The 68464-nt window shown below is 39.7% G+C and overlaps 7 protein-coding genes and 1 long non-coding RNA gene across 17 annotated transcripts; 3 read left to right on the top strand and 5 right to left on the bottom strand.

The window, feature by feature from the left end:
• Positions 1 to 3936: 3936 nt before the first annotated feature.
• Positions 3937 to 9930, bottom strand: LOC143516972 (sialin). 4 transcript variants are annotated; one of them, XM_077008986.1, is made up of 12 exons: positions 9518 to 9930; positions 8961 to 9251; positions 8665 to 8748; positions 7558 to 7772; positions 7214 to 7447; positions 6862 to 7036; positions 6325 to 6443; positions 5692 to 5853; positions 5356 to 5488; positions 5121 to 5268; positions 4772 to 4862; positions 3937 to 4661 (listed from the first exon to the last, which is right to left on the bottom strand). In XM_077008986.1, the coding sequence occupies exons 3-12, from the start codon at positions 8735 to 8737 to the stop codon at positions 4515 to 4517; spliced, it is 1497 nt and encodes a 498-aa protein (XP_076865101.1). In that variant the 5' UTR covers positions 8738 to 8748; positions 8961 to 9251; positions 9518 to 9930; the 3' UTR covers positions 3937 to 4514. The 4 variants fall into 4 exon arrangements, with proteins under 4 accessions (XP_076865101.1, XP_076865102.1, XP_076865105.1 ...); XM_077008987.1 differs by having other exon boundaries at positions 8665 to 9251; XM_077008990.1 differs by lacking the exon at positions 8961 to 9251.
• Positions 9931 to 9974: 44 nt separating this feature from the next.
• On the top strand, positions 9975 to 12777 carry ppt1 (palmitoyl-protein thioesterase 1 (ceroid-lipofuscinosis, neuronal 1, infantile)). Its single transcript, XM_077008991.1, has 10 exons — positions 9975 to 10128; positions 10541 to 10656; positions 10834 to 10943; positions 11030 to 11157; positions 11249 to 11319; positions 11496 to 11598; positions 11719 to 11809; positions 11984 to 12082; positions 12186 to 12257; positions 12461 to 12777. Exons 2-10 carry the CDS (start codon positions 10560 to 10562, stop codon positions 12581 to 12583), a joined length of 894 nt encoding a protein of 297 aa, XP_076865106.1. The 5' UTR covers positions 9975 to 10128; positions 10541 to 10559; the 3' UTR covers positions 12584 to 12777.
• Positions 12778 to 14000: 1223 nt separating this feature from the next.
• Positions 14001 to 20589, bottom strand: cap1 (CAP, adenylate cyclase-associated protein 1 (yeast)). The gene is made up of 13 exons (XM_077008985.1): positions 20437 to 20589; positions 18439 to 18546; positions 18176 to 18276; positions 17968 to 18045; positions 17663 to 17806; positions 17245 to 17330; positions 16990 to 17095; positions 16703 to 16883; positions 15996 to 16171; positions 15769 to 15892; positions 15605 to 15687; positions 15345 to 15488; positions 14001 to 15219 (listed from the first exon to the last, which is right to left on the bottom strand). The coding sequence occupies exons 2-13, from the start codon at positions 18542 to 18544 to the stop codon at positions 15136 to 15138; spliced, it is 1413 nt and encodes a 470-aa protein (XP_076865100.1). The 5' UTR covers positions 18545 to 18546; positions 20437 to 20589; the 3' UTR covers positions 14001 to 15135.
• A 33-nt stretch (positions 20590 to 20622) lies between these two features.
• Positions 20623 to 22101, top strand: LOC143516971 (uncharacterized). The gene is made up of 2 exons (XR_013131829.1): positions 20623 to 20690; positions 21102 to 22101. It is a non-coding gene; the product is annotated as an uncharacterized LOC143516971 (long non-coding RNA).
• kiaa0319l (KIAA0319-like ortholog) lies at positions 21445 to 35691 on the bottom strand. 4 transcript variants are annotated; one of them, XM_077008983.1, is made up of 23 exons: positions 35407 to 35691; positions 34524 to 34593; positions 33140 to 33283; positions 32834 to 32966; positions 31681 to 32036; positions 31242 to 31482; positions 30993 to 31091; positions 30769 to 30866; positions 30576 to 30663; positions 30250 to 30342; positions 29037 to 29169; positions 27766 to 27994; positions 25912 to 26035; positions 25684 to 25816; positions 25438 to 25586; positions 25119 to 25270; positions 24552 to 24690; positions 24210 to 24369; positions 23899 to 24041; positions 23675 to 23797; positions 23468 to 23558; positions 23233 to 23321; positions 21445 to 23159 (listed from the first exon to the last, which is right to left on the bottom strand). In XM_077008983.1, the coding sequence occupies exons 4-23, from the start codon at positions 32943 to 32945 to the stop codon at positions 22963 to 22965; spliced, it is 2949 nt and encodes a 982-aa protein (XP_076865098.1). In that variant the 5' UTR covers positions 32946 to 32966; positions 33140 to 33283; positions 34524 to 34593; positions 35407 to 35691; the 3' UTR covers positions 21445 to 22962. The 4 variants fall into 4 exon arrangements, with proteins under 4 accessions (XP_076865098.1, XP_076865099.1, XP_076865096.1 ...); XM_077008984.1 differs by having other exon boundaries at positions 33140 to 33280; XM_077008981.1 differs by lacking the exon at positions 34524 to 34593.
• A 5000-nt stretch (positions 35692 to 40691) lies between these two features.
• fam83hb (family with sequence similarity 83 member Hb) lies at positions 40692 to 52672 on the top strand. Its single transcript, XM_077008977.1, has 6 exons — positions 40692 to 41162; positions 44876 to 45345; positions 45574 to 45738; positions 45904 to 46028; positions 46175 to 49004; positions 51340 to 52672. Exons 2-6 carry the CDS (start codon positions 44896 to 44898, stop codon positions 51358 to 51360), a joined length of 3591 nt encoding a protein of 1196 aa, XP_076865092.1. The 5' UTR covers positions 40692 to 41162; positions 44876 to 44895; the 3' UTR covers positions 51361 to 52672.
• LOC143516968 (uncharacterized) lies at positions 51998 to 57102 on the bottom strand. Of its 2 annotated transcripts, none has more exons than XM_077008978.1 (10): positions 56725 to 57102; positions 55911 to 55958; positions 55544 to 55603; positions 55279 to 55353; positions 55105 to 55152; positions 54823 to 54877; positions 53550 to 53639; positions 53264 to 53327; positions 53094 to 53160; positions 51998 to 52999 (listed from the first exon to the last, which is right to left on the bottom strand). In XM_077008978.1, the coding sequence occupies exons 1-10, from the start codon at positions 56741 to 56743 to the stop codon at positions 52920 to 52922; spliced, it is 606 nt and encodes a 201-aa protein (XP_076865093.1). In that variant the 5' UTR covers positions 56744 to 57102; the 3' UTR covers positions 51998 to 52919. The 2 variants fall into 2 exon arrangements, with proteins under 2 accessions (XP_076865093.1, XP_076865094.1); XM_077008979.1 differs by lacking the exon at positions 56725 to 57102 and adding an exon at positions 56170 to 56310.
• Positions 57103 to 58898: 1796 nt separating this feature from the next.
• Positions 58899 to 67847, bottom strand: LOC143516966 (uncharacterized). 3 transcript variants are annotated; one of them, XM_077008976.1, is made up of 15 exons: positions 67547 to 67847; positions 66848 to 66878; positions 66630 to 66701; positions 66245 to 66378; positions 65109 to 65222; positions 64912 to 64969; positions 63564 to 63644; positions 62760 to 63467; positions 62460 to 62636; positions 61777 to 61919; positions 61522 to 61638; positions 61294 to 61351; positions 61002 to 61085; positions 60804 to 60928; positions 58899 to 60608 (listed from the first exon to the last, which is right to left on the bottom strand). In XM_077008976.1, the coding sequence occupies exons 2-15, from the start codon at positions 66870 to 66872 to the stop codon at positions 59958 to 59960; spliced, it is 2547 nt and encodes an 848-aa protein (XP_076865091.1). In that variant the 5' UTR covers positions 66873 to 66878; positions 67547 to 67847; the 3' UTR covers positions 58899 to 59957. The 3 variants fall into 3 exon arrangements, with proteins under 3 accessions (XP_076865091.1, XP_076865090.1, XP_076865089.1); XM_077008975.1 differs by having other exon boundaries at positions 58899 to 60928; positions 67543 to 67847; XM_077008974.1 differs by having other exon boundaries at positions 58899 to 60928.
• Between the last annotated feature and the right edge of the window lie 617 nt (positions 67848 to 68464).

Genomic DNA, 68464 nt, shown 5'->3' with positions numbered 1-68464 from the left:
GCAGACAATATAGTCCCCAAATACTGTAGTCCCAACATACTGTAAAAAAACAGAAATTTATATCAGTGCTAGAAAACATATAACCTAGTAGTGGGGGGTCCAACATCATTGTCTCTTGCATACCCCCACCCAATGGCTTACCTATTCATATTCAGGCTTTATCTGCAGATAAAGTCACTGATAGTAGCTTCCAGGGTCATGTGACTTTATTCAATCAGTGCTTAAAAGCCAGTATTTAGCATTTCTGGTTCTGCATTTTTTGCGATCTGAGGTCAGGTCTATAGGGCCTTGTGCTCTCCATCACTGTTAGATGGGCCTATTTCAAGCAGCTGGTATCCCTCTGAGACTCCACTCAGCTCCCTTTCCTTCTCCCAGTTCAGGTAACAGATGCTTGGGCAGCACCTGCTGCTTTCAGTCAAGCGAATCAGCACGCTGCCCAAACTCTCCCTCACTCTGTGGGCCCTTGCAGTGACACAATGACAGCACTATATGTTTCACTGTGGGCCAATGGGATAGAAAGGAATTTGTGGTGGTAGGAAATATTTTATTGTTTATTAACAGTTTATTGATACGCACCTCATTGATATTTTAGCGAGACACAAACCTGATTGCTTTAGCGATTGTTTGCGCTGTCTCTGGACTTTGTCAACCTTAAACAGCACATGATACATCTACATGCATTAGATGGCTATGATGTAATTTAATATCTAAAAATCTATTGTGAAACAAGTATAACAGCATACAGAACCATGAATGTAGGTGTACCATAAAAATACATTTAAAATATGTGTTTCTGTACTGACACAATGGGAGTGCATTTCTTTTCTAAATGACTGCTTAGATGAGGTAAGGTTAAGAGTTTTAACTCGTTATTTTCCATAAATACAAGAAAAGGAGGGACCTGGTCGCCTAACCTGAATAACCAGACCTTCTTTTGTTGTTTTGTCTGTTGATCCAAAATGCAGCAAAACTTTATTTAACACAAACCTAAAGAGAAAATGAACACAAACAGCTACACAGAATTGTGTGGCCTAGTGGTTTGAAAATTTGTAAGGATTTGTGAGGAAAGGTTTACTGATTCACAGGCAGCTAATCTATATGCCATGAGGTCATTCTTAAAACGTATAATAACAAAAAATCACTTTAGGGCTGTAGCTAAAAACAGCCCCTTCATGAATAACATGGTAGAGCAAAATGCTAGGAACACTTGACTCATGGGATTGTTTCCCAGGTAACATATGTCATACTGACAAAAATGGTCCTGGATACTAGTGTCCGTCAAATGCTTCAAATGTCATTTTCCTGTTTATGTGTTCGGCACGTCACCCCGAGACGTGTAGCAGAGAGCCAAAGGCGCAGTCATATAACTGACGCTGATAAGAGATTTGTCTCAGTACAGGAGTGCCAAAGCTAGCTCCCACCGCGCTGCCTGCATTGAGATAGCAGGAACTCTCTCTTCTGTTCTCACACGCTCTCCGATGAGTGAGAGGGCGAGTCCACAGACGTCTCTGGAGTCTCTCGCCATCCACACACACCCGTGCGCGCACATTACTCAGCACGTCACACCTTCCCTGTCACCGCAAGACGTCACAGCTCAATGTAACCTTTGTACTCTATTAGCCTCGGTTTAGCCACACTGAAAATCAGACTTTTTTCGATACAACATTCCTTTCAGGGTAACGCTGAAGGTTTAATATACAAGAGCTAATACAAATTAGCATAGTTATGTTTCTGCAATCCTGTCAGGCTAGATTAGCTTTTTGAATTCAAATATTTGGAAGGGGTGGAGGTGGAGCCAAGCCGAACTGGATGTGTGTGAAAAGCTGGCAGGGCTTCAGTGTTGAGTCATGCAACTGTAGAGGAAAGACACCAGTCGTGCCTTTCCTTACAGATCTCAGACAGAAGCCAAGCATGTTTTTAAAAAGTCTTTATGTCTAATATTTTTATAGTACAACACAGTTTTAGTAATAATGGTAAACTTACTCATGTTGTCAGTCTGTGATATTAAAAAGAAAATAGAGTAAATGATAAATTCAATAATCTTCAGTCCAGGACTCCATATAATTTCAGGTCAATCTACCCCATCAAGGCAACCATGATATACGTTAAAATGATTGCTTACAGTGACCAAACAGCACTTTGAGAACATTTCCAGGTAAATTCCTCTCAATAGCTAGAAACCAGGCACTCACACTTGCTAATTCAATCTCATTATACTTTGTATTGAGGTGTGATTTTTAAAGGGAGTGTCACTCCTTTGCATGTATGAGCATGCTATAGGTCTTCCTGAAAATGCAACACAGCAAATAAATGCTTTGGTAATGCTTTTTAAATGCAAAATTTTACTATTCCATTTGTTTCACATCAGTTGTGAGAGACACTTGAAAGTTTGCATCCTCTGACAAACACAGATCTACATATATCAAAGACACGCTGGATAACTTCATAAAAACATATAAATAATGTCAATGTTACGAATGTTATAGGACTACTATAAAATAAACTAATTACCAGTCAGTTTCTACTTAATATGATCAATACATACTTATATAACATTAGAAAACTTTGACATGGACCAAAAGGTAAACACTAAAATAACAACTAAAGGACATATTTGTAGTCAACTAAAAATTAAATGATATAAATAGGGTAATCAGAGATCTGACATAAACAACATATTTAAAGCGGTGAGGAATTAAAAGAAAACACATCCAACGTGATAATGGCTTTTTAGAATCAAATAACAGGAAGCATTCATGTGATATCCTGGTTTTCTGAACATCAAAATAGGTGCAGCGGAAACATTCTAAGCTAGCCTATATAATTGAACACGGGATAAAAATATTAAAGACAAGAGTTTAGTAGTCACTTTTAAATGTTTGTATGCACCTTTAAAAAATCTAATCAAATTAGCACAGGCCGGAAACATTTTCAAGACAGCTTTTGAATCATTTGACACTGAAATAAAAAAAATGTATCATGGCTTAGGCAAACTTATTTAATGGATTTAGACGAGTCAAAATGGATGTGATGTTTAATTAACAAAAACAAAGAAAATAGCAGTTGTGAGGTAATGGTGAAGTCATTTGTTTACTGTAACAATTGTTATTTAACCGTAAATAAATGCATTTGTTGAAAACACTTAGTCTATTTGTAAACTATTGCGCCGTGGAAAATTTGGCTACTAGTAGCCTAACCTTAATGCACTTTTATAGTGTGATTAGTGTCTATGATGGTTAAAGCGCTGCAAAAAATTATATCCGGGTCAATTGCTAAACCGGTCTGAGCATGACGCAACCGTAATGTTTCTAGTATACTAGAATGACGATATAAACAGTAAAGTTGTAATTTAGTATTGTAATCTTGTATAACGTTTTATTACGTTATTTAAAACGTATGGCGTTATTACGAAATTACAAGAATTAGACAATGTCTGCATACGAATTCTTGAACCAGTTTCTGATTAACCTATAAACATTGACGGACATGACCGCCCTATTATTTATTTTTTATTTTTTTGTCAGGCGCCCTCTCCTGGTTGATTTTAGGCTACTTTAAAATTGTTTTAATAAGTTCAAAGGTTATTTACCTAAACCCTCCAGAGAGGAATCAGGATGTGTTAGGTGTGGGGGTGTGGAGTGGGAGGGTTTCCCATAATAATCACCACTGGATAACTGGATATTAAATGTTTTATGTAGTCAGCCATTGTGTGTGCCATTTGTTATTTTAAGAAAGCATTGATTTATCCTCAGACTGCCTGTTCATACGATCATATGAATCATTCTACATAACAATAGAACAACAATTTTTGTTGTTGCCTTTATTATTGCTTAATATTTATTTGTTACATTGAATCCAACATTTAGCAATGTCAAATTTTGAGGACAATGAACTAGTTTTTTGTTATATTGCACATTGCACAAAGTGGAAAACGAATGAAAATTGAATAATTTTTTAATGAGATATACACATTTCACCAAGTTTGCAATTACTTCAAACTAATTAGCATCTCAGGATTAATAATTAATACAGTACAGTAAATGGAATCTTAAAAATGATTTAACATAAATTTGACCAAAAGTAGTTATATCACTTTCTTTCAGTGAGAGGTAAAATAAAATTTTGCACAATACTATGATCCTACAAAGAGCTACTCAAACAATAGGCTATTCATATTTTTAAAAGTGCTTAGAAAAAGCGCAGGTGAAGCCATTTTTTTGCTTTGCAAAATATCCTCAAATTAAAATGTAAATAAAAAACTCTCTTTTTAAAAAAAAAAAAAGATATACCATACCATTATACAAATATTGTATATCAAAAACATCATACTTAATTACACATTATGTATTACATCAGAAATTGTATAACCCATTGACAATTATATGGTTATATTTATAAGTTACACATTTATTTATTCTATGTTGACTGGATCTAAAAGTGTGTCTATAAATTTTAATAATAATAATGATGATAATAATATCAACAGTAAGAAGAAATTATGTTTAACCACATGTCTAGTGTTCTCTGTCTGCTTCTGTTTCACACTCTCTCACTGCCCAGCTTTGGATCTTCCCACTGCCAAATAACATGAAGACAAGGGCTCCAAATGCACTCACCCCTGCTGACAAAAAGAACACATTCCTCCAGCCCACCAGAGAATGCTAGAGAGGAAAAAGGACGCTAATTGATTATTTTATCAAATATGCATACTCACTATTTTGTAACTGGGTTTGTGTGGTATCCCCAGGTTTGTTATGGATTAGCAGCTTACGTTTTTGGCAAGATGACCCACTGCAATTGGCGCAAGAACTCCTGGGATGGTGCCGAAAGTGTTGGTGATCCCCAGAAGCATGCCTGCATACCTGAGACAGTAAGGACGGACAGACAGATGGAGACAGTAAGAAAAGAAAGAAAAAAAAGAAAGATGCAACATTCTCTTGCATAGTAAATAAGAAATAACGTATCAAGAAATAACGTATCAAGAAATAACGTATCAAGAAATAACGTATAAAGGCAGATGGACAGCATCTGATTCTGGGGTAAGGGGTACAAATAGGCATTGAAGATGGATGACTGGGATAAGCAAAGAGAAGGTGCAGAGCAGATCATATGGTCAGTACCGAGGAGCAATATCAATCTGGTTCATGAAAACCCCAGCAGCACTGACACCTCCGACAGTCGTGGACGCAGTGAGAAACGTCACATCCAGAATGCTACTGCACCCTGTGAATCCCACAGCAAACAGGAACCCCGCAGGCAACAGCAGACCTATGGAAGCACAATTTTTCACACAGTTGAGAAACATATTCACCTTATGATGAAATGCACTGATCTCAAAATCAAGCAATTACTGACCTACAAGAGTGAAGATTTTGCGAACAGCTGTTATGCTCAGTAGCTCCCTCTCCAGGAGGCTGTCCGCTAGTACACCAGACAATACAGCAAACAACCAGGCACCAAGGTAGGGCAGAGCCGAAAGGAAGGAGTTCTACAGATCACACACACACACGTTTATTCTCAGCTCATGCACATTGATTATCTTATCTTTTTTTTGTTAATGCCTAATTTCCACTGAGCTGATATATAATACATGTCCAGTCTTACCGGGCTGTTTTGTCTAAGAAACTGACATTCAAACTGTGGTCTCTGGGTCAAAATTCACAACCGAGGTCTAACCAATTGAAGTCTAACCTGGCTCAGGTCAAAGTGCAGCACCGTGTCCATGTAGGTAGGCATGGAGGTAAGCAGAGTGTAGTATGACCAGTTAGAGCACATCTGTGAGATGATGATAGCCCACAGGGGGACTGAGAACAGCATGGGCAACAGAGGCACAGCCCAACCATGAGAGCCCCCCTGCACAGGAAGGAAGAGAAGATGCACTCACCATGTCATAGTAGTCATCACCACTTTCTAAAAATATGACATAGTAGTAGTAGTAGTAGTAATAATAATAAATAAATAAAATAGTAGTGTACAAGTAAATTGGATGCAAAACTACATTGTCATATTTAGACATAAGTGCAATGTACACTTAAACATAGGTTCTGAATGAAATATTAGTCTCACCACTATTGATGATATTTATAGAAAAAAAAACAAAAAAAAACATGCACCATACATGCATTTCAATGCCTTGCAACTCATGAATGATACATTTATATAATCTGAAATTTAATTTATTTATTTATAGTTATTTCAGTCATGCTTCATGAGCCAAACATTTAACTTAATTGAAAAAGCACTAAAAGCTGTTCTTTTTAATGCTCTTTTCGTCTTTTTCTTCTTTCTAACCCAAATTTTCCAATGAACATTAATGCTTAATACCTCTGAACCTATAGAGTTGATTATGTAATCTTTTTCTTGGTCACATATTCTTGGATGTTTGCTAGGTTCATCTGAGACCAGGAAGAACCACAGTACTGCCCAAAGACAACCTGCTCCCCCTGGTGGAGAAACGTGAAAATATAACTAAATTCCCATGTCAGTTATGTCCAAAATGTTTTCAGTGAACAACCTTACATTTAACTCCTAAACTGCAATAGAATATAGAATAAGTCTAATTTCTCCTTTATCCAACCAAGGTTTAGTTATTGCAGAGCTGCATGTCCTGGTTTACTGTGAGGTGTAAAATCATCATCTAAGACAGTGGTTCCCAAACGTTTTCTGCCGTGCCCCCCTTTAGTAGATGAGAATATTTTTGCCGCCCCCCCCCCCCCCCCCATATTGACACATGTGCACATGTTTTACTTCCAAGCTCCGCACCCCCCCTGCAATAGCACCCCCCACTTTGGGAACCACAGATCTAAGACCTTAGCTGGATTGGTTTGCAAAAATCTGCAGATACAACTGTTAACTCCTTACCAAAGCAATAAAATACAGCAGGCCAACCCAGAGTGTTGCAGATGAAGCCAGTGAGAGGGAGAGCAACAAAGGCACCGAAGTTGGATCCTGCTGCAGAGAAAGTGGCCAGTCTGGCTCTCTCTAATGGAGGAGCCCAGCAAGCCCACATGGCCATCTGAGCAGGAAAGGTCACACCCTAACATACACACACACACACACACACACACACACACACACACACACACACACACACACACACACACACACACATTAACATTTCTCTTGCTACATGAAACTGAACTGGGCATGAATATGAGGTATGTGAGGTCAAATTTGCTTCTAAAAATAATAATAAGCTTTGAGGTGTTCTCACCTCTCCAAATCCCTCCAAGGCTCGAAGAGCAAAGAGCCATTTGGCCCCAAGATGGGCTGCCAGTGGGGTGAGGAGGGTGAGCACTGCCGTGCCCAGGACTCCCACTCCCAAGAAGATGCTTCCTCCAAAGCGGCCTGATAGGTAGCCCCCAGGAATCTGGGTGAAAAGATAACCAAAGAAGAACGCACCGAGCAGCATTCCTTGGGTCTCAGGATCCCATGGGTATCGTGGGACCTGGAAGGGCATAGAGCATGTGCATGTGCATGTGCATGGTATTATTACATTATTACAGATTTGACTGAAACAACCCTGACAGGACTGGAATACCCCCTGGAAACACTCACCCCTGGCTGATCTGGATTTGGGTTGCTGGTGTTGGAGGGACCAGAGGGTGCTGGGCATTCCCCTTCACTGCCATTGGACGTTGACTGCCCATTAGTTGCATTGACCATGGCGACCATGGCAACACTGAGGTTGACGCGGAGACCATACACCACAGCAAAGCCGAGGAACATCATGAAGGCCAGATTGTATCGCACAGAGCAGCATTTAGGGGGCGCTGTTACACATACAACTTATGCGTGACATTTGCAATTTGCAATTAGTCAAGGAGGATGTCTACAGAAGTAGACTAAACTCTGTCCAGGCCGTTCAGGAATTTACTGACAGAGAAGATCAGGGTGGCTAGTAGAAACTGCTATGACAAACAAAGGCCTGGCTGATGACCTGAACACCTTTTTCTGCACGTTTGAGAGAGGCAAATCCACATTGTTCAACCACTCCAGTCAAACATCAACAACCCTCGCTACACCTCTGACAGGGTTGTCACACTCAGACTGACCCTCAGACTACACTCAAAATATGCGAGAAGGATTTGATTCAGATCTTTCATAGAGGGGCACACATGAAATGCATACTACTCATAAATGTTACACTTTAACACCAATGCGCAGGTTTATACAACACTATTGTAGCTCGGCTGCTCTGTACAACAGAACATTGACAGGATCAGGAAAATGACACAGACATAATCTGGCATGTGCCTACGGTGCAGGTGACACTAAAGTCCCTCCCTCTCTGCAGTTCATCATTCACAGTTTATTCATAAGAAAACACACACCTCTGCATATGAACAAAACATAGGCTTTCTTTGCTCAGCATGTTCTAAAGAACTTTTGTACAGTATTGCATAGCAAGTAGCAGATCATTACTTCCCCTTTGTGCTAGATCAAAAGGGCTTAAGATTAGGAAGTAGGATTGTGGCAAAAACTGAAAGTGGTTTGATTTGAACAAATCACAAAAGAAGAGCTTTGTCAAGATGAACACATTTAACCAAAAATAATACATTTATTCATTAGAATCAAGAATATGGTTTTCAGCTGTTCTCAGTAAACTTCCAAACATTTACAGGGATTCTCACACAATGTTAGCCAGAAAGATTAGAAACTAACCCGGGTGTTGGCCTGCTTGTTTTTGTAGCAGCGGAGTGTTCTCCTCATCCTGGTGGTCCACAGCAGAGTTCATGGAAGACCTATCTGTTAGGAGAGAAAGTCATGCGTAACAACAGCCATGATGGACTCACCAAAACCACAGTCCACAGCTGACTTCTGTAGTGAGACAGCTTAAACAAAATAATTCTCCAATTGATATGCAACTTCTTTGTACACACCCACATTTGAATAGTGCTGATGATAATGTTTTATTCAGCTGCAGAAAGGTTGCCTTGATATATTTATTAGTAACTTACTTCACAGAACAGATTCAGACTCCAGGATATGGCTAGGTTCCAATCGAAAAAATCACACCTATACTTCTGTTTTTTTTTTTAGTTTTGTCAGTGTCCACACTGCAAATCACACTTTCTCTTGTGTGTTGAAGGAGGACTTGTGACCGACATGCTGTATTTTTGCTTTCAGAGGCAGGTTTCAAGTTCTGAAGACATTTCCCTTTCCATACGACAAATGAAATCTTGACTGCCTGAACAGCCCCAATTGCTCCGTTTTGTACAGTACAGAGATAATGTTCAGGAATCTTCTGACTGCATAAGAAAACACATGTGACCAAGTCAATATAAACCTTTTATTAGGGGATGAGAGATATGTGAAAGATGTTCATAAAATTCAGCTGACCATCTAAATACATCGCTTCTTTTGTCACGTCCATTCAAGATTACATGCGTAATTTTACCATTTCGTGTAGTTCACTTTAGTTCCATTAAAGCAAAACCACAACAAATATTCACGAAAGGCTAAAAGAAACATCAATATTAGGAAGTTTAACATCTCAAAGAAAATAAATTCTTACCACAAAGCTGATGGCATAAAAATCGTTGATCTTAATTTAACAAAATTTTTCTTGGGTAAAAAAATTTGGAAATTTTAAAAATATGGTTGTTTTCTTACCAGGCAACGTAAAGGTACAGACAAAATACAAACAATGTAAATTTCGATATAATCGAATTTGCATGTCTCGTTTGCGTAAAACAACAAACAATTTGTTTTCGTACTGGAACTGCGTTTTACATTGTAAAACCTCCTAGTAGTGTGCTGTCGAGACTTGTATCCTTTCTAGAATTCAAGAATTTACAGGTTAGAAAATGTGTTAATTTTAAAATATGAAATGCTGGTAAACACTGAATATATTATTTGTAGATCTTAGAAAAACCGGCGAGACCTTCCAGTCTGAAACGCATTGCTTCCTTGTTTTGCTGCAAATGTCACATGAGCGTGGGGCGTTCAAGAGCGACATTTCCTGCGCAGCATTTAAAACAAACTGGATCGACTGCTTTACATTATTGTTGGTTCAAACGTTCATATCATGGTCTACAAATGTTTGCAGCTATCCGACCGTGTTTCTCGTTCGTTCCTATCACGTGATTCAGGCGCAGTCTGAGGAATATCTCGGGGTAAAATAAGGTAAGTTGGCTAGGTTACATTTTAGCAGCTGTTTGTTTTTTGCATTACTTTCAGCATTTGTTTTATATAATACATTTGTAAATCTAATTGTGCTTCTCGTTTAATGTAAATGCAGGAAGGAAGGACGCCAGGCCTTCAAGTTGTATACTTTTATAAACGTGAAAGGGCTAATCTAAGCCTAAGCTATGTATTTAGGAAACGGAAGAACGTACCCTGTTCTTGACAATAACGTGCGTCACTAATGATGCTGTTTATCTATTTGTAACTGGAAATCATTTTCACTGTTTCTCTTGTGACCAACATCATGTGTCTTGTTCCTTTTTCTGGCTGAGATTTCTTGTCACTTGCACTAGCATATTTGGTTTCGCCTTGTAAGCTCTAAAGAGCGTTCATACCCTGCCTTCACGTCTAGGGCAGCGGTGAAACTGAACATGGACTCGGGCTTGTTGGTGGGATTCCTGCTTCTGCTCTCGAACTCGGTTCGAGGATCAAACGACCACATCCCATTGGTCCTTTGGCATGGAATGGGTAACGTTTACTCTGTAACACACGTGTTCGTTCTCGCGTGTAACAAGGACATAGTGATTGTTATTGTTACTGCCATTCGAAGCTGCGCGCTACGTAAACGCATTAATAGGTAATTGTTAAAATGAGTTGGTCTAAAGATGACGGACCTTTCACTGACTGAACTGTTCTTCCGAGTAGGTGACAACTGCTGCAACCCTTTGAGCATGGGCTCAATAAAGAAGATGGTGGAGGAGGAAGTGCCAGGCATATATGTTCTGTCTCTTATGATTGGCAAGACTGTAGTTCAGGTACTTCATGTCAACATCATGGAATTTCTCTTTAAAATAAACAATACGGGACTGAAACACTGTCCCTTGTCTTAACTCTGTTTCAGGACACTGAAAATAGTTTCTTTATGGATGTTAATGAGCAAGTAGCCCTTGCTTGTGACAAACTAGCACAAGACCCCAAACTGAAGGCGGGTTACAATGCAATGGGCTTCTCCCAGGGAGCCCAGTTTCTGTGAGTGCTTGTCCCATGCAGTCACAGTGCCATACAACACGTGGCCGGTGAAGAAAACTCAGCTGGTTTTGTCCTCTTCTTTGCACTTTAGACGTGCTGTGGCACAGAGATGCCCAAATCCACCAATGAAAACCCTCATCTCTGTTGGTGGACAACATCAAGGTAAAACATCATGCAACTTCCTGTCCTGCTTAAAAACAAACAAAAAAACTAAACTAAAAGTACTTATTTTTTTGTTATCTTAATTGATTGGTTGTTCATGTTGATGTTTCCTAGCATGTTACATTAATTTACTGTTGCTCCCTTTTCTGGATTTGTCCTTATTGTTTACTTTTTAGGAGTGTATGGTTTACCTCGATGCCCGGGTGAGAGCTCTTATATTTGTGACTGGATCCGGAAAAAATTGAATTCAGGGGCATACACAGATGCTGTCCAAAAACAGTGAGACCCTGGCCCTTTCTTTGATATAATATTGTCATGATCATAGGCAATGATAATTTTTGGCCAAAGAAATGATTGTTTATTAATATAACACGTGTTTCTGTTTCACTTTGTATTTAGTTTGGTTCAGGCACAGTACTGGCACGATCCCCTCAATGATGACTTGTACAAACAGCACAGTCTCTTCCTAGCTGATATAAATCAGGAGCGGGTACGTGTGTTACACAAAAAGGTTTTATCAGAAACAATTTCAAAGGTGACCAAAGGAGTCTTTCCTGTCCCCTACATTCAATGTGGTTTGAGATTATATAGAAATTTCATATACAAATTTCAGTCATTTTTGGACAAAAACGTATGTCTTTTTTGTTATATATATAACTTTAAGGTAGTGAATGACACCTACAAGAAGAACCTCATGTCTCTGAAGAAGTTTGTCATGGTTAAGTTTTTACAAGACAGCATAGTGGACCCTGTGATCTCAGAGGTAATACAAAGTTACTTTAAAAATACATTATTAATCCATACTATTAATCCAAACATTCTTTAAGTGATGAGGTTATATACTTACTACACCTTCTCTTTCCCAGTGGTTTGGCTTCTTCAAAACCGGTCAAGCAGAGGAAACTGAGACTTTACAAGAAAGCACTCTGTATAAAGAGGTAAGCACTGTGTAAAAAATTATATTTGTATTTTCTATTGAAACTTTCTATATATTTACCCAGTTCATGATGAGAGGGTTCAAATTACAAGTGTGAACAGAAGAATGCAATTCAAGAAGCCTAAAAGCCTTGATTAACACCTGTTTGTGGCAGGGGAGAGTTAAGACTAGGAGCTATCATAGTCTTGATTTGTTGTTTTGTAGGATCGTCTTGGATTGGCAGAAATGGATAAAGCGGGAAAGCTGGCATTTCTTGCTAGTGACGGAGATCATTTACAGTTCAGTCGAGAGTGGTTTAATGCCACATTAGTCCCCTATCTACGCTAATCCCTCAGCAGATAAAGTGAACAGCCATGCTGCATTGTTGCACAATTTGGTTTTATGTCCATGAAGATAATGGTGTCTTATAGGCTATAAGTTTCTGTTCATTGCACTGATATTGTTTTATTAAGATCTGGATTTGGAGCTTAATTACTTAGCAAATTATAGAACTGGTCTATAATTAAATATATATATATATATATATATATATATATATATATATATATATATATATATATATATATATATATATATATATATATATATATATAAGCAAATAAAATTTAACATTTTAAGAACCTCATGCCTGAATGAGTCTTTATGTTTGTTTGTTTTGATGGGATGGAGAGTTTGAAATGTGGGCACACATGCGAGTAGAATGGTAAGCATCCAAAACATCTTTAATGCTGTCAGGCTTACAGAATGCAGACCTCTCCATGTAGATGAGAAATTATGAATGTAAGCACTGAGGAACAATTACTCTGTATTTCGAGTGTTTATGCTTACCAGTTTAATTAGAATCATTGTGATGCTTGTTCAATAATAACACTAAAAGGTAACAGTTTGGAGAAAGGTACTAAACAAAATGCAATAATATACTGCTCAAAAAAATAAAGGGAACACTAAAATAACACATCCTAGATCTCAGTTAATAAAAATCTTTGAAATCAGTTGAAAATCTCTCATTTCTACCTGTTGTCTGTTCCATTTGCACAAGAGCAGATGAAATTGATTCACAATCAGTGTTGCTTCCTATCTGAACACGAAGTGTGGATGACTTGAAGTTACATTGTGTTGTTTAAGTGTTCCCTTTATTTTTTTGAGCAGTGTATATTACAGTGGTTACCCATGCTGTTATTGGATCTTATTTCACTGTGCATCCAAACTGAATAACCAGTCTAGAAGGACTCAGTATACAGTACAGCTTTACACATGCTCTATAAATATGTGCAAGTGTAACAACACTGCAGTATATGTTCATGTCCTGAAGCTTTCTCAAAAAATGTGCATAACTATGATGACAGTACATTTCTAGGACCTGTATTTATATAATCTAGGAATATTCTATATTTAATAATAAAAGTTAATCTCTGAAATGCAAAATTCCCTCTTTGTAGTCACTCCTTTCAGGCAGATTTCTTAACCTTGTTTATACCTAAACCTACTTAGATTTCTTTGTTCATTCTAGGACATTAAGACATTTACAAATGAGTCCATGTGGTTGAGATTACAAGGAAGATCTCATTCTCCATAGACTCCATTAACAAATTCTTTCTAGCCCCTGCTGCAAAAAATAGAACACAACCACAATTTCAGCAATGATATTTCATAGAAAGTAAATTGGAGTATTTTAAAATAAGGGGCTTAAGGCTTGAGAAATTACTGCTACAAAGTTGTCAAATTACAAAGTAAAGACACAGAACAGAGTGACATTAAATTTATTGCGATAACTTCAATGAGGTTTTCCCTCCCATACGATGCAGAATATTGATTCTTCACCCAATATGGAAACAAAATCTCTAAAATGACAAATGATTAGAAACAATTGCACCTGGCCTGAGCACTATGAGAGTAAAGAACTTAAAAGGTTTGAGTTTAAATGATATAGATTGAAGCCTGTGCTGAATTAAGGGCTTATACAAGTCTACATGGGGAAATAAGATTCTACTGTACCAGTGAAGCAGCTCAGTGTGACGTGTTCACTCGGACATTAATAAACAATTCTTGTAGAACAAATAAAATACTAGTTGGACATTTCTAAGTAAATGGCCCCTGTTCTTAGTCACGCATTTTCAACAATCATGGAATGGTGCTTTGCAATGCTAAGGGAATACATTGTATATGCAGAGATGCAGTTTGAGGGGAAAAAAGGTTTTGTTTATACTCCAGCAATATTTAAAATCTTACAATTGCATTTTAGCCAAGATAGAAAAGATTAGTGATCCTGCACATCTAATTTTTTCTCCAATTAGTTTTATATTATGGATGACAATTTTGTTATAATTCTCCCCTAGAAACAATGATAGTCACCATCAATCTCCTAAATGGTGGCATTGTGGTTGGCTGAGAAAGGGATGTGCTTCAGGACTGAATTGCATATATGTATATAAACAAATAAACACTTGAACCTCCCCCTAACCCAATACGTGACCACATACATCTTTAATTTGCTGTATCTATGCATAATAAGAATTACAAAATTAAGACAGTATAACTAAAAGACTCTAAACAAATATTTGCATCATTTTGGCCATTCACATTTTATTTTCGGTGCACGGGAATGCTTAAGAAAACAGCAAAACAAAATGATTGTTGGCAATTAGTTTTGAAGTGCTATTTAACAATATCAAATGGAATGAAGATTTAATCTCTGCCCCTGGCTGAAGGATTGTGCCACATAAAGCAAGCAGTCATCTCATTGGCTGAAGGGAGGTACTGCTGCCGTGATTGGCTGATGGAGTGATGGTTGGCATTTCAGTCTCGTTTGTGGTTGGCTGGTTGGTCAGTCAGTCAAGTAGGCATTGGTTAAGGAGCGGTTTAACAAAAGGTGAAACTTTTTATCCTGCAATTTCAGTTGCTGTAGTCACCAGCTTGCTTCCATTCCAAACGGTTTTAAATTGTTCAGGAACTGGGATCTCAGTCTATGGAATAAATAAAACATAAAAAAATTACTTACACACACACACACACACACACACTCAAAAACTACCATATTTCAGTATGCATGCATTCCTCCAATTCACAGACAAGTCTCAGTATTACTTACAAATTCTCCATCTTTTCCAGGCACCAGTACATTCATCTCTGAGCTCTTGGCACTGATGATCTCGCATGAAAGAGAGGCCTCACTCAGGTACACATGGCAGCCATCGGTTTTATTGATGGAGATGGTCGGTATCTTGCCCATAACCTGCATGCACAGAACCCAGCAGCAAATAAAGACGGTTTGATATGCCATGAAGGAAAAGGAAACAGGAGACACACAGCCTGCTTGGGAATGAGCTGACCGCACAAGCATATACACACCTGGACCTTAACATCCTTGCAGTTGATCACCTCAACAATACCCACAACATCATCAAACACGAGGCCCATTTTCTTGCAGCTGTCTGCAGAGAAAAGGACAGGATTCATTATCTTTTTTTGGTGACACACTCAATCCAAACACATGAGAAGGTTGCGGCACATACCTATGGTAATAGAGTTGATCTTTCCCTTTATCTGCAGAGTGCTGTTGTTGCACTTGAAGGCATAGACCACCTGCTTTAGCTCAGTGTCACTGATCACAAGGCCCTGAGCACCCTCTTGGTTCTCCTGTTGATCAGAAGAGAAGGAAAAAAAGAGAAATGAGAAATGCGTAAAAAGAAATCAAACCACAAAAAATGGAAATATAAATTGCAGTGTCACCGGTACTCACCACTCTCCATTTTTTGCCGTCCAGCTCCAGGACGGGGGGCAGGGTGCGGGCAGGGGCACTGGTCGTGGTTGCCTTGGGAGATGAGAAAGGTTTGGGTCCTGCATGCACAGCGCTTACCTGACCCCTCAGCCCCGGGTTCTTATGGGTCTTCTGGTCATCAGATATATGTTTCAGCCCTTCATTCGACACAGCGAGGATTCAAGAACAAGAGGCACACTGTCAGGAGGGTGACCCATGACTTCCCCACACTACTTTGTGACTGTGGTGTCAAAAACCCACATACTCTGGGGAAAATGGTGTCTTGCAACTCCAGCACTATTGCAATGCCTTTTGTAACTTCTGGTTTTAACAATGTAATCAGCCGACTAGCTTAGCTGTGCGTGTAGTGCATTTTTACACAGCAAGACCCAAATACATAACATTTGGATTTGAGAACATCCAATATACCAAGATTCAAAAGCATGCAGTCTAAATATATATATTTTTTTTAATCAGATGTTAACAAATATAATAGAAAAAAAAAATAATGAAGCTCCTGCCAAAGCCACAGGGTTAGAACTAATGTACAACCTGATTAATCCAGCAAGAATCGCTTTTAAACACACAACACTAAATATGTTTCCTACCAAACCGTTTGAGAAACTGTTGAGGGCTTAGGAAACATTTTACAAACAGGAAATGCGAGTTGAGCGAGTGGACGGTCCTACCTTTAGTAATGTCGGCTCCCTTGTTGATTGAGGCAAAGAGAGCATTGCGGTTTGTTGCTCCCGAGTCGCCACCTGCAGACTGGTTGAGGTCTGCGGGTGGAGGCGGGGGGCCAGGGGGAGGGGGTGGAGCAGGGCCACTGCTTGGGGCACGCCCCCCTCCAGAGGCTGAGGCAACAGGACCCTGCCGTACATACACAGCAACAGTAAACCCTCCGATAAAGGCCTAGGGGGCAGAGACAGCTACAAAGCCTTTGGTAAAACTAGGATGAGCGGCAGGAGAGACTCACACTTTTGCTCCAGACCAGTCCAGTGGTGTGATGCTGTTTGATGTAGGCTTGCAGCTCAGTCCAGACAGACAAGTAGGCCCTGACCCAATCCACATGCGTTTTATCCCTGCATAAAAAAAGGTTGTTAATAAACAGGGGGGAGGGGGACACATGGACAAACTGGTCATACCCAAGTTGATCTGTAAATTCACAGTTGCTAGTCTTAAATTCATATACAGTCAGATCAAATATGAGAAGGTGCATTTTTGAACATACTTTTCCTTGTAATCCTTGAGCACCCGGTTTGTGTAGAACATCGCTGCATCCTGCATCTCCTTAACAAATGGGCCTGGTTTTGGGGCCTGACAGGGTGACGAGAGAAGAACAGAGCAAAGTCACCCAGCCTCTTGTGATGGGGAGACCATCACAAATCTTGTGCATGATTTTACAGAGACATACTGATTAATACAATAAAGCCAAAGTTTTTCACAGCCTCATCTCAACATACCCTCCCAGGCTGAAACACTGCCCTCATTGTACTATGACGGTTTTGCCCCTCCCTCCCCCCGGTCTCGTCACACTATGTCACTACACAACCGTTCCTGATTGAATGAATGGTCTTTTTATTTCACCCAATTACACAGTTGGCTTTAATGAAGGACATTAACGGCCCAACCAAGTATGGGAAGCTCACCATGGCGACCCAGCCGAGTGCAGGCACGCTCTCGCTGACGGCCGAGAGGTGGTTGAAGAAGGGAGAGGAACGGTTCTGCTCTCTAAACGACTGCACCTGCTGGATCACCTTCGACACTGGAGCCAGCAGAGAGGTCAGGACGTTCTACACATGCACAGACACGCACACACAACAGTGAAGACCACGCACACCAGCTGCTGCAGATCTAACGATTATCCTACACTTAACACAAAATCAAGTTGCTCAGAAGTTTTTGGAATTTTACTGTGGCAATCGTCTGCCTCGTATGGTGAGGGAACACCTACGTCAGAGGGCTTCTGGCTGCAGGAGGCCGTCACCAGGACCTGCCTCTGACAGGTGAAGGCTTGCTTCATCATCTCAGCCTGCAAAGGAAGCAAATCAGCAGGGCACCAGGTGCTGAGAAGGAAAGAACTAAGGGCCACGTTTCAGAAAGAGGGGCACAAGGCATGCAGCGATGATTAGGAGTTGGTTTGTTAACATGGCAGTACATACGTGCTTCTGGACGTCGCCCCCTATCTTCTGGCTCAGGGTGGCATATTCAGCCACAGGGCCAGAGATCAGGACATCAAAGGCCTCGACATATACAGACACAACTACAGCAAGAGAGAAACAAGAGCTTCAATGAACGCAAGGCTGTGAATGAAGTTCACATGAATAATATCGAGAGGCAACCTGGTTTGCCAGGAAGACATCCAATATGGGTTACTATTGTTCAGTGATGAGGAAAGAGTGTATTTTGGGGTGTTTTTGGGTACCTCCTGTAGCAGCAGGAGAGTCGCCTGCTCCTCCGCTACCAGACACAGCCTCCAGACGCCCTACGGCGATCTCCAACCGCTGCACCAGACTCTCCAGCCCTGCCATGCCTGACACAGAGACTTTGTAAGTGGTAGTAGCTTTACCTTCTGTGCAGGATATCAAAAAAAAAAATCCATTCATCCACTCATTATTTTTACCGCTTAATCCCACTAGTCGGGGTCACAGAGGGGCTGGAGCCAATCCCAGCATCATCAGGCAAAGGCAGGGTACACAACAGAATAAAATATTTATGCATTTTGACTTGGAGGTCTTCAACTCTTCTTAAATTAAGAATGTGTGTTTTAATTGAACACAAAGGATTTATGCACACAAGAATGTCAGTCCACTTTGCACATTACTGTAAACAATGGACTCCAGTGCTTGCCAGACTGGACCAGTCATAACCTGCCTGAAAAAGGTATGCAACCTCATACTCCCAGAGTTGGAACCTACATAATAAAGCACCACAAACACACACGTATCAAACAACTTTGAATGTTTGGACACAAGTCCTTGAATACTTTAGATAACGGATACAGAGGCAGCCCTTTTAAGGGTGTCTGGCTTGCAATGCTTACTTGGGTAAAATAACACACTTTGAGGAGAAATGACTTGCATCTACATGTACAGTTGTCTACAGATTCATATTATGCAACAGAAAACTGACCCAACAAACCACGTGACCGACTTATTGTTACATCATCCACCTGAATGACTTCACAGGCAAATACAGGTACTCAGCTGTGCCACTAATCACCTGCTTCTAATGAGAACTTTGGTCTATCCTATGGGGGAAAACTCACCCCAACATTAATGCAGCTCATGGCAGAGACTACATTAACCAGTTCCATTCAAAATGTGATTAAGCAGTTCTCTCTGGAGCTACATTACACAGTGTTGCCAGCAGAACAGAAAAAAACCAAAAACACTGTGGGCAAGTAGGAAATGAGGGATGGAAAGGGAGATAGAAAAGTTGAATGTCACAAACTAAGCCCTGTGCTATTACTCCCTGGCCACTCATGTATATATTCCTGCACACCTTGACGAATGACTTAACCAGTTGCCCACTTAGATAGTTGCAAAGTGTCTGTAAAACAGCATAAGAGAGCAGATGTCATTAGGGAAAGAAAACACCTGAGAAGCAGCCCAGTTTCAAATCAGCTATAGTAAAATCAGGTATACATCTTTAGCCAAACAAATTCAAGTGAAATGATGCAAATAAGCTAAGCACTAATGCAGTGGATAGTTAGCCAAAAGCTTTGGAGTAAAATAGCAAAATTTGCATCAGACACATTAATGTTCACAGCTTAGCTAATGTGTTCTGGACAAAAACAGGTCATTTCTGCTTTGCTATTAGAAGTAGGACAAAACGCAGCCATTATTGGCCTGGGCTGGCAGCGTCAGCACAGCTACATTTAAGGCGCTTCGAAGAAACTTCGAAACATTAAATCTTTAATCGATTATTCGACTAATCTAAAAAAAGGAAAAGAAAAGGACGAAAGCCTTAAACGGACGATTGCAGGATTTAGGACAGGTGCAGTGCATAAAACGACACATTTTACAAATGAACAGTGCGGTTTCTTTCTAAACCATCCAGAATTGCTGATTAAACGTAAATAAAATGCAACAACAGAATGTCTCAGTCTGCCATTTCCTGTACTCTGCAGCGCGGCGGAATGTAAAAACCAATAACTTTCAAGCCGTCGATTTAGCTAGTTTCTAACCGCACCGTGGACAGATGTGCACGAATGAAAAGCCAACATCACGTTTCGACTCAAAGTCAGATCAGATCAGGTAAAACTACTACCACCCAGCTAGCTGCAGATGGTTTTCTTCCGACTAGCTAGCAGGCGCAGCGGCGCACAGTCCCAAGATTGAAACATTCTAGCCCAACTCACATCCACTTCTTGTTCTACACTAATAGCATTTCGAGGAATTAGAGTTGAATAATTTTTTACCTTCGCCGTCCAACAAATCTGAACAATATCCAAGATAGCTTTATCGTGGGAGTGGGTGTATTATGGTGTCGGTTCCGTGTCTCCGGTCTTCCTGTATATGCTGCAGCTCCCAGCCGTCACCGCCCCGCCCCGTCTCGACTAACCGAACCGATTCCTTATAAGGACCGAGGAGAGGACGAGCAATAAAGCGAAGGGAAAAGGTGATAAACCAGGAAGAAAGAGAGACGTACGAGTCCAGGGGCTGATGTATTTGGGTAAAGTAAATAAATTTAAAAAAATAAATAAGTAAAATAAAATAAATCTGAGCACAAATCATTTATTCTGGGGTATAGAGCCCAATGTTGGAAAACTGTGTTAGCAATTAATCGCTGTTTGCTGGACCAAAGACGCTTTTGCAGCACCTTAAGACTGATGAACTCGAGTCAGTTCGGGTAGTTAAAAAAACCAGAGTGTGTGGGTGTGGAGGGACACAAACACGGCATTCAGAGCAATCAAACGTTTCTATCTTGTGAACTATGAAATATTCGTATGGACTATTACTCAACTGCTAACGTCATATATATTTTTTTCTGATACACAGTAGCAGATTAGATACATGTACTTCCGCGCATGTGTGTGACAGCAATTAATTTACATGTTTGAACTTGCTCTGCTTGTGTCTCCAGGTCCCCACTGAATGTAGAAGGTACACATACAACACTGAAGGTGTGAGTGTCTTGGCTTGAACAAGAGGTTAATTAGGAGGTACTGAACAACAATCGTATTTGCCATGTGGCATTAACCATGTGGCTATTTTAAAACAAAGGTATGGTTAAAATCTTGCACTGAAGGTGGTTTATGCTAATTATGTAAATCTAATTAGTTTTGTGAAAATATGAGAAGTTTATTCTCATATTATTGAAATAATAAAAAAAAAGTATTAAGTATTCCAAAAATGTGTTAAAGCCCCATAGATATGACATTTTAGAAAAGCAAACCTAGTAAAAGATGGAGAAAAACTGCAAAATGTAGATGCAAAGGTATTTTATTTTAATTGAAAGATAATCCAGTTGTATCCGATTGAGTCACATGTCACAGGGAATCCTTCACTAAAACATTGATATTAAAATTAGGAAAATACCTTCATTTTCAGTTTTCTTCCCCCTGCTTTCAGTGGGTTCTACATTACCCATTCATGCATTTGTGAGGAAAGCATTCATATTAGTGAACTTGGATCAAACATCAGGATGCATTCAATGATTTAATGTTTGCCCTACAACATCCTGATGTGGACACTCCATTCAAGTAGTCTAGTCACTCTCACTCACTCACGCACACACACACACACACACAATATATGAGGAACATTGGAAAAGCAGTGTCTATCAAATGACCACCACAAAAGCCTTTATCAAATGCACTCCTAAAACAACCAAGTCATATGAGGACCCAGTGAGAGTAATGTAGCAGACAAATGTTGTATACAAAGTGCATGAGAATCAAGTAATTTGCTGAAACAAATTTAAAGATGAGACACAGTGGTCGTTCATGTTCAAGCAGTCTGTCTTGAGATGAGTGCCAAGCTCTGCATTTTACCTCAAGCTGTATTAATTTCACAGAACCTTAGAGGAAGCAAAGTGTGTGAGACGTGAGGTTCAGTGATACATCCAGTGAATCTTCCAGTGTGTTGCAAACCAAAAAAATAATAAAAATCCTCCCCAAAAACCATCCAACAAGCCAGTGGCATTATCCCTTCAGCAGTATAATACACATCCTAACTTGACAAACAAAGCTAAACAGCTGCAGAGGTCACTGTTTGCTGGTGATTTACGTGGCAAAGAGGTCAAGAAATCCAAGCTTGACACACACTTGGCACTGATGCCACGCACACAAACTAGCGCACCAAAAGTCACACACACAACCTGATTAAATACATGCATTATTTTCAGTAACTTAAATCCTGCACCGTACAATCATACATGCACAGTCATACAACTTGGCGGAGGTGAGGGCAGCAGAGAGGACAAACTCGGTCTGCACTATTGCCACAAGTGTGAGGAAGCCGTTTAGTCAGGGGGCATTCAAGGGAGTATTTAGAGAGCTAAAGGCATCAGTTCACACAAGGGGACTGCCAAACAGGCTCGGCCATCTTCTGATCTGCGACATGTCATATTGGAGTGGGACCTCTTAGAGAGATACTTACAAGTCATTTTTAACACTTCTCCCCCCCATTTCACATACACTTCTAGATCTCCTCTGGAAGCAATATATTCTCATTGGCTCTGGGGGTGGATGAGTCTACGCTTGTAAAAATATTCAACGGGATAAAGACAGCAGCCAAAGACAGGGTGTCCCAGTTACTGAATCTCCTAGTCCCCTGGCTCAGACTGTATGCTGCTGAGATTCAGTGTCAGGTGGCAGAGGGAGAGGCTGCCGCTCCATTTTGTAAGGTGTGTCCCCACACGCACAACTTTAACTCTCCCAAGTGACATTAGTTTTGGAGCGCAAGGTTCATGAGGGAGACAATGCAGGGGTTAGTCCATGCCACTATAGCAACTCCTCCCTCTGTTTTTTGGGTTTGTGGGGTCCCTGGCCATTGCGCAAGGATCCGTTTTGGGGCCGCAGCAGGTGGCCCCGCTCTCGGTCTGTCCATGGGACACCAGCCTGGCCATCTTCACTGTCCAGGTCTGAATCAGAGTGCATGAGAGCAGAAGAAGAGGGAGCAGGTCCTGGCTTCAGTCGGCCTAAAACAAGAGGAAATGCACACTGAGTCACGTTATTACTTGGAATGGTGTATTTAAGGAGAAGTGCTCTTACCTGCTCTAGGTAGATGCAGTTCCATGCCGTCACGGTCTTCTCCTTCAAGCATTTTATAACGACTCTTCCGTCTAAGTTTTCCTTTGCGTCTACCCAAAATACACGCGCATGTGCACATGAAACAAACACACAAAACCCACGCACAAATCACATTAAATCATACAGCAAACTTGTAATTATGGTAATTAACCAAATAATTAACCTTTAAAATAACCATCATTATTCATTCCTTTACCTGTTGCAACAACAGACTAAACCCCACACCACAGCTGCTATTGCCACCACAATCATGAATGACGTTATTGTCACATACAAAACACTCCATTCTGAAACAGAGGGGGAAAATGCATAAATAAAAAAGTAATCAAATTCAAAGGCTACAGCTCTACATGCGTTTCCTTCAGGAACATCGCCACCCTGCCAGTGTGAGCTGGTTCCTCACCACAGTTGCTCTCCGCGTCCCCCAGGTAGGTTCTGATGAAGTTCTCCATCCAGAATGGGTGGCAGACACAGCGGCGGGTAAAGGGATCACAGTCCCCATGGCTTGAGCAGTTCAGCTGGCAGACTGTAATCATGGCATACACAAACCACGAGCCAGTAAGAGGCACTGTTACGATGCCAACGCAAACACAGATTAGTGTGTAATCGAGGGTTATCTGTACTCACCAACTGTGTCCACCCGCCAGGCCCTAAAGATGAGGAAGTCATTTTTTTGCTTCCGCAGTTTGTTACGCAAGCTCATGGCAACACTGTGACCAGACAGCGGTGGACGCCCGGGTCCTCCAGACACCAGGAACACTAAACGAGTGCTGTGAGAGAGGAATGATTGGCACGCATGCACGCAAACACACGCACCCATACCCACGTTTTTAGTCGTACAAGATCTGGTGGACAGGTAGACATTTACAGTGAAACGCTTCACACGATCATTCAGTGTCATTCAGACTCAGAAGGCATGAGGTTACGGACGGACTGACCTATGCTCGTTGAAGGCGCTGATCTCCCGCACGGTGATGTCACTATCCAAAATGCCCAAGAGAACGCCCACCTGTCTGAGTAGCATGTCCCGCTGCCTGTGGGACACCTGGGACACTGCAACCTCCAGGATCAGCTCCACCAGGTCCCGCTCCCACACATCTATCACCAGCCGGAGAGTGGAGGACAAAGGACTGAATCAGTGCTTGCTTTTTTTCATGCAGACTTTTGGATGACCACCACAAAAAGGCATGTTAAAAGCAACATTCAAAACACAAGCACAACCACCCCTTGTACTGAAAAAGTGCACGTACACACCTGCACATCCACGTTCAGCTGCTTACCTGGGCGGACCTCCACAGTGCTTCTGTCAGAGCTGCTCTGACCTTTGCTGTCCGTCACAGTCAGCGTGAAGCTGTACTTCCCTTCCACCAAGTTACCGAGGAACAGCACCGCCTGGTGGTCAGAGTTATTCAGGACATCCTGAAAAAAAGGATATACATAATAAAAATAAATTGAATCCAAATGGTGTCCTTAAGAATATTCATTTCAAATTCCCGTTTTAGGCCATGACCTAAATCACTGGATTTTGTATGTTTTGAAAGCTTTAACAAAAGACTGACAAAATGGCAAAAAGCAAAAAACTAGTACAACTGGTTCCTCTGGATGTTTGCCGTCATGTAACTTGGGAGGCTGAATCACACTACACGTGATACTTAATGTGAATAATACACTCCAAAAAGTTAAATAACAAATGAAAAAAGCTTGGACAAGCAATTTAGCATGATTTCTCATTTCCATAATGCTAATTAGCTGCTATGGCTTCTTCCTGCATCCCATCATCATGAAGTGTGTCATAGCACAGCTGGATCTAGAACTCCTGACTGGTTCTTCAGAAGAGCAGGACACACCCCAGCTGCTGGGCTGCTGTCATCCCGGGACCACAGGTAGCTAATCTCTCCCTTGTCATCGGAGGACCGGGACCCATCTAGGGCCGCCGTGCGTAAGGGTAGAGTGACCGGTGGGCTGGACTGTGCCCTGGCCACAGGGATCTGGTCAAGCTCTGACAGGGAAAGTAAAAGACAAAGCAAGTTCATCTATATAGGAACTTCATATACATTAGAAATTCAAAGTACTTTTAGCATATTCTATACAGATTCACCCGTATGCAAACACTGCTATGAAAGGGTAGAATTGCACACAGTAGCAGTTATCGTGTGAACTCCCTACCCTCACGAGCAGTCACGGTCACTGTGTCCGAGCTCTGCAGACCCCTCTCATCCGTCACAGTCAGCGTGAAGGTGTACATCCCCACCCGGAGCCCCGTCACCGTGGCTACTTCGGTGTCCGCGTTTTCAATCTTCACGCCCTCAGGGCCACTGTGACAACATACCATCACACACACTTGCCATCCTTTGTACTGAACACATTCAAAGTTTCATTAAAGAACAGACTGGACAGAATCACGGTACTGACTTGGCCTGCACCCAGTGGTAGGCCACGATTTTCTGGTCATCGCTGCTCTTGCTGCCGTCCAGGGTAGTGTGATCAACAGGAAGCGTCAGCTCTTTATCTGGCCCTGCGTCTGCAACGGGGGGCTTGTTGTTCTCTGGGGACAGATCGCACAACACCACAGCTCTGGAACAACACTCACAGGCAAAATCAAACCAGTGGGTGGAGCCACGCGTGCCAGCAAACACTCACCAGGCTGTACGATGACCGTGACCTGAGCCGTATCCTGCTGTCCAGACGAATCTGTGACGGTCAGCTGGAATGTGTAGTCCCCCTCCTGCAGGGCAGACAGCTGCAGATTGGGTTTTCGTACTCCCTAAACACAGGGGAACAAAAACCAAAACAATCACATCTGTCAGTCCAACAATGCCACCTACCTACCCCACACCTCTATTGTATACTTAAGTATTTAAACGCCAAGATATCCAAGGCATCTACCCGTATTGGTTCATCTATTACATGCACCTGCTCTATAGCAGTACATAAAGCATTAACTGAGCAGACCCTTTATTTGTTGTGCCCTGGCTTTCCATAAAAGACAGTGGTGCTGATTAAGACAATGTGTCTGATTTGGAAGGCATGTGCCTCAGGGTTGAAGATGAAAAGAAGAACATTCATCATTTCCTTCTCCAAAATTCAGATGCATCCTGTGTCACACGTGTTAGCCTTTTACATATTTTTGCAAACATCTACATACAGGCATACCTGCACAAAACATCTTGTACAAAGTAGCCAAATTGGCAAAAATATGCAAATAAATCTGCATAGTACAAGCCCCAAATATACTGTACATGATATGTCTTTGATAAGGAGGTATTATCAACAAATCATGAATTTACATGACTAGATATCTGTGGAGCTGGTAGGGAGGAGTCCTTGTCAAATAAAAAAGTGGAGTAAAGCTAAATGATGTTAAAACCTTTCACTTGTCAGAACTCCTTCACATGTGCACCATAGCACTTTGAAACAATACCAATTTTGGGCCCTACTTTTCTTGAAAATAAAGATTTGCTTTGTGTGAGGGGGTGAGAGGGCTGGTTCACAGAAGGTAAAGGCACAAGCTTGTGTAATGCAAAGTGTCACCAATTTAACGTAATATGTAAAACTTAATGTAAAATGGAACACTTTGCAAAGGAACATCTGAACTTGCAAATATCACAAACAAAAACGAGGAAAAACACTAAATACAGTGGATGATGGAATACATATTCATAACAGTAAACAAAAAAATAGATGCAGTTTCTGGTTAGGGGTCTGTCCCTAGCCGATGTGATGTTGATCTTGCATCCCTCACACAAACACAAATTTCCATTTCTTAATTAATTAATTAATTAATTAATTAATTAATTAATTAAAAAAACTCTTATTTGGCCATTTCACTTAGTACATCTGGTTAAAAGGTATTAGATAAACAAGATGACTGGTATTATTTTTAATTAAAAACACCACGCCCTCCTGTTTACATTACACTTCACTCAGACTTCTCCTCATAGCCCCAAGTGTATCTGTGCAAGCCCAACGTCTGCCTTTAGCACACGCCCTGATGACGTGGCAATACGCAGAGCTTCATGAAGGATACTGCACTTTGCCAAGTTACAACAGGGCAGACACTTTCAATCTCGTGTCTGCTCAAAAGGTGATGCGATTTAATAATAAAGCCACATGTGGTACCAGAGAAACATTTGATGCCTTTCCTATTTTTTTTATGTAGAACATGGTGAGGAACTAAAATTCTGAAAGAGAACTATTTACTGAGAGTGCACATAAAATTGTGTCCGTTTGGAAAATTCATATGTAAGGTAGAAGACCTTTCCCCAAAACAAACATAAGCCTAATCAATTAAATGTGTTTATGCTGCTGTAATTCCTTTATTACTAATAAAACCTGTCAAGTGTTTCAAAGATTTGTCTGGTACTGTATAAACCTGCTTAATTAATGCTGGGTTTCTAAAACATTTACATCGGTTAGTTCAGAGAAGGGTGACTCATAATATTAAATTCAAAATGCCTTGCCACAAAAAGGGAGAGATTGCCTTGTACAGTTTACCTGCATTTCCACCACCTTGCCTTTGCTGTCCGGGCTGAGGGACCATTCATACGCCAGAGGCTCGTGGTCATCTGTGCTGTGGTTGCCATTGAGAGTGATGGAGTTGCGTGGTAGCGTGATGACCTGGTTGGGCCCGGCGTTGGCTACAGGCCTGTAGTCCGTTGCCTTGTTGACACATAGCATGGCTTGGGTCGAATTTTGAGCCCCATCAGAATCAGTTACGGTGAGGCTGCAAATGTTAAAAGTTAAACAGGATGACAAAACCTGGAAAAAATCTATTAAACTACACTTTCACCTTGGGGACAAATAGTCTAAGAATTTATCAGTCTCCCAATCAATCATTTTAAAGATCAATTAAGTGATATTCTAGATCAGTATTAACCTGTACTAAATAAATTCATTCTTGACAGTATATACCAGGGGTCGGCAACTTATGGCACGTGTGCCACCATTGGCACGCCGAGGCATAATCACTGGCACGCGACACGCTGGACCAGCACCAGCAAAAAAAATTAATAATAAAAAATAGAGCACGATTCTCCAATTGAAATCGCTCCTCAACGCTCTGCTCGGCAGAGGCGTTTATACTTGGCTATCGATCACGATATAATACTTGTATAATACTTTATAATTTACACCTCCCCTCCACCAACAATTTACACTCGCCACACACCCCCCGGTCAACAACTTAAAACTCGCTAGTGGCACACTGATTGACTGGACATGTTAAAGTTGGCACTCCATGTCTCAAAGGTTGCCGACCCCTGGTATATACACTTTCAAGTCTGGCCTTAAAAATACAACCAAAATAGAGCTATAAAGGAAAAATAAAAATGTACTATGAATACAGCTTTGACTCCTCAGAGATCTAACTGGTTAGCCAGGTTTCTGAAAAGCCTTTCTAATAATAGGAGGATACATTTCCACTTTGCCAATTCCTTGAGTAATTTGAAACTTTACTGCCGCAAAAAAGAAATGCACAGGGTACCCTAAAGGCTTCCAGCAAGCACACAAACAAGTCAATTTCCTTACAAATCAGTCAGTCAATCAATACGAGACTAGTACCAGTGATGAATATACGAGTAAACATTCAAAGAAATCTAATGAACCATTTATTCACTCCTTGAGCAATATTTCTGGCATGAATAATTGCTGGGTTAGAATGTGTGCAGAGTTCACTATTGTTATTGTGGTTCTGTGGGGGTTCTCCTGTTGGGAGTTCTGGGAGACAAGGACCTGCACTGGCTTCCTTGCTGAAACTGGATGCTTACTTGAAGGTGTAGTTGCCCGGAACGAGGTTGGTAAGGGTGAGGACGGCGGTGTCAGCCGAGACCTTCTCCTCTCGTAGTGGCCCCTTCACCTCTTCCCAGTGCCATGATACTATCTTATCATCATCGGTGCTCTCTGGAGTACACAGAAATTATCTAATTATAATATATATGAGCAATAAACCCAGAACAAATGCCTGCAAATGCCTGCATATGGTTCCACTACCATCATAGGAAAGAACTCATACATCATAGAAATAACCTTATGTAAAAAAAAAAAAAAAAAAATTACATCCTCAAGCTGATAATAAAATGATCAGCTGCAAACCTTTTCAACATTATCAATATGATGTAATTAATACATGTCTTGTTTGAAATGGCCAACAACATTCTAATCATGTGCTAATAATCTGGTGTTAAAACATGAGCTTGTTTCCTTTAGGAATAGTTCTTGTATTTGCACACCGCAAACTAATTTATCCAGCATAATTCATGCTCTCTGTGACCTTCTAATTGTTTCACCATATCCCTACAAATTACAGTATGCAACTGTACAGTATGTCAACCAATGGCTAAGATAGATACACAGCTGTAACAGTGGCATATGAACAGGGTAATTTCGGCCAGTTGTCGGTCACTTATATGAGAAAAGAAAAAGCTTTCTAGACCTATTTTTATACTTGGTGAACGTGCCACAGTTGCAAATACTTTTCACATGACATATCAGTGACAGGCAGGGAAGGAAAATGTGAAAACTGTTTCAAAACAATGTTTCAGGCCCAGCTTCAAGAACACATGACCTGGATGTAAACAGATAAGCAGACACTTCTGCTAATTCTGCATATTTTTTGGTCCAAAGTGTCAATCAACAGAACAGCAAGTTCATGGAATGCACTATGCTGTTTTTAAAGTTTTTCTGGATCTTGAATCATTATTTATATATTCACTAATTACATATCAAACCTTTTATTAGATAATTTAGGTAACAAATCAGTTTATGTACAGTAACTTTAGAAATAGGGTAACAATTACTAGCAGTTCTTAAAATTCTCATTGGTGCCAAACGGTTAATTCCATCTTCCAGAAATAGTTCACTTTTCTACAAGCCAACAGGTGAATGGGACAATGTGCACTTTACCATAATTTCAAAAGGTAATACAACTGTGACGAGATTGTTATGAATGCTGAATTCTCATGGGCAATAAGTGATACTCACGGCTACCATCGATCACAGTGGAGCTGGTTGGCAAGGAGAGCTCCTGGGACTTTGGGGAAACCACGGCGACAGGCGGCTTATTCACCCTGGGTTCTGTGGAGAGGTGTGGTGATGAGCTACTTAATTAAACATCACCTTATGACAAATCAAGTCTGCCGTCATGGCAAGAACACAGATAACTGTTCAAGAAAGTCAACAAGTCAGAATTTTAAAATGTGATGATGTTTACTGGGATGTTCAAAACTACATGTAATATTCATAACAAAATTAGTCACACCAGATAGTCAAAACTAACAGACCACAAAAGCAAAGTGAAACCTAGTCACCTGGTTTGACTGTAACATTGACATTGCCTTCTCCATGTGCACCATCACCATCCACCATGACCTTAAATTCATAGAGTCCCACGGTGAGCTGAGGAGATAAGATTAAAAATGAATAATAATTGAACTCTTTGTATTTTAGTAATGAGAAGAAAATCACGTGAGAAGATCCTGCAGCATCTGCAGGTGTTTAAACCTTGCTGAGTTTAAGGGTCTGACTGTGTTGTCCCTCCATTTCTCCACTGTATTCTTTAGTGTGAGTCGTTAAACGCCAGTCAAAGGCATAGCTAGTCCCTAAAAGCAGAAAAAGTAAAAAAAAAAATTACCCATGACTCATTCCCACCACTGAAAAAAAAAACTCCCAAAATTCATTTAAATTCAGAATCATTGCAGAAAAACTGATTAAGTAGCTGATACTACCTGGAGGGGGTGCTGGTACTACAAAAGCATTCAACTCGACCTCATTGCTTGGCAGCGTGACCTCTACATTGCTGCCAGCAGACACCACCAGCTCCCTGACTGTTATGAAAACACGCAAGTTTATCAAAATGCAATCAATGACATGGTATTATGTCCCATAACTCCGATGGCCAACACTAGAAACACTGATTACGACTTTTTCTGTGTGTGTGTGTGTGTCTGCAGTGCACATTGGAAACGGACTCATACCAGCTGGAGTTGTTGCTGCAGTGGAAGAATAATACTGAGGTGTGAGTGTTGGTGAACCAGCACTGTTGTTGGAAGCTGAATGATACACGCTGTCTTCTGGCGATGTCCAATTCTGCCATGGAGGCTCTCTGCTGCCACTGGTAGATTCATTCATTGTTTTATTAGCCGATACCGGCAGGTCTGTCCCAATCCCTGCAGCTGCTGAAGTTGTCAGGTTGGTGGACTGTACTTCCGACGTGTCCTGTTACAAGAGGGGGAGAAAAAAAAAGAAAAAAAAAAAGAGCTGACTTGACTGGCAGTGTTTACACAAAACACATCTATCCAGTTTCACCTGCTTAAGGTCTAAGAATATGCTGTTATCTCTGGAGGAACAACACTTCAACTGTGTATAGACTTAAAACAGGTATTTTTTTCAAAGCCTTGCAAGAACAGCACATACTCGAGGGCTGCGTCTGTGCTCAGCCTTGCTGTGAACTCCAGCAGCCTGGGCCTGGCGAGGACTCCTCCTCTTCTTCTTGGGGGAGCTCTTAGCGAGCAGCTGAAGGAGGCCCAGGGACCCGGCGTGGGGCTGCGGCAGCGAGTTGATGGAGCAGCCGTCGTACCCGACGCATCGCAGCAGTACGCAGCGGCCTCCCACACTCCACACAGCGGCGCACGAGGGCTCCAGGCAGCACGACTCCCAGCAGTGCGGCCCCTCCTGGGCTACGGCGAGCGGCCGCCACCCCAAGCCCAGCACGCTGTCGTGGTGGATACCCAACACTCCGCCCGTCACTCTGCAGATGCTGCCAGCCACCCCTGAAAGCATTACATAAGATTACTGGCCTGCACCAAAAAATATAAATGCTAGACATTCCTGGGAAGAAGAAGAAAAAGAGAGCAGGTGGACCACAACACTGAGATGTTAAAGTAAAAACACATACATATTCAACTCTGAAGGGTAGGAGGACAAAATGAAGACTTTCAGAACTAAACAAACAAGACACATTTCTGACTGCGAGTTTACCAATAAGCCACTATCAGTTTCAAGATCAAGGCAAGTACCGAGTCTACACTTCCCCCACTTTCAACACACAGGATGTGACGGCCAACTCTCCATTGCCCTGCAATGGGGTTAAACGGCCTCCTGCAAAGATACTGTTAGCAGCAGCAGACACTGAGGATTTCATTTAGCGGGAGGACACACTGCAGATCTGTTCTCCAGTTCTCTGTGTGAAAGCTTCGCTCAGGCACAAGGCAACCATTGTGCTTCCCACACTGTACCCCCCTGCACGAGGACTAATAATCACCATTACTGTAGCAGCCATCTACACAAGCCTCAGAGCAGCAGGAAATCACAGAAAAACTACAAGCAAAGCAGACACACCAAATGTATGAACAGCAAAATAAATAATACAGCAGCACAACACAAAACGGGATGGAAAGGCCATTTTAAATGTATTTTAAAAGATGAAAAAATTAACCTGGGTTATGCAAAATGATGGACCCGATACAAGAAGAAAACACTTAAATTAGGCCACTTAAATTAGGCATGCGTGATGTAGATCATTACATTTATATGATGCTCTCTTATCATAAAAATGAATGTAGCTTACCAGCAAGAGGGCAAAGGCAGAGCAAATAGCCCAGAAACAGCAGGACCAGGACCCAAAGCCTAGTCCAGAATGGGAAGCAGCACCTGGGTGTGCTTTGAAGTGCACAGGGCATGTTCCTACTACGAACAAGGTTCTAGATATGAAAGAAAGCAATAACAATAGTCAGGTTTTTCTATTTAAATTGAAAAAGTAGCTAATTGTCATTTTAAGATTGAAAACTGCATTGTGTAGTAAAATACACTGCATATATAATATATATGCATATATACAGCTCCTTTACAGCGCCTGAGAACTGCCTGAACATGCCTTTCTCCGAGCAGAGTGAGGAGACACCGGAGACAGGAGGTGAAGAACGGGGAGAGGGACCAGACGAGATGTGAAGACACAGCCACAGCTCGTGTAACCACAGCCACATCGCACTCCTAGGCTATGAGACTATAAAGACATCTGCTGTAACAGCAGCCAGAACAAAAAGGGACGATGATTTTACAGGAGGCAATTAGAGAGAAACACACTATACATTGGTGGTGCATGAAGCACGGACATTTTAAAACAAAATAAATTTCCCAAAAGAAGCCAGTCCGAGTATTTTAAAATCTACATCGGTTATGCCCATAGCTACATTTAGTGAAAGACGATCAATCAGTTCTAAAATAGAAGTATAAATTATTACACAAGTATAAATGATCTGCAGATTAATGGAGTGGTGGGCACTGAACATAAAGATACTGAGGGCTTCTCTCCTTTAAACATCACAGTAGATGCAGTGGAAATGAGTTTCAAGCCTCAAGCTCCTGGAAATCCACATTATGAAGGTCCTCACTTGGGCCACAAACACTACAGCCCTGGTCAAGAAAGCTCAAGAGCAAGTCTACTTTCTGAGAACATTCAGGACACGCAACCTAGCTGTAGAGGATTTGTTTGGCTTCTACCACTGCTCTGTGGAGAGCATGGAGACATATTGGTATTAAAGCATGGCATCTGTACACCAGCAGACGGAAAAGCTCGTTGTGGAGTCATATCTACTGGCCAACAAAAGTAATCAGATGATCCCTGTCCACACTGGAGGACATCTTCAGAACATGTGTAAACAGTGCCAGAAGGAACTCACCCTGAACACACTTTAATCTCACAGGCGGTGTAGGACTTAAGGACCCCCCCCCCCCCCCCCCCCTCACCTCACCGTTGAACTAAACAAATATTTGTTACACACCTTACACTTTTGCACACCTTATTTCAGTTAACTGTGAAATTATGATGTTAGTATTGCCAATGCAAATGTTTCGGATTTAGGAAATATTCTTAAATACGTGTATAGTCATATAGATGTGTGCCACTTTTAATTGGTGTGCGCGGATGACAATTGTCTATGTCTATTACACCGTTTTGTGAGTAGAATTATGTGACTGTGTATAGGTTTTGTTTTAAAGGAGTTGCACTGCATATTTCGGTGTATCGAAATACAATGACAATAAAAGGCATCGATTACTTAATTACCTATCCATAAATTATCCAATAGTCTACAGCCTAAATTACTAGGCAATATAATCAAACTTCTCTGGTTTCCTGAATGCTAATTCGGCGTTACGCATGACAACATGAGCATTACATTCCCAATGACTAAATCTGTAAAATCCTCTAATTTTCAGCAACAGAATGTAGACTGTTCCGAACCCTTACGTGTACCAACCTTATCCGCCTTGCCCCCATCAGCCAGTCGTCAAACAAACGTTCAGTGCAGGAAAAGAAGGCGAAGACTCCTAACCGTGAACACGGAGTACTCCAGCAGATTAAAAGCCACACTAAATGACCAACCGAGTAAATAATATCCGGGTTGACGGTCTCTAATGAGATGTCACACTTTCCCCTCTGCCCCCAGTTGAATCAGCAGGGGTGCTGTAAGGTCTACACTCCCTCCTCATTGCTGACAGGTGGAATGACAGGTTCATGTACAGTTTCATCGACGTAGGTCATTGAAAACTGATTAAGATACCTCATGGAGAACCAATAACCAGGAGAAACTCCCTACAACGACTAAATTAAACTTCCAAAGCTTGACACATTAGAAATATATTCACGGTTGAAAAGACTGCACATTAGTCAGTCTGTATAAAAACGTGGAGAAATGCCTACGTTGTGAATTTAAAACATTCATCTTCTGTTATCAGAACAACTCACATATTTTCTGTAATTTAAAACATAGCGATTGTCTGTAGACGCGGAGTTTATTAACCATATAATAAACTCCATGTTTACTGAAAATGTTTACATGTAATCTCACAGTAGGCTATATCCAACAACATAGCGTCGGTGGCATGCACAATAAACTGTAATTAGTCAATACAGCCTTTAAAACCCGCTCCGTACATGGAGCCATAGTCAACGTATGTTGGTGAATTCCTCAGTAATGTGGATGATAATAATTTGGGTAGGTCAGGTTGCGAACAGATGTTTGCGCTACGAAACCTCCAACTGCGCAGGTGACATATAGCTAATAAAATAAACCTCGACTGTCACTAATTAAGACGCATTTGTTGCAATCCAAAACGAAATAACAAAACGACATAACATACCTAATCATGTTGGTTTCATTTCAGCGACATTTTCTACTGCAGTTTTCCTGTCTTCATGGTTACGTGATCTTATCGAGGTCGCACAAGTTGCACCTTCACACGGAAACATATAGCCAAGGACTTTACTTCCGCCCCGCTCATACACCTGTTAATTCACGTTTCTTCCTCATAAATATTAAAAACGTGCCATAAAATTGTGATAATTACGATGTAGTAGAACAATCTATCAACAGTATTGTTTCCTCCTCAAAGGACTATAAACACATTATCTAGAACAGGATGTGTTGGGAGTTTTGCCACTAACAAAAATGGCGGAGTGTTTACCCCGTGGATTACGTTAACTTTACGTTAACTGCGGACATGCGTGTGTCTGTGAATACGGTTACCTTCACACGGAGGTCGCGCGGGTGCTGAACCACCGCAGGTTAATTTCTAAAGTGCGATAAACTATCTTTATGTTAATGTTCCACTAATAATAGTAATATAGTAGAATTTAGTAATATAAGAATTTGCTTCTAATGGCTAGTAATAGTAGACTATGAAAAGACACACAAGCAAATAATACCGAGAAATATTATGAATATTATTGGATTAAAATATACAGTACATTTCTATACATTTCATTTAGTGACATCAATACAAAATTTTTTTCCCACTACTTTTCATTTGATCATGAAATCTCTTTTCATTAATTCGGGAATTTTCCGCGCTTTACTTGACTCTGACACAGTCACAATCTTTAAATCTAGGTTGAAAACCCACTTATTTAGTCTAGCGTTTGATAATTAATATCCCCCTCGATAAAGGTACAGATCCAGGGGTTCATAGACGAAGGGTTTTATGGTAGACTGGGGTGCTGGTGCTGTCATCCTGTCACTGCTCGTGGTCACTCAAGTTTGTTGACAGTGCAGTGGACGGATGCCATTGTCTCAGAATGCCCCCCAAGCCTATGTTACCTTCTGGTTCTGCCTTTTTTTAGCTAGGCTGTAATAATTTAACTTAGTGCCGGAGTTGCTGCCACACTCCAGAAATGTTTATAATTTTACTTGTCCTGTATATGTCCTCATACAGAGCTAATTTTCCCTGTTTCATTTCTCCACATGGCTGCCCGCCTGCTTGAGGAATAATGAGATGAGGAGAGACAAGCGATCCATCCTGTCTAAATGGACATTATTGCATCTTTTACATTCTGTCTACATTCTGTCTATATTGTTGTTGTTGTCATGGTGACCGGTGTCGGCCAGAGGAGGATGGGTTCCCCCCCTGAGTCTTGGTTCCTCTCAAGGTTTCTTCCTCATGCAAAAAACTAGGGAATTTTTCCTTGCCACTGTCGCCTTTGGCTTGCTCACTGGGGGCTAGGACTCGGCACTTGTAAAGCTGCTTTGTGACAACAACTGTTGTAAAAAGCGCTATATAAATAAAATTTGATTGATTGATTGATTGATTGATGTTCAGTCCCCTACTTCAATTCTGAACCTTTTGCATGAAGTAGCACTGTATTTGTTTGCACTCTTAGTTGTACTCAATCTTATTTGCTCCATGCTGTATCAAATGCATGGTCATTAAAGTCTGAATATATAGGCTACTCTTGTATTTGAAGTCGTCTTGCTTCCCTTGACCTCGTGTAATACATCATGTCGTAAATGGTGATTTCCCTTGTATCTGTTGAACTTATAAAATACGGGAGCAGCTGGCGAATCTCCAGCTGCTCCCAACGAACTCTTGTGTCTTATCGGTACCATGACGTTTTCTCACACATCTCACTCCTACAAATACCTCCCCTTCGCTGTTAATGAACTACAGCTTCTCTGGCTACAATTACTTTTGGTGCAGCTGCAAGTCACAAGTAAGCCATTAAAAGTCATATCGGTTTTGACATAAAAGAAGCAGCCACTCGGGCGCATGTGGGCCCCTCATATGCCCGATACTGAAATACGTGGTCACATTATATACGCAAATAAAACTAAATATAATATTTATTAACGCCTCTTCCATATTCCAGTGATAAAACACCATTACAAGCTAGCCTAGATTGGTCCAAATGAGGGGAAAGCTAGCGTTCCGGAAAACTTTAGAACTGTTTATTCACAATTAATATTTGTTTATTGATGCATGGACGATGAGTGATTTACCCGATATGCGTTTATTGACATTCGCCAATTGAAAACGATCGAATTAACCGAATCATTCATCGCCATCTACCGGAAAGTAGGTTACACATTATCCCATAGCTCCCATAGCAGCGTTTGCAATCGTTTCTTTATTATTTAAGAATGTGCATGCTATGTGCATGTTTTATTTTGATACACTTCTAACCAAATCATAACCAGATCGTTCTCTACGTCCAGTTCAGATGTATCAGTATATTTAAATTTCAAGCGATCTTCTGTACCAAACACTTACAACATACGAGCATTTTTACATGGATTAGGACGCCCCCTATTGAATTATATGAGATAGACTTAAGTTAAGTTAAATTTAAGTTAAAGTAAACATTTGAGCATAATTTTTAGATTATTACTGCATGGAACGCTCGTTCAGTTTATTGTCTTTATCTGCTGGCTTTTCAGGCCACTTGTGTGTGTGTGTGTGGACTGTGTCACATGGCATTTGCAAGAATTTAAGGAAGCCTAGAATTTAATACGTTCACTTCACGTGAATAAGAATATCAATGCGTTGAACAATTCTGAATGATTGAAAACAGTGTTATGTTTGCATTATTCAGTAGTTATTTACTGAATATCCAAATAAATCTGTGCACAGAAAACCCAAACATAAACAAACACTACCAATGAATGTAATACTTTTAAAAGGTGGTTTCATTTAGTTTTTGGAGTCTTTATTGCAGGGAGTCTAAGGAATTCTGACCATGGATACCAAAAGAGCTCAGCTGGAACTTAAACTCATGATGCTTCATTAATGTACAACTATCTTTGTTAATGCAGTTATAACAATTTGATGATATTCCTAAAGAGTCTAACTCAGAGAAAAAGTACCATACTAAGTTTGATACTGAACTCAATGATGTGTCCAGAGGGCTTTTAAACTCAACTGATCTCTGTTGTGTCCCTATTAAAAATGCATACACAATTAGCCCCCTTATACTCCAATTGCATTGCAAAGAACATTAGATAAATGGCTTGTGGGAACTAGGGCACAGGCCACCTACTTCTTTGCAGTGCTATTGTGTGCTGAGAAAAGATGGGGGAGGGGGGGTGTTAAGGCATACCCCCAACACACTAGGTCACTGTCAGTTCACTGAGAGTAAGTGAATCAACAAACAACATGAAATATGGCACAGGTTTATAAAAATACAGGTTTAACTTGTTAGTAGTACTGGCTTATGATAACAATTAATACTTGGCCTACATCATATCCTCATATACATAGAAACACCTTCTGCAACTTCCACAGTTCTTCAGGGTGAATGAATTCTGCTGAATTCAATGGGAATGTCAAAGGGGATTTCTGTTTTTGTTTCATCAGACCAAGATTTTCTGAAATGCATTCTAACCCAACTCTACATTAATGTAGATGTGTAATTGTGCACATTACATAGATATACTGGTCTGACTTGTATCAGTGAACTAAATTCCTGCTATAACAATTTATGTGAGTCACGTTTCTTCTGCAGTCTGTGATGAAGTGGTCAAGGAATGTTTCACGTTTGGATAATTAATTATTATCATTGAATGGGGTTTATGTCGCAGCTGCATTATGTTTCATCTCAGTGGGTATATATATATCAATTACTGAAAGTTTACTGAAATGCCCACAGCTTAATATGAATTCAAAGCTACAGGAATATAATAAAATGCTTAGGTTGAATATGGTGATTCCAGATCTATCTGTAAGAGAAAAATACATGTTATACAATACTGTAGTGATTTTTTTTTTTTACATCAACTGGGTACTTGGATTAAGACTCTTCTAAGTCGTTTTTAATAGAGATAAAGAAAGTTTATGTGAAAGAGTGAACTGTCACATGATATGCAGGTTTAATATTACAACAGGATGCAACCTGTGGGTGGGACTATTGAGTCTGTGACAAAAGGTAGGGAGGACACTCTGTCCAGAGCACAGTCCAAGCCTAAAGAGAGAACTCTTTTAAAGTGCTTCAATGTTACAAAAGCTTTGACTCATCACTTTGACTTATGTGGCACTTCAAATGAAATAATCCTGATGAACACCAAAGCATGAAAATATACATAAATACATAAGAAAGTTTCTGGCATTTTATGTTTCCACAAATTCCTGACAGAAACCCCCTTTAGGTATCCCCACAACGTACCTATACGTGTGTATTTATGTGAGAGTATTGGCCTCAGGCTGAAATCACAAGTAATACTTAATTTAAGACACACAACACATGAATATGCAAATGTGTGTGTTTTATAAACCGGCAGGTTTGGAAAAGTATGCATCGTGTGCAGAATAATACAGTGTATTTGGCGTAATGATTCGTAACATACTAACAAGTGAATATTTGAGTGCACAATGTATTTTAAGACGCCATCTTTTTGTAGACAGAATAAAGTATGTCTGTGTGTGCAGAGAACGTGTGTTGGGTGTGGTGAGAGTGAGTCAGTTGAATTGGCACATTCTTTCAAAAGCCGCACCCTTCCTCATCCCCCTCCCTTACCTGAAATGCTGTCACACGTCACACACACACAGAGGAGAGAGAGAGAGAGAGAGAGAGAGAGAGAGAGAGAGAGAGAGAGAGAGAGAGAGAGAGAGAGAGAGAGAGAGAGAGAGAGAGAGAGAGAGAGAGAGAGAGAGAGAGAGAGAGAGAGAGAGAGAGAGAGAGTGTGTGTCTGGGACAAGGTGTGTCTAAATGACAGGTTTTACTCCACCCACAAACAAAAGGGCAACCTGCATTCATTAGAACATTTTGCATATGTATACTACACACACACACTACTCAAATATTATACACATCTCTAAATAAGTCTACTAAACGTTTTCAGAACTTGGTTAAGGTGTGCATTACCAGAAAGGTGATACTGTGTGTAGAGAATATTTGAAAAAGGTAGAGTGTAACCTTTAGAGACATTTTCATAAATGCCAGGTATTACTTCGCCCATAAACAAAATGCAACCTGCATTTATTATTGCATTAGTACTTTTTATATAGATATACATGTTCGTGTGTAGTAGCGAGAGACTGGGAGAAAAAACATTGAGACAGAGGCAGGGCAATTAAAATGAACTGACACTTTAAAGGGGACGTCTCTGTGTTTAACCACACCGCGGAAGTTCGAAAACACGGCAATCTGGGATATGGAGTACTTTCCTATCACAGTAGCTTACTTGATGGACATGAGAAAATTCCTAAACTAAGCCTATTGGGAGGGGTAAAGAAAAAATAAGCGAAACTTTCCTAGCGATGTGGCTTTTGGAGTTTGCTTAATGGTCAGCTATGGACTTGTCATAAATGTTAAGCTGGCGCCCTGAACGCTGACGCTGAGGGAAACTTGGGAGGAGCTAAAAATTCAAAGACGGGAAGACCAGATCCATTTGTTCTGAGCGGTGTTATCTTTACAGTGTATAAACGTACAGACAGGATTCAGTCGAGCTCGAACAGGTTTTGCCGGGGCTGGTTTTCGCCTTAGAGCTGAATACAGGGTGGGGTCTCTTCCCAGTAACAGGAATGTGACGCTGCACGACGTTGGAGAGGGGGAAAGGAGTCTTCGAGGGTTAAATAAAAATAATAATTAAACAGCAACTACGACTAACCAACTTATTAAAGACTCAAAGGTAAGAACAAAGCTAGGGTCTTAATCACTCGCAGAAGATATTCTTGTTCTTGACGGAAGGCCAGTTTACAGTTAACAATGCAGAGACTGCGTACAGTAATCGGCATTTAGGCCACCAAACACTTTAAATAATTTAGAAGTCACTTAGACCTGTTATCCTCATACATGTTCTTGCTAACAAATCGCAAGAAAGAAATAATCGTTTCGTAAAATGTTTTGGGCGTGCTTTCCTAATCAACTAAAAGCATGGTTCATGCCTTGGACAAAGTTCATATAACGAATTCTATATGTAGGTAAATCAAAAGCATTCATCATACAATTCCATACAATGGAAACTGGTCTGACATTTGACTTTTTATCTGACTTTTGCACCTTAATAGTTTTATTACATTCATCCAATGCTGTTCGTTTAAAGTTCCAGTTCGCGTTGTATTCCTTTTATATTCGTATAAATATTGATTTACAGATCTTATTGCCTACAACAGATATTAGATTAGCAATCAGTGTGTGAACTGAAAGTATGCCCCTGAAAGTATGGAGTTCAGGTGAGAACCACACAATGTGTGTAGTGTTGTCACAGTTAAACCTCTATCATAATTTGCCTATTGCTTAGAGTGCAGTCATAACTTATTATACTAACAACCAATGATTTATTAGCAAAAGATTTATGTTTTTCTCATCAAATGGAATGTTTTTTATAACCACAGTTGATAATATACGTTTTATATGAACTAGGCCTTAAACAGTGTGACATATACTAAGACAAAATTATTGCAGAGCAAAGGTGAGGTGGGCATAGATCAGGGATAGGGTTTAGAAACAGGCTTTGGTTTAGCTATAGACAAGGCAATCTCTAAGATGTCTTTGCATGGTAGACTAAAGGTCTTTGAGTAATTTGAAAATTAAGTAAATAAAGATTGAGACAAACACAGCCAAATATAAAGCAGCACAATATGACGGCTGTAGAAATACCAAGTGTAACTGCAGCTGTTTGGTTTGTGTGGAACAGGGTAATTGATTAATAGTTTTTTTGTTACATATGACTATCCTCTTTCATTATTGCTCACTCTCCGACAGAGAGCGATAATGAAAGAGACTCTTAGCTTGAATTATCACTATAAATAGCCGGTACTCAGCTGACACTTACAGTTGAACAAATCTTTAAGATGTTTGTTGTCCCCAAACATTAGTACATTATTGGATTATAGCAAATGGCAAAATGTTTGTCATTTGCACACTCTCATGGTAAACTCAATTTCTGCAACAAAAGTAAACTTGTGTTACTAAATGTAAACTATTATCAGTTCCCCAAGCATCAGATAAAACATTTAACAGAGAGCAGGGGTCTAGGCTCATCATAGCACATGCCAAAAAAGTAAAAGGAATAATAAGCTACAATCAAAGCTGTCTGACAATATCAAATGATTTTGGCCTGAGTGTGGCTGTGAAGCACCTTTACATGACAGGTTCATATCTGTTATTCAAATTATATATCTTGCTATACAGAGCAGGAGACAAACATTTCTTGGCTATATCTTTCTTGACTATATTGATATTTGTGCATATATTTATTCCTAGTCAGTAATAAATAATATTTAACTGTTTTACAGTTATTACTGAGGTATAAGTTGACACAAGGCATTCCAAGCAGAAACTACTCAAATCAAGTGCTTGATATGTCTGTTGCTTTTTACTTATTGTATAAAGTGCAATTATGACTCAAGACTGTGTTTTTAGTCTTGGGAAGCAGACTGGACAAGCCCTTGGGACATAAGTGATAACTTTGGACTCGGTTTCCCAATACCCTACACTACAAACTGTAGCATGTCAAGTCATGAACAGCTGAGTAATGTGAATTGAAATCTTAAAATCTCGATTAAAAAAAAATCTGTGGTTTTATTGATTATATTGTTATTTAAGTCAAATTAAGTAATTTTGATAGTAAAAGTATTTTTTACTCATTTAAATTATTCAGCAATTAAACATCATATCAATGTTAATTTGATGAAATGTTTTGTTTTACAAGATGGGATTTACAACTCAAATGAGCATCTGTAAAAACAAACAAACAAACAAAAACCCACCACATTTGCTTAAATACTTAATGGACATGGCATTTGAAACATATACTGTATGTGAGGGGGTAAGGGAAATGTAATAACGTATAATAAAAACTAAGTAAGCACTCATGGCATTGGTGCTCTTAGTAAAAAGATTGCTATTTGCCAGTCGGCACAGCTAAGCTTTTAGTCTTTTCTTTCTTGGTGTTTCAGTATCGCTCTGCCCTGGCACCTCCTACATGTCATCATCCTGACTGGTTCCTTATTCATCAAGACTGACATATATATACTCCTCTGTGCCAGTTTCCTGATTCTTGCAGTTGCTTTGTATTGGTGTTTCTTGTGTATGCTGTTTGCCGTTTTCCTCTTGAACAAACACCCTTTCCTGTTTTTGCCGCAAAAAACTTGTATTCAGTCCACTATGCTGTTAAGTTGTAGATTGAAGTTAATTGCTTCCACATTTCATTAACAGCTGTAATGCATCACAAAAGAATACAGAAATGTGTAAATTTGCCTATATACATTTGGTTGAAAAAACACTAGTTGCCTGGATTGAGGAGACATCTGTGCTTTACTTAGTGATTGGTGTGCATTACATTGTATGGAAACCAGTAAAATAAGTATAAACCTGTTATATCTGCAGCCTATAGGCTCCAACCCCCTTAAAATAATGGCAGTGTTCTGTTAATTGCCTTAGGTTACCAAACATAGGTGATGATGCAGCCTTCCATTACTCTGTGTTCTCAGTAAAAGGAGCAATTCAAGTATAAATTGGTTGTGTATGTAGCTTATCAGTGTACCCATCAATCTTTTCTTTTACACCAAGAACACACATCCACCATACCCAACATGCATCACTAAACTTTAAGAAACAAATACTTCATGCCCAGGCTTGCCAGGAGACACATTCTGTAGAAAATATCAGACTATCATGAATTTAAGACATTGTTAAATTGCTGTCAAGTTACATGTACATTAAAAGTAAAGTATTTCATGACACAATTTACATTATCCATAACTGACTGACCAATATGAAAAAGGTTAAGACACATTTGTTGTTATTTACATTATCTAGAAAAATATCGATGTATGAAATACGCCTTTAGAGTTGATAAACTAACACAGAAAGCTGACAAGCCCTTACTCTGCTCCAAGTACTGACTCTTTGGGGTCTCAATTAAGGATGGACTGGTTTCATACCCGTCGTCCTTTTGTATAATCTTCTGTGTTCATATAAAGCAAAGCACAAATGCTTCAGCCACTCTTTCAGCCACTCTCCTGGTTTCTCCATTTTTGCCCCTTCATCACCATCCCGCTCTTACCAACAATGAGTCACTCAAACCCTCAAACTGTTTCCATGGTGATACCCACAGTACACACAAACACATGCAAGCTTCCTCTAACATACTGGAGCTTTGACCATGGCAAGTTGTCATCAGCAAGCAAATCAAACAATCCAAAAAATTTTAAATGTTTACATCTGACTCTTTAGTACACTACATTAATATACAGTTGAAGCAAAAGTAGTTTATGATGTTTGGCTTAGTTTAATAATTGCTAGCACAAGGCTTCTGAATCGGCAGATAGAAACTGATCATAACTGATAAAACCAAGATCATTTCATTGACTTGTGTGTATTTTTTCCCCTCTTCAGATCGTGCCCCCTGCTCCATCATGGCTCATCGCTCCCAGAGCTCTTCTGTGGGAGACAACCCTCTGGATCCTAATTATCTGCCACCGCATTATTGTGAAGAGTACAGACTGGCTATAGATGCTCTAGTGGAAAGCGACATTGAGGGATACTATAACTTTCTGCAAAATGCTAATGTTGTTGACTTCCTGTCAAGGCCTGAGATTGAGCACATTAAAAGTACTGTGCAGTTTCCACAAAGTACTTCATCAATACCAGAACTGCCGTACGGTGATGTGGATCAGGAGGGCTCGTCAGATACATACTGGCCCCTGCACTCTGATTTGGATGCACCAGGTTTGGATCTAGGTTGGCCGATGCTACAACATAGTTTCATCGGGCCTACTGAGGTCACAACATTGGTAAACCCCTCAGATCCTGAAATGCCCAGCATCAAGGAGCAGGCCCGGCGACTCATCAAAAACGCAAAGCAGGTTGGTGCTTTGGAAAACAAATTAGTTTATATAAAAAATAAAATCACAAATACACAGTAATATACAGATATAGTCATAACAAAAGGCATGGACTTGTTCTAAAACACATATGATCGAACACTTAACTGTTTTAAGCTGAGTTCCCTTAAAAACTAAATGAAAAAAAGGATGCAGAACTGAGATAATATTTTAACATCTAATTGAATAATGATTATTTCTTCCCAATAGGTGATTGCGGTGGTAATGGATATGTTTACAGATGTTGATATATTTGCCGATCTGCTGGATGCGGCTACACGTCGTGTGCCTGTTTATATTCTTCTGGATGAACTAAATGCCCATCACTTTATTGCCATGGTGACCAGCTGCAAAGTTAACCTGGATATGATCCCTGTAAGACTCGCTTGCCCTCAAGTAATTTGAAATGTAAATGAAATGCTGGACTATTTCTGTATATTGTAATTTGTGGCTGTGGTCTTGTGTATAACATGTATCTTAGCTATCTGGATGCATGTATACATCATCATACAGTGATGCCACTATTTAAATGTGTTACAGATGATGCGGGTGAGGACTGTGGCGGGCATCACATATTTTTGTCGCACAGGAAAGTCATTTAAAGGACAGGTGATGGACCGCTTCCTTCTCGCTGACTGTAGGGCAGTGCTCAGTGGAAATTATAGGTGAGACTGGAGCTCTACTCTTAAAATGAGTTTTGCTTATTACGTGAAAAGAAAATTCAAACAGGAATCTGCAAGCCAATATTATATGACAATACTTAAGACTCAAAAATACTATACTAATTTCTGTCATTTTTCTTGTTCTTCAGTTTCATGTGGTCTTTTGAGAAAATACATCGCTGCATAGCTCATCTGTTTCTTGGAGAACTTGTGGCCTCTTTTGATGAGGAATTCCGTATCCTCTTTGCTCAGTCACAGCCACTTGTTGTTGAAAATGCCTTGGTACCTGTGCCACCCGACAGCACAAGTAGTTACTTAAGTAATCAGTTTGGGTTGAAAAGGACACAGTCACTACGCAACCCCCGTGGATATCTTCGCCACCCTGAGCTCTCCGCATACTCATTTGGAGACCGCACTGACAGTTTCCGTAGGGATGACCCATTTCGCCACAGTATGGAGCCTGGAGGTGCTGCTTTGGGTTTGCAAGTAAACAAATTTAGAATGCAACAGTCTTTCTTAGAGCAGGGTCGGTCAATGGTTTCTTCTTCGCGTCAGCTAGAGTTGAATGCCTATAAAAGGCACAGCTATGCCGAAGGCACCCGTGAGAGCTACTCTTCATCTCGACAGTACATGAAACACCGGGTTATGAACAACTTGGAGGAGATGGAATCAAATTACCAGAGAGACCAATATTTTTATCAAGGTGAAGGACCTGGACCAGAAGTGGGGCATGGACGTTATGACCCCCTTCGGAGCTATGGTGTTCACCAGCTAGATCAATATTCTGACCCTGGGTATCTACCTGAACTTGAAGCACCGGGATGTCACGATGTCTTATCATCAGAAGATCTCGGCCATGATCCAGGAAACAAGCATCACCAAGGTGGCATTCACTATGGACCACCAAGCCAGAAAAGACCCACTGTAGGCCAAGCATATGCTTGTCAGAACTCACCTACTCAACTAAATCCTCCAGACCATAAGATGTTTCCTTCTGGAGAGCCAGAGAGACAATCCCAAGACCCTAGTCTGAAGCAGGGATTACGGAACTGGAGAATTCATTCTTACCTTAGCACTTGTGAAGATGCTGGAGAAGAGGGTTTGCAACAGCCTATGGGTGCAGAAGCCTTTGAGGAACCACAACAACTATCTGAAAATAAACCATTCTACCCAGAAGCACCAGGTGGTCACTTCAACAGCAAAGAGCTACCTAATATCCAAAGTACACATAAACTTGATTTACGGCCTCGCTTTGGTAAACCTTTATTACCAGAGAAGCAACTACCAAAAGATGCTAGCACTGAACTGACTTCTACAGGAACAGACTTACAAATGAGGCCAACTATTTCAGCTACATTACATATGCCAGAAGGAATGGACAGTGAAAGAGAGACAGATTCAAGAGAACTAAAGGAAATCAGCACTAAGCACGAATCATTCCGGAGCCGCATCAACCCAATGTTACAAAGGAGCTCACGGCTTCGCTCATCCCTCATCTTTAGCTCATCTAAACTAGAGCAACACAGCTCCATGCTTAATACTGGGGTGAAGCTACAACAGGATGAGGAGAACAGCTCAATCAGAACCTCTTCCATTGTAGCAGAGATGTTGGAAAAGAGAAGGTCACTCTCTAGGGAGCCTTTTGATTGGAGTAAACATAAAAGCTCAGATGAAAAAGACAATAAGGGTTTGGTTTCGTCAGATACAACTTCTAAAGTACAGCTGTTTGCAAGGGACACTAAAGACAATTTTACCAAAGACAATAAGGAGGAACCCAAGACTTCAGTGTCTGAAGATCAAGACAAGAAACTGCAAACAGAGTCTTCAGTTCCAACACTCATAAACCCCTCCCTGAATATGAATGATCCAGCTAGCCGTCTTCAGTACTTTAAGGAACTGTCAGAAAAGAAAAAGGAAATCAAAACAGTAACAAAGTCTCTCATCAAAAGTCAGGAACCACCTTCAAATAAGCTTGAGGTATCTGATATTCCACCAGGTCGAGTAGCCACAATTCCAGCTGTTCCCCCAGCAGAACCCACCCCAGTATCAACGATGCAAACAGCTCTTCCTAAAAAGCTCCCATTGGTTACAACTAGGTTTCAGTCATCTGGTCTTACTGTAGACAAAACACACAAGGATAGCTCAATGTTAAAAGAAGAGTCCACAGAATCAACAAAGAAAGAATCATCTAAGGAAACAAAGTCTTTAAAGCCCATTCCTTCACCCAAATTTTTCAAAAGAGATTCCCTGAAACCCTTTAAAGGTTCTCACTCGCGTCATACATCATGTGGGGAAGATATCCTTACAGATGCAACAGATGCAGAAAAGAGTGAACTTAAGAAGTCTCGAAGCCTCAGCACCTCAACCATGCCACATTCAGAATCCAAGGAAAGCTTGAGTCGACATGGCTCCAACACATCCCTCAACCTTGTGAGCTCAGAGAGCAAGGACACAAAGCCTCTTGACTTCCTTAAGAAGCAAACACAAAGATTAAAGGGTATCCTTGGGACAAAAAGTGAGAAAAAGAATGCAAACCCTGTAGAAGACAAGCAAATGAAAACTGTACCAGAAAGTGCAGAAGAGTCTTCTTCCATTGGGAAAGAAACAAAGTCTGAATTAACAACATCAGCAGCGGAGAATCCCAAATCCATAAACAAATCGAATCAGTCTCGCTATCAGTCCTCTACCTCCAATGTGATATTCAGCAGCAATCTCAGAGATGATACTAAGGTAATCCTCGAGCAAATTTCTGCCAACAGTCAGAAGAATCGACAAGAGTTGATCAAGCAAGCTGACGAGACTGGAAAAAGTGAGGGGGAACATGGAGGCAATGTTTCAAACTTGGATCACCAGCCATCCACGCGATACCAGACCCGAAACTTGTTTGGTAGACCCCAGGTCAACCCTCAGGAGCGAGACTCACTGCTGAAGAGAATAGAGAACATGCGCAAGGAGAAGAAAGTCTACAGTCGCTTTGAGGTACTCTGTCATAGTCGAGATGAGTGTTGCTGGGGACAGGACACTGAAGAGTGTAGTGAAGGCAAAGCAAAAGCACAGGCATATAAATATATACAAGTAGCTACTGTACAATTGTTTGGCTGAATTTCCATGTGCTCATATTTACTGAATTTTGTTAACTTCCAACTTAATAGAATAATTTCCAAACCTTATAAATTTTAGAGGTGTCAATTCCAGGTTCATAGATTAAAAGTCCTCACCAGGATTTTGCTCAGGCTTCCTGGATTGTGTTGATTCCCCTAATTTTACCTAATTGCTAATTAGAAAATCTAGCAAGCTTGAGCAAAATCCTGGTGAGGACTTTTAATCTATGAACCTGGAATTGACACCTTAAAAAAAAAATGTATGTGTGTATATGTATATGTATATATATATATATATATATATATATATATATATATATATATATATATATATTAGGGGTGGGATGCGATTAAAAAAATTAATCGAATTAATCGGAAGCTTTGTAATTAATTAATCGAAATTAATCGCATTTTAATCGCATTTCAGTATTTAACATGAGAAATATTAATTTAAGTTTGAATGATGAATGAATCAATGAACATAATCAAACTTCAACATCTTGTTTATTTTTCCACCAGTCTACTACACAGACCAATATATGAGTGCAGAAAACAGTTCAGAACATTGGAAATTCTGACCAAAAATGTTGTTTAATTTTGGGAGTTTTGCTCAGGATATTGGAAGAATTGAAGTAAATCAGAAGATGTTTTTTAATACCATTTTAGATGGTATACTTTTCTTAAATTTCCCAGGCCTCTGCCACAGGCATCTCCATAGTGCCTAGAAGTGGTCTTCTGCATGCTCAAAGCAAATGACTGGATCTTCCATTCATCATCTATAATATGAGCTGTCACACCAAGATCATTCTTGTTGCTAACAGAGGTCCAGTGATCCCCAGTCAGAGCCACATTTGTGGCGCTCTTCACAATAACCTGTTTTACTTCCCTTTCACAATAACCTGTTTTTTTTCCCTCGTTCTTACGTACGAGGTTAAGAAGTACTTGGTGCTAAGAACGTTTTGGGAAACTCACCCCTGGACGGTAGTTCATAACTTGCATCAGTTGACGCAATGTGCAGCGCTTCTTGTAAGCCTTTATCTTCGACCACAGAGAGCGAACGACACAAATAATATGACGCGTCATGTATAAACGCGTGCGGAGTCGCGCGCTACGGTCACTCGCGAAAGTTTAATCCAGTCTTAATGGTCCAATGAAGGTACTTTAAAAACCAGGACATTTCCTCACTTAAAAAAAAACCCGGGACAACACCTGTCCAGGATGTGAAATGCGGACGTTTAGGTCACCCTATCGTACTAGGAATACATTTAGCAGCTAAGTTATCATTACTGACCTGCGCGTTAAGCTGGGCGTACACTGTGCGATTTTTGGCCCATTTTCAGCCGATTTTTCACTCGTTTCGGCTCAATCGCGTGTCGTGCATCGTATAGTTTACACAGGTAAACGAGGAGCGATTCACACCTCACGACCAACTCCCGATCAGAAATCGCAGCGTCGCAAGAACATCAAACATGTTTGAAATTCAAATCGCTCCTCGTGAGAGTATCGCACTGTTGAAGCAGCTCCACGAGCCGACTCTCCGCAACGAGTTAGTCGTACAGTTTGAGCTGGAGCTGAGTACACGATTTAAAATATCGTACAGTGTACGCCCAGCTTTAGCTGCAACATGTTTTGCGTTGAGGTGGTAACGAAGGGTGGAAGTGCTCCTGTGATAAGCGAACTCCTTCCTTCATAAAGTGCAAATAACACTATTTGTGTTTGTACTTCCATCTGGAAGTTTCTTATATTTAAATTTCCCATCCACCAGCGTAGCCTCTTCAGTAATCTCCATAATGCTCATCTTATTGTGCGTCCATATAATCTGTACGCCTGGAACTCGTGCACTGAGAAACATTCCACGATGCAAAAGTGTATCGTGCGTTAAAATGCGTTAATTTTTTTAGTGCGTTAATTTTCCTGTAATTAATTAATCGAAATTAACGCGTTAAAGTCCCACCACTAATATATATATATATATATATATATATATATATATATATATATACACACACACACACACACACACACTTTTTTCCAACAGTCATATGCTGTTCAGGAACAAGGAATTTTTAGTCTTTGGAATATTTGACCATTATTTTATTTCTCCATCTAGCATCTTATCGAATGCTGCAATTTATGGAAATGGGCTCATGTAATGATATAAAATCACTAAGATCATGTTCCACTCACATGTCTGTCCTTCTACCTCTCAACAGATGGGGAATAACCTTGGATAACAAAACATGGCGGAGAGGGCATACAGTCTACAAAAAAGGTCTGAGACCTCAAATAACTCTAAAAGTACCAGTCACTGATGTAAAAAAGACACAGAACTCTCATAAACAGCATGGAAACAGCATAACCTCAAATATGAGGTGGTTCACTGAAGCGGGAGGAATATTCCTCAGACTGTGCCAATTTGAGCTTACAAACTCATGCTGTCCTTTTAAGGCATTAATGCACACTGCCTTATAATAGACATCAAATGTTATCCCTGCTGAAAAAACTCAACAACAGGCCAAACAAGTGTTGGATTTTTTATGTTTCTATACTTCCTTCCTGGACCAGTTTCTTAGTGATATTTACTTATGTGGAATGTCAAGGCTCAATTTTTGTGAATCATCAATATTGCGCCATATTTAAGTGTGGCACAGAGGACTAACATGCCTAGACAAACGTTTTAAGCATGGCATACAAAAAAAGGAGAAAACATTCTCCAAGATGCATCATGCCAGAGCCACACCTGTGAGCTTAGCTGTGCCAATGGAATACAGACAATAAAGAGACCAAGCAAGGTTGTTAGAACAATTTTAGTTTGAGGGAATATTAGAATGTAGAAATGAATGGCAGTAGAAGTAAGAGAGACTAGAGATGTGAGTGGACATTTTCAAAGCAGGACACTGATGGCATGAGAGATTGGAAAATGTATAGGATTATTTTTAAATTGTTTGTTAATATGAAAGTCACTATTGTCACTGATTGGCAAATAAAGACATATTTGCAGCTTTATTTGTAGCATTTATGACCTACAGTGCTTTTCTATAAATATAGGGATAATAAATGATGTACATTCAACCTTGATTTAGGATAAACACAATACAGTTTTTCATCTTTGGGTATTTCTGAGTACGTGTTTATCATTTTGTGATTATACATATATCTGCTTGAATAGTTATGAAGAGCACTTGTGAATATAAAAGTAGAAACTGACATTCTTAAATTAACCAGGCAATTACAAAAAAAATAATTGATGGTTAGTCGGTAATCTCAGGGCTGGGCTTAGGCTCTATTATATTAAAGAAAAGTTATTATGGTACCAGACTGACTGGTAGTACTGAAGACCAAAGAACTCCCAGAGCATTCAACCAGGTGCATGCTGTAATAGACTAGACAAAAAAAGGTATGATCAAATTTACCTGTTGATTGTGTTGGTTAATGATGAGGAATGTGACAATTTTCATCTTGATATATTCAGTGTGTGAAATTCAGTCAAGCATTTTGTACATTTTGTATGATGTCAACAAATAAAGCAATTCTGAATTAATAACATTTTACTTTGAGTTACTTGTGGTCAGTTGCAATTGTTAACATCGAGTCTTAGAAGTACACTGGTACAGTGGTAGGACCTGAACAAAAAACAACTGGAGAGAAAACTGTTCAAGGTATTTCTGCAGTATTGGATCATTCTACATAAGCTATAACAGGTACTTTAATGATCAAGTACAAACAATTCTTTGAATTTTTCCCCCAAGATGTGCATTTCTGTTTGTTGACATTAAACTCTCTCAGGTATCGTTCAGGCACTCTGCATTTCTATGGCCTGGGCATTATTCAGCTCCTCCTCTAAATGTGCCAGCTGCTCTAACTTTTGGTGCTCTACACGCACACAAACACACACACAAACACACACATTACCCACAAACTACAATGCATTAACATTTTGTTCTTGGAACTGTACCAGATTACATACCAGCTTTCAGTAATTGCTCTGTGTTATATTCAGAAGACTGCACCTCTGCGGGGAGTCTTTTCTGAGCCTAATAGAGACAAGAGAACACAGAACAGAGGACTAAATAATGAACGATGAAGATTGAGAGTATCTTATGGAATATCTCTTATTTTATTTAAAAGGCCACTTACAAATACAGTGCACAGGTTCTTATGCTGTTCCATCAGCTGCTGTAGTTGATTCTCAAACTTCATCCTAGGGTAGTGATATTTGTACTCTGTAATATGCATCAACATATCTCTATATCTCTATTTATCAAGTGCACTAATTCTTAAGAAATATTGCACTTTGCCTTTAAAATAAGACAACCTTGCCATGCCTATAGTATAAATAATCCCAAATTATTATCATCTGCCTTTATTCAGGTCATATTATGCATTTTCTTCTCGGAAATATATTAATAATTGAGAGTAATACCGAATTTTCCTATGTTTCAGTTTGGTTTCCTGGATCTGACAGCTGCACTGCTGTAGAAGTTCCTCTTTCTGTTGCTTCAGTTCAAATTGCCTGTGCTGACACAGCTTAGATATTAGCATAACAAAACACAAACACATAATACAACTGAAATTATTGGATGTGCTTTCACCTCCCCAGAGTACTCTAGATCAATCACAAGTGTAGGTGTGTGAACATTATTATAGCTAACCTGACAGCTGTTTAGCTGGTAAGTGCTGAAAAGATAATATTGGTAACACTGAGCAATTGCTAGCATAGCAAATATTAGATTTGAGAACCTCCTCCATCGAACTAAATATTAATATAATTATTGTTCCTTCTTTTAGCATGTCAGACAAGCCAGTTGTCTATGCCCCCAGCTAATACATATTTTTGCTCTGTCCTAGCTTGCAGCACATATGAACCAAGCAACCAGGAACGCTACATTTGCTGTAGTTGTGATAAGAGACACAGCTAAAGGAAGTTTGGGAGTGTACAATAACTGCACTGGTCTAATCCAAGACATTTCAAGGCAGTGTTTTAATGTTTATATACACAGGTGCTTCAAGTTTATAATGTGATATGTCTTAGAAAAATACCTTCAAGAACTAGGTTAATCTGATAGCACAAGTTGCATCATATAACTGGGACAAGAGTTACATTTCCAGCAATGTGACATCCATCTGTGGAAGGGAGTCTATTGGAGATCAACAGAGCGCAATTGTGATTTCATTGGTTGGACAGCTTAGTGCTTCGTTACCTATTGATTCATAATGAATCTTTTACATGAATCTGCAGGTGTATACAATGTCCTGAAAAGGTGCTCTTGTTAGCGTTAATGCTTTCAGGTTGTTAAATGTTGTATGATGAAAGGAAGTTGAAAATGTCGAGAATTGGAAACAACAGTAAGGAGAAAACTGGATTTAAAAAGGTAAAAAGAAAGCAAGCTGGGGACCATTACATTACAAAGTTTCAAGAGCCATCAAAGTGTGTCAGTGAAAGTGTCTGAGCCATGTGATGCATGCTATTATATGGCTCACATCTGCTACAAGATAGAACAGAAAAAAAATGTAACTTAATCCAAATATGAACATGGGATCTGTGTAGGGCCTCAAAATAAATAAAGTATTCTATTATAGAAACATACAAACAAGTAAAGGGGCGACTTTCAAGAAATCTTATTTAAAGAATAAACAATACAGCTGAAAATGCTAAATCCATATTTATAGTATTGTATATGAAAAAATATACTTACCTTTGTGATTCTTTTTCAAGGTCCTCACATTTTATCTGCAGAGACCTACATGTCTCTATATGAAATAAATATGCATATATGTATAGTTGGCATAAACACCAAAGGAATGTAAAAGTGTGATTTCATAATGTTATAGATTACTTAAACATAAGTCAATTACAATTAAGTTCTATTCCATTATGCATTAAGTACACTTGACTATATGCATTTTCTGTAGCCTGAGCTATGGGATATTTTATGTCTTCAAACATGCTTGTATCAGGCCCAAATAATTTAAGGTACCTTCTTTTTCATTCAAAGTTCCCTGTAGCTTTAAAACCTCAGTGGTCACTGTGGTAACAATAAAATAGTAATCATGTTTTTGTTCAGATTAAACCATTTGTATATGTGGGTAATGCATTGATTAACAAGCATGTTCATTCTCAAACCACTATTCTAAATAGGCTTTCTACTAACAGAGATCCTCTTCATCCTGCAAAGTACTTCTCTGTGAAATGACCTCTCTTACATCATCTTCAAGAACTTCCTTGGCTACCAACGAAATAGACATTCATAAGGCGCATGAATTTAAACTTTTATGACTGAAACATAGAAAAAGTTGTTTTATTATGATGATTAGCATTTTTAATCTAGACAAAAAACTGATTATTTGTTCATTATTAAATGCTTTGTACAAACAGCATGACATATCCAGTTAGGTTTCTGCTGTAGGCAGGCTGACCTTGCTGCAATTGTCTGAGCTTGTTCAATAATTGTTCAATTTTCGGTTCTCTCTCACTAACTGTAAGAGCAAACATAGTGCATTTAAAAATAATATAACAGACAATAATATAACTAGCTTACTAATTACTCACCTCATCATTCTAAGAATACTGTAAAGACTAAATACGGTTAACTAAAGATAGCTATGACATCGTTAGTTGTGGCCCAGTCCTCTGGATTTTGACAATTTAACTTAAAAACAAAATCTTAAATTCCCTAAGCTTAATATTAAGGTTAGCTAACTGCCTCCCGTCACTGAAATACAAGGGATCACGTACCTAACTAGCTGGTTCACAGGGGAGTTTTAATTTTATCTGACAACTTACTAGGAGACTGTGGTAACTTCAGGACATCTACAACATTGAAGTTTGACTCTGAAATCAAAAGGACAAAGATTAGCCAGAAAAGGCACGAGGTTAACGAAAACCAATCAATACAAATCAACCGACGTTAGATTTACTAGCTTATTTCATGTTAGCCGTCTAGCTAAATATTTATATAACTGGGTATAACTAGCCGGCTACCTAACTAGGTTAACCTAATTTTGATTAGCAATTTATTAAGTGTAAAAATGCTCAAAATTACCAACTGTTAAGCTCATTTCCGCTTAGGGTTCAAACGGTTAACTTATGTAAGAAAGAAAATATGAAAAACCCCAAAAAGGTCGGCAGTTATTTTTTTGTAAGTTAGCCAGTTATGCAGCTAGTTAACCGACACTAACCGTCGTCTCACGCGCAGGTTAAGATCCGTTGGCAGATCCAAATGGAGTAAATTAATGGGGTACCCCAAAGAGGGCCTCTAAACCACAACCATGATTAACATAACTAGCTGACTAACATTTGTTCATTTTTTTCATTTAACAACATTCATTTTTATCTGGAGAAAAAAACACAAAAGCGTGGTATCAGCGAGCAAGAGAGAGCGCGATTATTTTGGGGTTTTCTGTTTTTTTTCTTTTGCACCTCACCGATACACCACAACTATTCAATTCAGATTACCGTTTTGCATATATTCCCAAGACCAGCCAACTGGCCAGGAACATAAACTATATTGTTTATCTCGTTAGCTAGTTATGATAACTATGTTGGCTAAATACTCCAGAGAAAATCTCTAAAATTCGTCAAAACAAAAGACACACACCCTCATTTAACATAATCATGATGAGAATAGCAAGAAGACCAAACTAAACTGCTACAGTAATCAAAAAGACAGATGAGACACTATAATCAAAGCATTCCTAAGAATCTTCATTGCTTAAAGTTCACTTAAAAGGCCTGAAAAACTTTCATTTTCTTTTGTTCAGTTCTAGACTATTTGCTTGCTAATACACAAGCTAAGTTATATCCATTTAAATCCAGCATAACCAATAATCAGTTAAGCACCAGACATATGCAATGACCTATAGCCAGTGACGTCACCAATTAGGCCTTCAAATGTATTTAAGTCATAATTTCTAAAAGAATATAGTCTAGTCTATGGTGGGCTTGGAGCAACCTAATCTAATCCTAAAGGTCATTATTCAGTGAGTGGGGATTTGCTTGCACAGCTGATTTGTATATGAAAAGGTAGATATTTAAATCATAACAATCCATGTAGTTCTAAAGTTCCAAGAGATCAGTTCTTTTTTTTGGAATTTCCTTCCTAATTTCATGGCAATGCAAACAAATGTGTCACTCACTCACTCACACACCCACACACTCCTTTGGTAATAAATCAGTGGCGAATACACTTAAACACTTCAAAATCCTCAAGGATGACGCCGAAACCGTATCCTCTTAGATTCTCCACTAATATTATAGGCGAGAAAACACATTTATGTGAAAAGATATGTTCGCAAGCGAGCTATAAATGACTATTTAGATATAAACTGTGGCCTGCATAGCCTGCAACCGATCTAGATGTGCTACATGTACATTTATTAACACAGCTAATAAAATAACTGACACAAATTGATCAGTTGTCATCACCTGTTCATTCTCATGCATTACCCGCATGAGATAAGCTTAATCCTTTTCATTTTTTTAAGAAACCAAGAGAATGCTTGCTTATGGATTTGTTGAACACCTTCGGAACATCGGGATTAAGGATTTGTCATTTCCAGTGGCAAGGCATTTTAATACCAATAGACATTGCAAACAAGGTGTGTAAATGAAAACCTCTGCAGGCGCCAGTGATGTCTTATCATTTGCTATCCCCACCGGGACAACTTGTTTCTAGTGTAAAGACGACTTCTTATCCCTGCCAGCATAATCCTGTCAGTCGCATTGCAGGCTTTGTTACACTCTAGTCACGGTATGTAATTTCACCCTAACACCTTTATATCGCATTAACAGTACACAAGAACACTCCAATATAAATGTAGGCGTAGACAGTATCGCACGTTTGGGAAACTACTTGCAATTTGCGCCATCTTATGGTGAAACGTTGAATAACTAGGAAATACAAAAACGCCAACGAAACATCATGCACCCAGTGGTTACCTAAATTGTAAAATTGTACAATTTAATGTAGACAGTTAAAAATGTTTTAGTCCTTCTTAGACTTATGCTTCTCAATAGCCAATTAAACAATCAAAGCCAAAAAGTAGACATAAAATCTTTCCATATTTACCTGTCTGTTTTACATGAGTCATGGCATTGGTCACTTTTTAATAATAAACAATTATTCTTTGATATTTTACTGTTGTTGCATTTCCAGAATAAATATTTATCTCGCTGATAAAATGGATGCACATATTAATTGTCTGTTTTTGTTAGTGAAATTAATCAGAATCAGGCTTTATTGGCCAAGTATGCTCATGCATACAAGGAATGTGTTTGGTTACAGTATCTCCCAGTGCACAATAACAGTAACATCACCAACGTAAAATATTTGCTCACACACACACACACACACACACTATACATTGTAAACCATGTGCAAAGTTGTATATCTACAGTAAAGTGCTGAATGCACCAGTAAAAAGGCACTGAGGTGCAGACTGAGTTAAATAGATAAATTAAACTGAATTAAATAAGGCATATAAATAAGGGAACAGGAAATTACTGGCAAAGACAATAAGTACAGTGGTTCTTATGCACCATCACCAGATTAATAAAGTGCAGTACAGGAGGTGAAGAGGGTGAGAGGGACGAGCTGGATATGGATTGTGAGTAACAGTCTGCATCCTGGATGTTGTGTTGTAGTGTTCAGCTGTTCATAAGAGTGATGGCATGTGGGAATAAGCTTCTATTTAGTCTGGTAGACTTAATCTTCAGTTGTCTAAAACTGTCTAAAAATTAACTTTAATAATTAAGCAAAACTCGGTCACAAAATCGTTTTTGTGGACTATGAAAACCACATTTTTATTTGATCAAAATAAGTCATTAACCAGTAAGAAACTTTTTGAGCTCAGATATACTTAAAACAAAATCTCTCACGCAGATACATTTTGTACTTACATATGTACAAAGTAAGTATTCATGGTTATGGTATTGGAATGGTATCTTTATGATAAAGCATGCCAAATAGGCAACATGAACAAAAAAAAATGTGTGGCCATCAAGTATTCTGTTTATATAACGAGATATTTTAACTTAGTTGCTCCATCTTTACTAACTTAACATTTAGGTACATTATGTGAGTAATGTGAACTCATAACAGGCCATTTTAAGTGTACAACAAATTTTCCTTGGGTGTCTGTGTGTATACACATACACTACACACACACACAAAAGCTGGGGGTTTAACTGTACAAAATAAACTGGTGTACACTACCAACATTTTGACTGCATGTGACAGAAAAAAAGTGGGTGGGGTGGAAAACCAGCTCACAAGCCATAAGCCACCAACACAGAAACAAACGACCCACGCCACAATTAAGGCAGTGTCAAATCCTGCCAGGACCAAGACTGAAAAAACTGGTGCTTTATATATGAACATGTATATAAATGTATATATTATTCTTGAGAAATAATCTATCCAAAAGTCCAAAAACATCCAAACACAAACAAACAAACCCACCTTCTATGATGTACTAATAACAAATAGATACACATCTGAATTTTAGTGGGAGCTTCTGTGGCTCAGTTATGGTTGCTCATGTTCACCCCCTGCTGGATAAAACTTCATTAAAGGCTTACAATGTTTCATCACAACTAGGCTAGTGTTCGCAGGGATGCACAGAACACACAGATGATGTGTCTCACTGCATTGCTTTTTTTGCTCTTGTGATCCATTTAAACAATGGTTTGAATTGTTAATAAAGGACTCTGGCAATCCCAGTCCTGGAGTAACTCTGCACCCTCCACTCAGCTTGGAATTGAGAAATTGCCATATCAATTGAAAGAAAAAGAATCAGTTCTGCATGATAGCTGGATGGATTGCAAGCTAATTCAGTATGGATTTAAACTGTATTGGTTTGGAAAACCTGTAAACTTCGAGCTGCCCCACAGGTAGCTCTGACTGCCCCACAGGTAGCTCTGACTCAGTTGCTGGGAAGGGTTTGAAGGGTACATATTAATTGCTGGGACAAAAACCCCAGTGGCTGCTGGGTACATGTGCATGGGTACATTTATAGTATTGTAATTTCTCTCTCCAAATGGCTCTGGTTCAAGTACTTGCTCAACAAACATTACTTGTGTTTGTTCTCCCGCAACAAACATGAGATGATCCTTTGGGCTGTTACTAGTACCTTGTGTGATTGGGTTTCCCTCCATCAGCCAGTGACATGTACCGTCTGTACTGACTGGTTGCGTCTCCTCCCGTGGACAACCAGCAGCGGTGGTAGCAACAAAAGTGTCTTTCAAAAATGAATTACAGTCCATGTGTCTGAGAGATGTCTCAGGCTGTTGGCTGGAGTTCCAACAGCCTTTGACAAATGTGGTATACGGTACTGCATCAGCACACTGGTCGTCATGCGTATATGCATATGCATTTGTACTTGTTTGTACATCTGTATATCCCAATGAATGTCCGTTTTCCTCTGGGTGCTCGTCAGAGTACAGCTCTGTGCTCCGACATGTTTCAGGGGCCAGCTCTACGTTCTGTTCGAAAATGAGCGAGCGGTCTTCTACGGTGTGTACGTTTGCAAGTTTATCATTCTCTGAGTAGACAGTGTTACGACCCCTGAAAGTATCAATGGCCTCAGGCGTCTGACATTCAATCTCTGGAGCGACTGTTGTTGCTACAAGGGACATTCTGTCCACAACAACAGGCCCCTGCCTCAGTGACAGGCTTACCTTAAACATAGGTTCCACATGTCGTGCCCTCTTCGGTCGTGTTCGCTTTGATCCCCGATAACTTTCAAAAAAACTGTGGTGGTCCCCTGTGGAATCCGCACGCCGTTTTTGTGCAATGTTGTAATCTTTAGAGACAAGAATATCAGTCAATAAAACATTGAATTGCACCAGACAAAAATAACTCTAATTTGTAGTTACCCAAAGTTCTGCTGTGCTTTTCCATCAAATATCTTTGCTTTGGTTTCACTTCCTTAGTGGACCCACAGTTTAACATCTTCATGCCTTGAGAGTGAGGTAGTGTACCAGTGTGAAAGAGTGAAGATCAGAAAAAAGGAAGGAAAAAAATGCAGACAGAAAGAGAGAGAGAAAAAAAGTACGCTATTTTAACTTGGAGAAGATAGGGCAGTAGTTTCTCCACTGTAGAAGCCTTTTATTTTAGCGTTAGCCTCTCATAAGCGTCTGACACATTAACAAACTCCATCATACTTACACCAGTGGTAATCTCTCTCCAGTACCTCACTATAGAGACACGCAGATAATCTCATCACCTAAGGAACAGCATGTATTTAATGGACATATTTCAAGGAATTCTAACAATGTCTAATAATGAGTACAAACTACTCCTTTAAGGCAAAGGTGTGGTAGTATCCTGTCCCAGTCACATTAGGTCTATGTTAAGAAGCTTGTGGCACACAGGCTCAGCAGCAGTCCAGACTACCTTCATGTGGCCTTTCTCCTCTTTCTGTTCCAGCTGCTTGACTACAGCCTGCAGGTCTGGTTCTTCACCACAGCACCCAGAACGCATACCCACTAAAAGGTAAGGATGCTGGAAATTCTTCAGATAAGCAGATAAGGTCACAATTAAGGTCACATTTATAGTCCCAAAAGCCACCAGCCACTCATTTACATGTGAACTTCAAACTATATTCTAATTTGTCTATATTCAGCTGTGAGACATGAGAACAGCACTCACAATGTAGTTGAGTTGATGCTGAGGCCTGGTTAGGTGGTCAATGAGGTCAGTCTTCAATACCTTCAGAGAACAAGGCTGACACAGGTAGCAACAGGGGGGCGGATCTCCATCTACACTCTCGCACTTGATGACAGTCTGTAGACCTAACACCAGAAACGTACTCAGAAACGTGTGCTACAGCAATGGGAGCTTATGAAAACGATATGCCTATATCTGCTATCCACTATATCTCCTATTGCATTATTTCGAGTTCGAAATTTCAAAATTATAAAATTTGCTGTTGATACTGTTACTGTTAATATACAGTATATAGCTATTTATTATTGTTTCACATGAAGTATACATCCAAAACTTCACAACAATCCTTTTTGTTTTTTTCCTTGTTGTATTAATTCAAAGTCTTCTTTTTCTTTCGGCTATTCCCGTTTAGGGGTTGCCACAACAGTTCAAACTGGCCCTGTCCTGAGTGTCCTCCACTGACACACCAGCCACTCTCATATCCTCTACCACTGTATCACTGTTTATCACTGTTTGTATTAATTCAAAGTGCAAAAGTAAAATTAATAGTAATTATTTTTTTAAAAGTGTAGCAGAAAGCATAACAGGTAAGGAACCACCTCTTTTCCCATCAAGATGCAATTAAATCCAACAGATTGTCAATGAAGACACTTAAAACACCTTACCAATTAGAGGAAGTGTCCCACTGTAACTTTCTGGAGTCTCCTCAGACAGCTTTGATGGCTGGACAGTAAATGCTGGTGGAGAGTGATCAGACATCACCAGGTGAGTGGCTGTGGTGCTCATGACCTCAAAAGAAGAGTCGCCCAAAGGCTGCAGAATTTGCTGCTCTTCCTGCAAAGCTATTAAACATACAACAACACATAAAAATATACAAATACAACACCTAAAATATACAAAAACATAAAAGCAATAAAAAGCCTACATATTAAGTAGAGGAATGGAAAAGTGAATGTCTTTATTACCATTTCCACAAGTTTGCAACCAATGTGTGTGTCTGGGTGGTTCATGTATGCAGGAATCATCCAAACTTTGGTCTTGAACGAAGAGTTCAGTTGTTCCCAGAGTAGGTATATCCTGGGTGTTCTCCTGACATCTGATGTTGCCTTGGTTTAGATTCTGCATTATGGTCACGGTCAGAGAATTGTTTTGACACTGTGCTACACGTTTGCATGGGAGTTCCTTGGTTTGTGTTGTGTTGGATTGATGCGATTTAGTGTCCGTACATCTAACGGTGTTAATTATTCTGCTCTCATGCTTTGCATCATGTTGCCCTGGTGAGCCGATATGACTCCATCCTTTATAGTACCTTGGAGCAGAGACTGAACAGAAGGTTCTGGAAGGACTCTTCTGATATCTGATGGAACTCTTGAATTGGGACTGGGGTATTTGGTCAAAAGGTGGACTTGAATTTCTTGCCTGAATTATGGTTCTGACTGAACTCTGCATTGAATGACTTTGTTCTTCAGCTGAATCTTGAGTTCCAGGTAATGTTCTACTTTGACTGCTGGCTCTGGAGAACAACGGGGCTTCTCTTGAATTATGATCTAGTGATTGTGGTGGTTTGTACTCAGGCAGAACAGTACTAGATGCCCAGCTAGATGATGCCCACACTGGACTAAGTTCTGCAGTATGGCTTTCCACAGGTGGACTTGCGGAACAGAAATAATAATCTGTAATGAAACAATAAATTATTCATTATATGCAGCGGAGATGCCCTATCCAGATGTGCATATATAGTTATATTTTTAGTAACCTGAAGTACATACCTTTAGCGAGTTTGTTACAAAGGTTTGATCCAAGCACATCAATCTTTGTTTGTTTGTTCATCTCTTTGATCTGAGCAAGGACTGAAAGGAACATCAAAAATGTATTAACAGAACTTAAATTCCTGTCCAGGACTTTTTTTTTTATATATATTTTGAAAACAAAAACACACAAAACAAATTTGATACTTTTATGTTTTTCTTTATTATCTCTACATGTTATTCTCTTTTGATATTCATCGTAACCTGATGACCTCTGAGAGAAAAATGATGATACGATGTAGCCTCAGTGGAAATGCCAAATATAAATGTAACTCGCCTGTATAATCCAAAGGTCAAAAGGTTTGAAGGGGCTAGTTAGAAGAATGTTAGAATGTTAGGTGAAAGGGTTTGTAGGTACAAGAGCGAGGGGGTGCCTTCTTGCCACGCTTGGGGTGAAACAGAGTGCAGCTGCATGCCTGTCTGAGATAAGGGTGCAGGGAGGGGGGCTTCAGAGGACTTCTAGATAAAGACAGAGGAAGATGAACCGAAGTACGATGTGTCCTCCTCACCAGCACATCTAACAGTGTTTAGTGGAAAGGGAGTGTTTTTCAGAGAAAACCCCAATGTATGAAAGGTGTAAGGTGTGACCCTAAGAGAAGTCGAGAGTCTCGCTTGCAGATGCTCACTTGGGCTGAATCCAAAATGCTGTACTTAAGCAGTAGGCACTAGATTTCAATGCAGTACATTCTGCTTAACCGTTAAAGCAATGCGTTCTTTCAGTAGGCAACTGGGCACTTTTCATAACCTCAGACATACTACCAGTTATCTAGTACTGATTTGGCGTACTGAATAGGAGGCAAGTATGGCATTTCGGACAGAGCTGTGGTGTGTGTAACTTGAGAGTATGTGGAATTCCACAATGAAAGTTTGACCTTGCTATTCGCCAATCAGTTGTTCTTGTTTGTTACATTTATTCTAGAGACTGAAAAACATGTCCACAAGTGAAAGAAATTTTAACACACCACTGTGTACCAACATATGTGATCTGCTCGTGCTAAACAATTAAAAGAATAAAAGGAATAAATATGAACTGAAGCATGAGTAAAAGAACAAGATGTACAAAGAGGCATGAACAGGCCAAAGAAAGAACAGGAAAGATGACAGTCAGGATTTGGCAGGTGGCAGTCAGCAGACAAGAAGATCAGAGAACGGACAGTCTGAAAGTGTATAAGACATCTGTGTAAGAGAGCTCGGGTCTCCCCTCTTGTGGATGCTCATGTGGTGTGTGCAATTTTGTTACAGAGGTTGAACATTTCCGCCACAACACACACACACAACTGATCTAAACAAAAAATAAATGAAAACAGACCATTTGCAACAGGCTGTGACATCATCTCTTTGTAGAGGACTCCATCGACATGCAGCACCTTATCAGAGGAAGCACAAGGATACTGAGCCATTAAAGCACTTTAATTTCATCCATTGCTTATAATATGCATTTATTAAATACATACACATTTCCCAAACAGATAATTATAATAATATACCCATATACTTATGTATTACCTGCACATATCCTGTTCCCTCACTCTTTTCAATAACTTTTGCCAGCTCCATCATACGCCATGCCACAGAAGTCAGATCAGTGTCAGCCTTCAACCCATAATCACGACAAGATCTCTGTCAAGTAAAAACGTAATAAGACACTGTTGAATGTCGATTTATTTTAGCTTGGTGCAAACATACAACACCAAAAGAATTATAATCCGTCTCCACAACTGGTCTTATTAAACAAAATTTCAGAAAGCCTAAACTGAGACATCTAACCTACAAACACTGACTGTAATGTGCATGAAAGACTCCAGAAGTCTACCAAACTATACTCCCAAGAACGTGGCTGAACTCAGCTGATATTTTTCCTGTATCACTTCTGCAAAATGTATTTAAAAAACCTTTAGGTGGGGGTTATGTCAGGGGTGAAAGATTGCTCTGTTTGGCTTAGGCGGTTTTAAATCTTCCTTATCGGTGAGATTCTTGACCATTCTGCAACATTCATAGTTTACGTCCTTGATGAAGGATTTGAACAGTTTAGCATTTTAGCCTGTTTAGCATGATGAACAGTGTTGCCTGTAAGGCATACTGGGTTATTTAATAATTTGTTTCAATAACTAAATGGTTTTAAATATAACATGTGCGTCATCTGTAATAACTTTTAAGACAAGCAGACATTTCTTGACCTCTTTGTGGTTTGTCTTGCATTATAAGTCTTTCACCAGATATTAAAGATAAACAGCATTTAACAGAAATTCTGCCTGTATCTGCTCTTGACTCCTGATTCATTTTTCAGAGATGAGCCAAAAGCCTTTGTCTCAACATCAGTAAAGAATATACGAGCATAGGATACAATTAGAACAGCAAACAGCCTTCTACTGTGTCTACGAACCCATTTGGTTTACTAGTCCCTGGATACAACAAAGATCTTTAACCTGATATCACAGTATGTCTAGTCTTAAAAAAAACAAACAAATAAAAAAACCCCCCAAAAAACGGGCACCTGTCTTGTCAACAGTCAGTTTCAAATGATAACCATGTGACCAGGGATTTTTGGCTTAAAAGTCTTTCCATAGTGACTCAAGACTAGCCTGTTTACACTTGGTTGTGAGTCACTGCTGACCACCCCCCACCTTCTTACATTGACTTACAATGTAGTTGCATCTGTGAAGACTGCCCATGATGTGGGTTTTGATGTCAGTCTTTTTCATTCTGAGAACACAGACCTCACACAGATACACTGGAGGCTCATTGTCCGTGCACAATTCAACTACAGAGTTGAGTCCTGAAACATACAAAATTTAAATGTTTAAATGCATTTGTATGTATTGTAGACATATTACTCAATCTAAAGACTAACTAATTCAAGTCACACTGAAAGATGAGTAATTATTGTGTCACAGCATTCAGATGCTTTAGAGAGTTTTATAACTTTTAACAGGAACAGTGACTAAAGAAACATCTGTATTCAAATAGGTTAGGTGTTATAAGTGCAGCTGTTCTTCGGGTGATTGATTATGGCAATGTCTTCTGTACCTATTATAGGCTGTAATCTGTTCTGGTTGCACAAATATGAACGCATGGAATTAAAGAGGTGACTCTGGACCCCTGAAACAGGAATAAACACACCACCAGTGTAACAGCATAGAATGGACACCACAAGCACAGAAATATTGTAAAATTAAGTTGCACATGTTGAAGGAATGCCTTTATGGTGACTGTATATCAGTATTTTAGAGAATAAGAGAGCTTACCGCTGTGTGTTCTGTCAGAGTGCATGATTTACTTGAAAAAAAAACAGAAAACTTAAAATTACTAGAAATGACTCAACTAGTTTATTTTTTTAAAGCAATTATAAAGCCAGTTTTGGTAAGACAAAACCGATAAATAGCCTCCGTTATTCATGCAAAATCAAGTTGACATTAGCTCGAGGCGTGAGGGTTTCTAACAGAATGATCATGAGTAGGTTATTTATCAAATTAGACGACCAGTTGCCTAGTCCAAGTGACCTGCTGTCCTTAGTAGGAGCTATCCCTGAGAAAAGTTAGCTAGCTGAGGTGATTACATGGCGGTGGCTAGTTAACCTAGCTAGTTAGTAAGTTAGGAAATCTAACTTAAGGTACGTTACAGTAAATGAGGACCAAACGTTAGTGAAAGGCTGTATAAAGTAAACAGGTTTTTTAAATGAAGAACTAGAAAACCCTTGAAATTTAAACTGAAACTAAACTGAAAAGCTAAATTGAAAAGCTTGAAAGTTAAATTGAATTAAATCTGCGTAGTCAACTAAACACGAATTAAACACATACTGGCTGATCCACGTGTCTTTTAAGTTGATTAGCTGGCAATAAACATAATTAGCTAGCTGGCGATTTTCATCAATGGCATTAACCAAGAGGTGAATTAAATGAGAGAATAAAAATAGCTAAGAAAACAAAACACATTAGTTTACCTACTTTCGTTTTGCAGCTGGGTGAGCTGTTCCGAAGACTAAATTCGTGTGCCTGCGTCCTCAGCGGGATGTAGATGTAAGCTCCAATCACAGCTGTGCAATGAAGTCCGAGTTATCAGGATGTTTTTTGAAGGTCAGTTCTTGGTCTTGATTTTTTGTTTCTTTCTTATAAAGTGTGATAGAAATCAGAAATATAGACTTCAAAAACTGCTTTCCCAGAGTGTTTTTAAGAACATAGCGTGCTACCGAAAGAGGAAGTTTGAGGTCATCCATTGGGTCAAGGAGAGAAGGTGGGAGTGAGGACATGTTCCATGTTCCAGACGGACAGCAGGCCCAGCAAGAAAACGTTCCCCTTAGAGTGCAGAATTTATTCTTACATCTGATGTTTGGCACACATGCATTCAATCATGTCATGTATTTACGAATACATCATCTGACTGTAATTGTGCTGATAGTGTTTCACATGACCGACCAGCCCTGAAACTGTATAAAAGGGTTGGAGGTTTGAACAATAAACTAGAGTGATTTGGTAAAGTAACCAATATGTGTGTGTGTGTGTGTGTGTGTGTGTGTTGCTTTCACTAATTATCACTCTCCGAGCTCGTATCTTTTCTTACAGAGAGACCCCGGTTGTTGTGACGGAGAATTTCCACGACAAAAGTGTGTTACGGAAAAATAAACTGCTTGGAGAGAGAAATGCAAGTAGTGTGGAAGTAAATTTTGTAGGGGCCTTTCAAGCTTAATTTAGTCCCCAATAAGGTCAGGAATATATGACTTATGCATGTCTTCCCACAGATGAATGGCCAAAAATGGTGTAGTGACTAGGAAGGTCTGGGCAAAGGTTGGGTGTGTAGTCTACAAGAGAGGACAGAGCCGTCTATACTTTCTTAGGAAACGGAGGTCCTAAGACAAACTGATTTGA

The sequence above is a fragment of the Brachyhypopomus gauderio genome, chromosome 6, assembly GCF_052324685.1.
Source record: "Brachyhypopomus gauderio isolate BG-103 chromosome 6, BGAUD_0.2, whole genome shotgun sequence".
Classification (NCBI taxonomy): Eukaryota; Metazoa; Chordata; class Actinopteri; order Gymnotiformes; family Hypopomidae; genus Brachyhypopomus; species Brachyhypopomus gauderio.
Note: the sequence above shows the minus strand (reverse complement) of the source record. Positions and strands in the feature narration are given on the sequence as shown.

Bases quoted from the DNA above. Each gene is read 5' to 3' on its own strand.
- LOC143516972 (XM_077008987.1), bottom strand. From the start codon at position 8,737: ATGAACTCTGCTGTGGACCACCAGGATGAGGAGAACACTCCGCTGCTA. The intron at 7,448-7,557 runs GTGAGTGTTTCC...ATGCCCTTCCAG, and splicing joins CAAATCCAGATCAGCCAGGG to GTCCCACGATACCCATGGGA. The intron at 4,662-4,771 runs GTAAGCTGCTAA...TTTCCTCTCTAG, and splicing joins TGGGTCATCTTGCCAAAAAC to CATTCTCTGGTGGGCTGGAG.
- ppt1 (XM_077008991.1), top strand. From the start codon at position 10,560: ATGGACTCGGGCTTGTTGGTGGGATTCCTGCTTCTGCTCTCGAACTCG. The intron at 10,657-10,833 runs GTAACGTTTACT...TCTTCCGAGTAG, and splicing joins GGTCCTTTGGCATGGAATGG to GTGACAACTGCTGCAACCCT. The intron at 12,258-12,460 runs GTAAGCACTGTG...GTTGTTTTGTAG, and splicing joins AAAGCACTCTGTATAAAGAG to GATCGTCTTGGATTGGCAGA.
- cap1 (XM_077008985.1), bottom strand. From the start codon at position 18,544: ATGGCAGGGCTGGAGAGTCTGGTGCAGCGGTTGGAGATCGCCGTAGGG. The intron at 17,331-17,662 runs GTGAGCTTCCCA...TCACCCTGTCAG, and splicing joins CACTCGGCTGGGTCGCCATG to GCCCCAAAACCAGGCCCATT. The intron at 17,096-17,244 runs GTATGTTCAAAA...TTTTTTATGCAG, and splicing joins CTCAAGGATTACAAGGAAAA to GGATAAAACGCATGTGGATT.
- kiaa0319l (XM_077008983.1), bottom strand. From the start codon at position 32,945: ATGCCCTGTGCACTTCAAAGCACACCCAGGTGCTGCTTCCCATTCTGG. The intron at 24,042-24,209 runs GTCAGTCCGTCC...CCTCTCTCACAG, and splicing joins AGCGCCTTCAACGAGCATAG to CACTCGTTTAGTGTTCCTGG. The intron at 23,559-23,674 runs GTGAGGAACCAG...CCTCTGTTTCAG, and splicing joins GGACGCGGAGAGCAACTGTG to AATGGAGTGTTTTGTATGTG.
- fam83hb (XM_077008977.1), top strand. From the start codon at position 44,896: ATGGCTCATCGCTCCCAGAGCTCTTCTGTGGGAGACAACCCTCTGGAT. The intron at 45,739-45,903 runs GTAAGACTCGCT...AATGTGTTACAG, and splicing joins TTAACCTGGATATGATCCCT to ATGATGCGGGTGAGGACTGT. The intron at 46,029-46,174 runs GTGAGACTGGAG...CTTGTTCTTCAG, and splicing joins GTGCTCAGTGGAAATTATAG to TTTCATGTGGTCTTTTGAGA.
- LOC143516968 (XM_077008978.1), bottom strand. The intron at 55,604-55,910 runs GTAAGTTGTCAG...TTGCTCTTACAG, and splicing joins GAAGTTACCACAGTCTCCTA to TTAGTGAGAGAGAACCGAAA. The intron at 53,161-53,263 runs GTAAGTGGCCTT...TGTCTCTATTAG, and splicing joins AGAACCTGTGCACTGTATTT to GCTCAGAAAAGACTCCCCGC.
- LOC143516966 (XM_077008975.1), bottom strand. From the start codon at position 66,872: ATGCACTCTGACAGAACACACAGCG. The intron at 62,637-62,759 runs GTAATAAAGACA...TATGTTTAATAG, and splicing joins GTTGCAAACTTGTGGAAATG to CTTTGCAGGAAGAGCAGCAA. The intron at 61,086-61,293 runs GTAAGTATGATG...CTCACTCTCAAG, and splicing joins GGAGAGAGATTACCACTGGT to GCATGAAGATGTTAAACTGT.